The 72,089-nt window shown below is 43.9% G+C and overlaps 1 protein-coding gene across 1 annotated transcript; it reads right to left on the bottom strand.

Annotated features, from left to right (window-relative positions):
* Nucleotides 1-32,093: 32,093 nt before the first annotated feature.
* Nucleotides 32,094-62,142, bottom strand: INKA2 (inka box actin regulator 2). Its single transcript, XM_083509048.1, has 2 exons — nucleotides 61,236-62,142; nucleotides 32,094-34,044 (listed from the first exon to the last, which is right to left on the bottom strand). Exons 1-2 carry the CDS (start codon nucleotides 61,302-61,304, stop codon nucleotides 32,998-33,000), a joined length of 1,116 nt encoding a protein of 371 aa, XP_083365174.1. The 5' UTR covers nucleotides 61,305-62,142; the 3' UTR covers nucleotides 32,094-32,997.
* Between the last annotated feature and the right edge of the window lie 9,947 nt (nucleotides 62,143-72,089).

The following is a 72,089-nucleotide window of genomic DNA, read 5'->3' as shown; positions in this document are numbered from 1 at the left end:
AGACCATATTTTGCGCTCTCCTCTTTCACCCTCATTAAAAGGTTATTTAATTCCTCCTCACTTTCTGCCATCAAGGTTGTGTCATCTGCATATCTGAGGTTGTTGATATTTCTTCTGGCAATCTTAATTCCGGCTTGGGATTCATCCAGCCCAGCCTTTCGCATGATGAATTCTGCATATAAGTTAAATAAGCAGGGAGACAATATGCAGCCTTGCCATACTCCTTTCCCAATTTTGAACCAATCAGTTGTTCCAGATTGGGTAAAATTGGAAGACAAAGAACTATTAGATTTGGAAGGGTTTAATAACAAATTTGGGTGGCACGCATACCTATGGTGTGATAAAAAGAGGTTACATAAGGGATTTGGAAATCATATTTTTAGAGGAGCATTAATAGAGGTCTGGGACAGATACAAAAACATATTAGAACCAAAAGTCCCACATTGGCTATCTCCGTTAGAAATAATGTGCGTTAAGAAAATTAATATGAGAGGAAAGTGGGGAACATATGGAGAAATGGTCATCAACGAAGGAGGGAAGTGGAAAATGAAATCATATGACCAAGTTAAAGCATTAACATATGATTGGTTACACTACTTTCAAGTAAACGAAATGTTTAAAAAAGAGTTGAAGGAAAGGGGGTATGTAGAAAAGGAATCAACTTTTCAAAAAGAGATAATAAATAGTGAACTTAAAAACCTATCAAAAATGTATAAAATAATGTTAGAGTGGTACACGAAGGATGAGGAGGTGAAGTCAGTGATGGTGCAATGGGCAAAGGATTTGGGATACAATATTCAATTGGGGGATTGGGAAAGGTTGTGGAAAGAGAACATAAAATTTACAGCTTGTATGACACTGAAGGAAAACATGATGAAAATGTTTTACAGATGGTACCTGTCACCTGTGAGACTGGCAAAGATGTACAAAGTAGATAACAAATGCTGGAAATGTAAACTTAAAGAAGGTACATTCTTCCACCAGTGGTGGGAGTGTAAGAAAGTTAAAAGCTTCTGGGAAGAGATCTATAACGAGATGAAAAAGATATTGAGGTATACCTTTGTGAAAAGACCAGAGGCTTTTTTATTAGGTATTGTAAGAAAGGACATCAGAAGAAAAGACCGTAATTTTTTCCAGTATGCTGTAACAGCTGCCAGAATAGTATTGGCTCAGAGGTGGAAGCAGGAGGAAATTCCAAGGGTAGAAGAATGGAGAGCAAAGTTAATAGAATACGCAGAATTGGATAAATTAACAGGGAAGATTAGATATACAAAAGACCAAAAATTTATAAAAGACTGGGAGAAATTTGTGTGTTATCTGGAAAATAATTATGGTGTAAATACAACGCTGGTGGGGTTTAAAGAGGCTTTGTAAAGAACTAATGAATATTGTTTAATAGAAATATAGGAGGAAAGGAGGTGTAAATGGCAATATGGAAGAATGGAATGTGTACTAAAAGAATAACTATGAAAGAATGTCAGCGACGTTGAAGGAAGTCGAAAATGCATATGATTTGTTGTAAAATGGATAATGTATAATGAGTTGGATTTAATAAAAGCATTTAAAAAAATAATAATAAAAAAAAGAACCAATCAGTTGTTCCATATCCAGTTCTAACTGTAGCTTCTTGTCCCACATAGAGATTTCTCAGGAGACAGATGAGGTGATCAGGCACTCCCATTTCTCTAAGAACTTGCCATAGTTTGCTGTGGTCGACAGAGTCAAAGGCTTTTGCATAGTCAATGAAGCAAAAGTAGATGTCATTCTGGAACTCTCTAGCTTTCTCCATAATCCAGCGCATGTTTGCAATTTGGTCTCTGGTTCCTCTGCCTCTTCTAAATCCAGCTTGCACTTCTGGGAGTTCTCGGTCCATATACTGCTTGAGCCTTCCTTGTAGAATTTTAAGCATAACCTTGCTAGCCTGTGAAATGAGTGCAATTGTGCGGTAGTTGGAGCATTCTTTGGCACTGCCCTTCTTTGGGATTGGGATGTAGACTGATCTTCTCCAATCCTCTGGCCACTGCTGAGTTTTCCAAACTTGCTGGCATATTGAGTGTAGCACCTTAACAGCATCATCTTTTAAAATTTTAAGTAGTTCAGCTGGAATATCATCACTTCCACTGGCTTTGTTATTTGCAGTGCTTTCTAAGGCCCATTTGACTTCACTCTCCAGGATGTCTGGCTCAAGGTCAGCAACCACACTACCTGGGGTATACGAGACATCCATTTATTTCTGGTATAGTTCCTCTGTGTATTCTTGCCACCTCTTCTTGATGTCTTCTGCTTCTGTTAGGTCCTTACCACTTTTGTCCTTTACTATGGTAATCTTTGTACGAAATGTCCCTTTCATATCTCCAATTTTCTTGAACAGATCTCTGGTTCTTCCCATTCTGTTGTTTTCCTCTATTTCTTTGCATTGCTCGTTTAAGAAGGCCTTCTTGTCTCTCTTTGCTATTTTTGGAAATCTGCATTCAATTTCCTGTATCTTTCACTATCTCCCTCGCATTTTGCTTGCCTTCTCTCCTCCGCTATTTGTAAGGCCTCGTTGGACAGCCACTTTGCTTTCTTGCATTTCCTTTTCATTGGGATGGTTTTCGTTGCGGCCTCCTGTATAATGTTGCGAGCCTCCACCCATAGTTCTTCAGGCACTCTGTCCACCAAATCTAAATCCTTAAACCTGTTCCTCACTTCCACTGTGTATTCATAAGGGATTTGACTTAGATTGTATCTTACCGGCCCAGTGGTTTTTCCTACTTTCTTCAGTTTAAGCTTGAATTTTGCTATAAGAAGCTGATGATCTGAGCCACAGTCCGCTCCAGGTCTTGTTTTTGCTGACTGTATAGAGCTTCTCCATCTTTGGCTGCAGAGAATATAATCAATCTGATTTCGATGCTGCCCATCTGGTGATGTCCATGTGTAGAGTCGTCTCTTGTGTTGTTGGAAAAGAGTGTTTGTGATGACCAGCTTGTTCTCTTGGCAGAACTCTATCAGCCTTTGCCCTGCTTCGTTTTGAACTCCAAGGCCAAACTTGCCAGTTGTTCCTTTTATCTCTTGACTCCCTACTTTACCATTCCAATCCCCTATAATGAGAAGAACATCCTTCCTTGGTGTCAATTCTATAAGGTGTTGTAAGTCTTCATAGAATTGGTCAATTTCAATTTCTTCAGCACCAGTGGTTGGTGCATAAACTTGGATTACTGTGATGTTAAAAGGTCTGCCTTGGATTCGTATTGAGATCATTCTATCATTTTTGAGATTGCATCCCAATACAGCTTTTGCCACTCTTTTGTTGACTATGAGGGCCACTCCATTTCTTTTACGGGATTCTTGCCCACAGTAGTAGATATGATGGTCATCCGAACTGAATTTGCCCATTCCCATCCATTTTAGTTCACTGATGCCCAGGATGTCAATATTTATTCTTGCCATCTCATTTTTGACCACATCCAACTTACCAAGGTTCATGCTTCTTACATTCCAGGTTCCTATGCAATACTTTTCTTTACAGCATTGGACTTTCCTTTCGCTTCCAGGCATATCCGCAACTGAGCGTCCTTTCGGCTTTGGCCCAGCTGCTTCATCAGCTCTGGGTCTACTTGTACTTGTCCTCCGCTCTTCCTCAGTAGCATGTTGGACGCCTTCTGACCTGAGGGGCTCATCTTCCAGCGTCATAACTTTTATATGCCTGTTGTCTTTGTCCATGGAGTTTTCTTGGCAGGGATACTGGAGTGGTTTGCCGGTTCCTGCTCCAGGTGGATCACGTTTGGTCAAAACTCTCCACTATGACCTGTCCATCTTGGGTGGCCCTGCACGGCATAGCTCATAGCTTCTCCGAGTTATTCAAGCCCCTTCGCCACGGCAAGGCAGTGATCCATGAAGGGGAACAGACAAACTACGAGAGGTCAAAAAATGACTTCAAAAGATTCTGGGAACCATTTACAGTTTATTTGCAGAAACAACAGAATGGCCTGGATTCACTGGCAGGATGTGAATAAATGTTCACAACTTCATTTGAGTAACAGATATTTTAGAGAAATGATAAAGGATTTTATTTTTGTGTAGGAAAAGCAGGATACGATAAAAAACACACTAAATAACTCAGCAGAGGGGAAGTTGAGGGAAGTCCAGAGTAAGGGAGGGAGAATAATTGTAAATAACATGATGAATGAGATTTGTATCATTAATAGTTATAAAATTCAATAAATATTCCAAAAAAATATTAAAAATAAAACAAAACATCTAACATTAAAAACTTCCCTAAAAAGAGCTGCCTTCAGATGTCTTCTAAAAGTCCAATAGTTGTTTATTTCCTTGGCATCAGATGGGAGGGTGTTCCATAGGGCGGGTGCCACCACCGAGAAGGCCCTCTGATGGTTCCCTGTAACCTCACTTCTCACAGTGAGGGAACCACCAGTAGGCCCTCAGAGCTGGACCTCAGTGTCTGGGCAGAATGATGAGGGCAGAGACGCTCCTTCAGGTATACTGGGCCGAGGCCGTTTGGGGCTTTAAAGGTCAGCACCAACAGTTTGAATTGTGCTTGGAAACGTACTTGAAGCCCAATGTACCAGTAGGTCTTTCAGGACTGCTGTTATATGCACACAAAAGTGTGCAAAGGACAGGTCCCTCCTCATCTGCCTGCCTGACTGCCACTTGTAGGTGTATCTGTAAAACCTCTCAACTATCCAGCCTGCTCAGACATGAGTTCCTGGCTGCTCATTCCCCAGTTCCTGTCTTTGCCTTGATTTCAAATGTAGCTCATTTTCACAGTTCAGTCTGACAACCAAATGATCTGTTTGCGTCACCAGTTCAAGTTAAACCTTCAGCATTGATTCACAACTAATGGGCCCATCGGTATTACCCACTTAGCCATATGGAAGGCTCATATCTGAGCTCCAGCCTTTGCCATAGGAAGCTTAACATTGACTGTTTGCAATTTAAGGCCTGTGCTACAGGCTTTTGGGGTCATGCAATATAGACCATGGACCTCTGCACTTCATTTTATGCCATGAGGCTCATCCTGCTAATATGAGCACCTTGAAGATCCAACTGCTCGTGCTTTTGTAGGATGTGTGCATAAATGGCACATAATAAAATCCTCCTTCCTGCTTCCAGAGCTATTGTGAATATAGATGCATTGAATATTGTGATAGGCTAGACAGGGAATGGGAACCAGTTTTCTTTAAAAAAAACAAAAAAAACAAAAAAAAACCACATTCATTCTCTTTCTGCTCCTTCTGTTACTTTTAATTGGCAAAGACCTGCAACTGTTCTTAAAGGATTAGTAATAAATGAAGACAGCAAGAGTTCCCAGATGCAATGGAAATTGTTCAGATTAGGCATACCCCACAAATGGAATTAAACGATTAGGCATTATTCATGCAGGAATGGCATGAAGGAACTTGGGGGTCGATTTTTGATGATGAAGCAAAGGAGAATTTGCCACCTCAAAACAACAACAACAACAACAACCCTTCATTCTTCTAAAGTTTGTTTTGCATCACTCTTTTCCCAACTGGACTATAAAAGGTAAAGGACCCTTGACAGTTAAGTCCAGTCGTAGACGACGCTGGGGTTGCGGAGCTCATCTCGCTTTACAGGCCGAGACAGTTTTCCTGGGTCATGTGGCCAGCATGACTAAGCCGCTTCTGACGAAACCAGAGCAGTGCACGGAAATGCCATTTACCTTCCCGCCGGAGCGGTGCCTATTTATCTACTTGCACTTTTTTCGGCGTGGTTTCGAACTGCTAAGTTGGCAGGAGCTGGGACTGAGCAATGGGAGCTCACCCCATCGGGGGGTTCGAACCGCCGACCTTCTGATTGGCAAGCCCAAGAGGCTCAGTGGTTTAGACCACAGCGCCACCCGCGTCCCTTCAACTAGACTATAGATATCTTCAAATTGCAAGGGAGCAGATGTGACTTTGAAGAGGGTCTCTTGAGGCTACGGCATTTTAGAGAATTTTCATTTCAAGTGATTTATTTGGGGCATAATGTATTATTTTGTAAATTCATTTTAAAGCTGTTATCTGTTAATAAAGTGTCCTTTTTGTCTATTCTATGACAAATCTCCCTTCTTTTTTCCAGTGTTCATCAGTTTTATTCCTTGCAAAATGTATAAAAGGGAAGGCAAGACACAACAAGACAAAGAGTGCAGTTGAAATAATTGAAATCAACTGCAAAACTTTAGTAAGTTTCAATAGAGATGTATCACACCATAAACCTATTAACTACACTCATGAGAGGAAGGAAGGTCGTAGTCCTTTCTCAGGAATAAATCCCATTGAATATACATTTGTAAAGTTGGCATTTCAACTATAGCCCATAGTAACTCACAGGGCTCACCCCTGGATGGATGGATGGATGGATGGATGGATGGATGATAGATAGATGATAGATAGATAGATAGATAGATAGATAGATAGATAGATAGATAGATAGATGATAGATATCAGGTTCTGAAATCATAAAGATTCCTCACTGTGACATTATGGGCATTTGGAGAAAGAAAAGTAAACTGCAGGGCTGGCCTTGAGGATGGCACAAAGACTTAATTTGTAGTTTAGGCTTCTTGCCGTGGCTGTGCAGCCCATTGCCCAGAACCATGCTAGCATTAAACAGCTGTTGTCTCTCCAAGCTGCTCATCTCTGTGATTTTTCCAAACAGGCACTGACAACCCTGGGAGCTGAGCTGCCAGTTTACTGGCTGTTGTTCTTACTGCTAGAGAACTAAAAGGGTGAGGGGGCTCCTACACACTCTCTTTCTTCATCCTTCTTGGGCAGCATTTTCCACAGGGCCAATGCAAGCAGCTAAGCTCCTCTGAAGGTCAGTTGGCATCACAGGTGTACAGTACAGCACTTCTGAAACACTGGGGCTTTCTCGGCTGGCAAGAATTGCTCCTGGCAAAGACGCCATGACAGCAACCCCAAGGATACTGAAAACCTTCAGTTATTTGTGCATTTCTCTCCCTGCTCCTGCCCAAGATGAATGAAGAAGGAAGTGGGGATTGCACTCTTCATATATGCCCGACCACAATGCCATTTGGCACACACCTCTGTGAAACACCCCCATTGCCGGGACTGACTACATCTGCTTTCAGATGGACACATTGCATGGTAATGCAGGATCAACAGTAAAATAATAGAAGAGAATTGTAGAGTTGGATCCCAAGGGTCATCTAGTCCCACTCCCTGCTATGCAGAAATCCCAGTTAAAGCATCCATGCCAGATGGCCACCCAATCTCTGCTTAAAACCCTCCAATCTACATGAACTCTTACTTTTGGAATTGAACCAGCTTCTCAAGAAGCTATTTTCAGAGGGGGGGAAATGCAATAGATCTCCATATGATAGCTCAGCTGGTAGAGTCCAAGACACCTAATCTCAGGGTAATGGGTTTGAGCCCATGTTGGGCCAAAGGTTCCTGCATTGCAGGGGGCTAGACTAGATGACCAACTCTACAGTTCTATTATTCTTTGATTCTAGAATGAAATGTTTCTCCAATTTCTCCAGTTACATCTGTTGATAATTTAAGGGTTTCTGGAAACAAGGTGTGATAGTGCTGTGCTGTGTTTGTCTTTATTACCTTATTGATGCTCCATCAACAGGATGTCTTTATTCCTTCAAAAATGTATTTTTTTAAAAAAACTGGATTTCTTCAAAAGGGGAATCTGACATGCTTGTACTTCAGAGTCCTGCATTCAAATCCCAACATTTTGAGGAACGCTCTGAAATGTTGTCTCCGCTCTTCCTACAGCTCGGTATTTGAGTAAATGAGGTTTTGCTCTCTTTTGCTGATACAATTCTGTGATCTGTGCATCAAAGCAGCCTTCAAAGAGCTTCCATTTTTCACCGCTTCTTGCTTAAAGAAAAAGAGAAAGTGAAGAAGGGGGGGCAGGGAAGACTTTTCCTGGTGTGCCGGTGAATGAGATTCCACAAGGGACCATTCGGGACACAGAAGTAAGACAGAGGAGTTAATAAGGAAGTGTTAGACAGCAGTGCCACATGTCAGATCAAGCAATATTGCTTCTGGCTGTATGTGTTCGGGGGGGGGGGGTTTGCATGCAAGGGCCAGTTTCTGCTTTACGTCCAACAGAATTAAATGATAAAGCTTGTGTTGGATGACATCATTTCAGGCTGCAGATGTGCAGGCACATTTTAAATGTGCTATCCATTGTTGGGGAGGGGGAAAATAAAGCAACATAATACACAGAAACCGTTTGTTAGAGAAAATAACATAATTCCTCCATACTTGACACACTAGTTATCTGTGTAATTATTATGTGGGGGCACATTCAAACCTTCAACCCCACCCCCAACCCAGCTGAGACTGAAGGGCATCATTCAGAAAAGTAATTTCAGGACCGGTCCTACCATTAGGCAGAGCAAGATAACTACCTCAGGCAGCCAATGCTGGGCCGTGGGAGGCAGAAATGGCGGCCATGTATTGGTATGCAGCATGTGGTCTACCCTTTACTGCCTAAGATCTACTGCTCTTGGTTGTGTTGTATGTTGCTGGTTCGTAAGAAACAGTTGCCAATCTAGTCAACTTCTGTATATGGATTGGGGAGTGCAAGGGATGCCATCTTGTACTTTACTTCAGGCAGCAAAATTTATTAGGTCAGCCCAATTATGCCCTTTAGTATAGCAAATGTTCCTTGGATTCTCCTGTTGGTGGTGGTGTTCTCTCGAAGGTTGTTTCCTACACAGCCAACTTCTCAATTGACATCTTCTTGGTTATTTTTAGGCCTTGTGGCCTCAAATGCTTATAATGAAGAGGACACAAGTGACAGTGAACTTAAAACCTTTGCTTGAGCGGATGCAAAAAACTCCAAAGAAATTTAAGAGAAGGCCCAAGCAGAAAATTAGGGTGGGTGGGGGGAATAACTTCCCACTAAGAAGGATTTCACCCTGGTGTAACTTTTCTTGCCTCAACAAATGGCTGCCAGCTCCATTGTATAAATAATAGCATCCATCCCCCGTGCGCCCTGCTTTTGCAGCTTAATCATCCCATTTTCCCGTTTAATATTAATTAAACATTCCTTGGGGATTGTTTGCATCCTAATTAAATCGGGAGCTCACGAAAGCTTCAGAAGGAAACAAAGCGAGTATTGGGGGTGGGGGGGAGGGAGAAGGAGAATTCCACATTTGCAAAGTCAGCTTGTGATAGCTTGAGAAAAGAAATCAAAGTTGTTTGAGTGTGCACACGCTCAACCTTCATCCACTGGAGATACTGCCTGGGCTTTGAGGAATGTGGTTTTGGGTGAAGGAGGGGGAACAAGAGAGAGAAACAGGGAGCCTTAATTTGAGGGTCCAAATGGTTGCCTGCTTCTCTCCCCCCACCTTTCAGTTTGATATCTTTGGCAAAAACCCACGGATGGTATCAAAGGGCCAATTAGCTGGCAGCTGCTGTGGAAGGAGGGAGGGAGGAGGAGAAGACAAAGGGATGTGAAAAGAGACAGATGAGTATATATATTCATACTAGGAATGACAATCAGAACGATAGCAGCTGGGAGGTGAGCCCATCCCGTAATAGTAGGTTAGTGAGGAAGTCTTGTCTCGCCTTATGGTGCTACATTAGGGATGAGATATTCATGCCTCCCTGTGTCAGGAGGTTAGGCAGGCGCTATAAACATTGTCTCCAGTTCCTCCAGTGTGGCTGCCTAACCTTAGTGTGTGTGCAGTCCAGAGGAATAGTATGTTAAATTTCAGTGTGGGAAATAGCTTCCAGTTCCCCACTGGATTTAAATCCCACAGTGTAATTTAACTTGCCTCCAAGGCTTAATATGAACAAAGGATCTGCAGGGCTCCACACCACAAGGTCTAAGCCACTAGGAAAGTCTAGTGCCTCTGAGCATATGCCAAGTGCATTTTCTCTCTCTGAATCAGCTGCAAACAAGTGATCCTCAGGCACGATGGTCCCATCTGATTCTATTCATGTGCGGGACTCGGCATCAACAGAGCTACAGAGAATTGAGGGAAGAGTTTCCTATATAGAGGGTTGCAGTTTTCAGGCAGACCGGGTGAAATCTGGGTGCCTCTCGCCACCTTAGGTGAGGTGGGGGTGGCAATTGGGGAGACAGAATCCATCTGTGGAGATATCTCCCAAAAGAGGCATGCCTGGCACCAATAACATTAAAAAAAATATGATTATTTGTACCAGACATTTGCACCCTTTCTATTCTCCCAAGCTTTTAAAACCATTTTAACTAATTTAATGTTGTTTTCAATTGGTGTTGTAATGCTGTTTGAAGATCAGATTTCATGTTTTCATTGATTTATTTGTACTCTTTGTAAACTGCCCTAGAGACATTGTTGAAGGGTGATAGGAAAACTAGCAAATAAATAAATAAACCATTGTATCCATTGGTTCTTCACCTATGGGCTGAACTATCTCCTACAGAAATAGTTCCCATGAAAGAAGAGTTATGCCCTGGTAGCTTTCCTTGCATAGTTTCTGCCCCAGAAGTCCATGAGGTTGAAGGATGGTGTTCCTCACCATGTTATATTAGAGTGAATGTCCAAAATCTGGCTAATGCTGATATTTATATGGGAATGCTGTGCATTTCGGAAAACCTTTGCGAATTCCTGCAAAGAGATACACATTTGCCTCCTTTTCAGACATATGCAAGTGAATGTCAATAATCTCAGTGTGATAGTCATCCCTGCATTTCTGAATTTCCTCACGTTTATGCAATTTATCCACGATGCTCAACATCCATCAAATTTAAGACAATCACTGTAAAAAACAACACCCCTGTAAACAACAAAGAAAAGAACAAAGGACATGTTCAGTGCACTAATGATATGCTTAAAATACAAGCAAATCATTTCAGGTTTGGTGAATAAAGTGAAAAGCCATCTTTAGTTTTGAACCTTGATGAATAGAAGGAAATTCTCCCCAAAGCAGGAAATGGAAATTAGTCACAATAGTCTATTGGACAGTTTGAGTCACTCAGGGCCAATCAAAACACTCCTCATGTCTCTCAAACCTCGTTGATCATTGGTATCATAGGGATCTACTGAGAAGTGCATCTCAAATGGGGCCTCCTGCTGCTGCTGTGCTGCCGGAGCACGATTTCTGTTCTCAACCTGAAGCAAAGTTCTTAACCCGAGGTACTATTTCTGGGTTAGTGGAGTCTGTAACCTGAAGTGTATGTAACCCGAGGTACCACTGTAATGGGTTTTTGGTGTGTGACTGATTCAAAGGGGGCGGGGGGCGGGAAAGGAATCAAGCGAAGCCCACATCTTGAATATTCTGTAGCTTTTCATAGAGCTTGGATAAACACAATCTTTGGTATGTTGAAAATTCCCATCAACACAAACTTGTGCACAAAGAGTTGCAATGAACTTCAGGCAATGGCAACAACAAAAAGGCACTGCAATTATTTCTCTCTCCTTGCTCAGTTAACTATATTGTAGAAGCAGGGTGGAGGACACCCTCTCATGGGATTTAAGAATGGATCTCCAGAACGAATTAAGTTCTTAACCCGAGGTACCACTGTACTGCAATTGACAACAGTGGGAGCTTTCCCAATTGCTCATTGCCATTTTCCACGGCAGTGTGACTGGTGAGGGAAGGGATAAACCTCCCCTATCTGCACATTATGGTCTTGATGAAAATCCATCCTCTCCTCCCTTGCTGCTAAATAAACAATAAACATGGATGTGATCATCAGTGACGCATGTAGCATCACCTGATTGTAGGTAGGTCCTACTGCTGGAGAAACGAAGGTGAGAGTGCTCTATGCAAGTCACATTATCTACATGAGCAAGCAGGTCCTGTTGGACATTCCCATAAGGCTTTGATGCACATGTGACATCAGATCAACATCACTAATGCAACATCTGGAACCAAAGGGTAACTAACATGACAATCTGTCTTGCTTAATTAGGCTTTTGTTTTGTTTGCTCCAGAGTATTTCCTAACAGAAATGCAGCGTGTTGTATCATTTGTCGGTGATTGATCTAAAATCCTCGCTAGCCCAGGCTTAAAAGAAGAGCAGCCTTGTCATTTATTTTTATAAAAGCAAATGGCATAAAATAGGACAAGTAGCCGTGAAAGGGGAATAGGCTTGCATAAAAAAATGAATATGGAATAATTTCCATTTTCGCCACAAATATGTTCTCCAAATATCTTCTCCAATCTTGTTTCATTCTCAACATTTATTGACTCATAGTGTGCCCTCACACCAACTTTCCCCTGGTTTTGGCACCATTTGCTCACTATTTTATTCCTGAGGCTCCACAACATATTTCTCTCTCTCTCTCTCTCTCTCTCTCTCTCTCTCTCTCTCTCTCTCTCTCTCTCTCTCTCTCTCTCTCACACACACACACACACACACACACAGTGCCCCACCACCACCAAATATTGCATTGCATATTGTTTCCCTCAGTTATTATGCATTATTGTTTCCCTCAGTTATTATGCTGTATTTCCCCCCCCCCCAAAAAACCCTACTTCTTTGTAGTCTTTTTTGCAACTTCAACCCCCCAAAGTCCAAACCTTTAACCTATGAACTGATTTAGCACTATTGTCTTACTTGCTTTAGAGGTGAGCTTTGTAATGTTGCTGTTCAGTTTGTTTGTTTGTTTGTTTGTTTGTTTGTTTATACAAACCCCACTTTTTTCTCTGATGGGACTCAGGGCAACTTACAGATAAAAATAAACTGATAAAAACACAGGAAAAAAATAAACATTTATAAAAAATAGATTACAGTATACCGATAATTACAATAAAAACAGCCTGACACTAGCCCTTTCATTAAAAGCATATTCATGATGTGTATTTCTGTTTTTTCCATTACCTTACGGTCTCTCCACTAAGAATTAATCACTATTGACTGGATACTTGGTCTTCAGACTTATGAAACATACTGTGGTTTTCCCACAGAATAAGCTTTCAAGGGAGGAATCCGCAAATGGTGATTGTATGCTGATCACCATTTGTTGTCCTAACCTACCTTGGATTTACTATCTTTTGACCATTTTAGTCACAGAAAAACCATCCCCTGAAGCAGAGAGAGCAATGAAGCTGAGCATGCAAATCCTATTATCAGCCTGTCCACTCCATTAGGCAAAGCTACTGTCCACTAGAGATTTATGTAATGCATTTTGCTACTTCCCTTACATCTCCAAGAGTAGCTGTTTTTTTAAAATTGACCCTCTTCAGTTGTGCTGCTTTCTCATAGCTTCTCATAGCATGTGCGTCAGGTATACAGGTATACTGTATGCGAATTCTGAAAGACTGATGTCGTTTTTGCAGTTCTATCTCATTGTTTACACCCTTCTTGAACTACTTTTCCGAGTTCAGTATTGTATATAATCAAGGAGGCTGTCAGATACTTTGCAGACAATAAGGGGTTTCTGTATCATGATTTTCATGAAAAAATATTTTCACAGCTACTCATAATAATTTCTTAAGGAGCAAAAGCCAAGGTTTGCTTCCACATTACTTGTTTCATTTGCATTGCCATAATTTGTTCACTCACTTTTTACAGAAGTTGTTGTCAACCTGTTTCATATCAGTATCTTCTCTGTGCCCCCCCCCGGCTTTTTTCAACAATGGTTTATAATCCAATTTATAATGCCAGCTTGTCCAGTGTCAGTTTTTGCACTGTTATTGCTTCCTGTTCAGCACAACTGCAGTAGTACTGGTGGATAGCCTTCTGTTTGTACATTACTCAGTTTTTGTTCTCTCCTTCTCCACTGGAGAAGGAAGTGCTTTAATTACAGTGGTGCCTCACAAGACAAAATTAATTTGTTCCGCGAGTTTTTTCGTCTAGCGAATTTTTCGTCTTGCGAAGCACGGTGTCGGGAAAGTTTTGGAAAAGCTTCAAAAATCACCAAAGTCTTCAAAAACCTCAAAAAAAGGCTACCACACCGCGTTCTATGAGTTGCTCCTCAAAGTCAAGTCACAACTGTATTAACGGTGTTAAGAAAAAGGAAACAAACTTGCAAGACGTTTTCGTCTTGCGAAGCAAGCCCATAGGGAAATTCGTCTTGCGAAGCAGCTCAAAAAATGCAAAACCCTTTCGTCTAGCGAGTTTTTCGTCTTGCGAGGCATTCGTCTTGCGGGGCACCACTGTACTGATTTCATCCCAATCAATTGTGAAATAGCATTATCTTAAAAGAAAAAGAAAGGGAAAAGGAAAAGGAAAGGAAGAGAAGAGAAGAGAAGAGAAGAGAAGAGAAGAGAAGAGAAGAGAAGAGAAGGAATCAGAGCTTCTTAATGTAATGGGCATTAAGACAAAATCCAAGCCTCTTACAGCCGAACATGCATAGTTCTTATTTCAAACTTTCTCATAAATGTGGGGAAGCCAAGAGGACAGAATCAATGGGGATGCCAGCATTGGGAATGGGGGTTCAACATGTGTACACCCCCCCCCCAGTATACTCCATCTGTCTGGGAACACATAGAGGGAATTTCTGATGGGGCTGTTATTGCTCTGAGCAGGAAGTAATAAACCAGCAGAACCTGCAAGAGAGAAACAAAACATCTTGGAGGTCCCAGGCCACAGGGAGGTTAGGCTGGTCTCAACCAGAGCCAGGGCTTTTTCGGCTGCGGCCCCGATCTGGTGGAATGCTCTGTCACAAGAGACTAGGGCCCTGTGGGATTTGACATCTTTCCTCAGGGCCTGCAAGACAGAGCAGTTCCACCAGGTCTTTGGCCAAGGCACAGTCTGACCCCCCTCCTTTGGTAATCCTCACAGAACTCTAGCCCAATGGTTGCCATTAATTTGATTCTGAATTGATTTTAGAATGTATTTCAATTAATTGATTGTGATTTTATGTAAACTGTGTTACTTTTATTGTTCTTAGCAGCTCTGAGCCCACCTTCGGCTGGGGAGGCCGGGATATAAATAAAATTTTATTATTTATTATTACTAAAAAGCACTACAGGGGACCTTTACTAAGCTGGAATTACTTCTAAGTAAACAAAATAGAAGGACATTAACAATGGGAGTGTTTTTTTGCTGGATAATAAAGCATTTACTAGCTGCTGTTTAGAACCACCACTCTCAGCCAATTGTGGAAAACCAATTTCCGGACAGCAGTGCAGCGCCCTAAGTGGAAGCAACCAGAATCCCCATGAGTTACTGCTGTACATCTCAATCAATGCAGGTTTTGGAGCCTTTCTGGGAGAAGAATATCCCATAGTTACGGGGAAGCCACAGGTATTATACCTAGAAGCACTTGACACACAAACTTGAGACACAAATGGCCTGAAAGTTGACCTGAAAGTGGAACATAGGGACAAGGTAGTTTCTTTGAGCAAGAAAGAGGAAACAAAGGAGAACTTGAGATGGTTCAATTTCAACATTTTACCAATGGCACGAAAATGCCTAAGGCCAGTAATATGTCATTTGCTCCCTACCACACACACACACCAGTTCTTGTACAAACATATCTTATGTCTTCCTTTCTGAACACTCCAGCAGATATAGGGAAATTCTCTATCACCCTTGGTGGGGGTTATGTTCCCAGCAAGGCTGTTGCTACTACTGATTTATTTTAAACTGTGACTTGATGTCACAAGGCTAATTGGATGTGACTCAGCTTGGCAATGAATCAGCATCTTCAAAACAATGACAAGTGAATCAAAATACCCACATTTGATCCTGTTTTGTGGAACACAGACCAGGAGGGGGGAAATAAAGATAAACACACTGGAGAATGAGATGCTCCCACCAGGAAGAGAGGTGAAATATAAAAAGTGGAAATAAGAAATAATAATATATTTTAATTAAAATATATTCATTAAAAAAAAAATACCTGAGGTGGCTAACAAAACTTATAGAAGTGATATAACAATGCAATATAGCAGCAAAAACAACTGGCCGGGCAATCCTATGGTCCAAGCAAGCCAGCAACCAGCTTTTGTTATCCCAACATAGCAATGGGATCCTATGTACTCCTCGCACAAAAGTTCCAAAGAAAAGGAAAACTTTGAAAACAATGGCAAGAAACCACACTCCAGGCAACCACCCCATTGCAACACCACTGTTACCACCTTTTATGGAACTACATCTCAATAACATTCCCACCTCAGCCAGGTATGGATGGAGCCAATACATCCATGAAGGCAAGGAAACATGGCCTCAGTGTCACTGGGCCCAAGCCTGCCTCACACAGGACAGAAGCAGTCTGCCAGAAGCATTGCAGTGCCCTCTGCTATGTGAGCCCCTGTGGTGCAAGCAGAAAGAATCTAACAACTGTGAGCCTCTAGGCACCCTTGCTCACAGGAGGTTGAGTTCCCTTCTATCACTCACACATGCAGATTGCTAATAATTACCATTTTGATTGCACAAGGAAAGGGAAAACAGGTGGTACAGAAGCAGCTCCAGATAATTGCCTCAGGAATAAAGCTGTACAGAAAATATGCAGACTGCCCTGACAAGACTCATTGTGGGAGCAAAACCCACCTGAGACTTTTGCTGGGTGAGAACAGGGAGGATCCAAGACAAGCAACCATGGAATGCTCAACAACACTCTTGCAAGAGCAACCTACGGTGGTTCGGTGGAGTTGCACTTGTGACAACTTATGATCCAAACCTTTGCTTATATCTTTTACACACACCCTACATTTCCTAAGCAACTACTCTATTCTGAACTTAAAAATGGAAAGCGTAATGGTGGTGGTCAACAAAAGAGGTTTAAAGACTGTCTCAAGGCAAATCTAAACAAATGTACTCTAAACACAGACAACTGGGAAACACTAGCCTGCGAGCGCTCCAGTTGGAGAACAGCCTTTACCAAAGGTGTCATAGGCTTTGAAGACACTCGAAATCAGGACGCAAGGGAGAAACATGCTAAGAGGAAGGCACACTTGGCAAATCCACACCATGATCAATTCCTGTCCAGAAACCAATGTCCCTTGGTGGAAGGACGTGTGGATCTAGAATTGGCCTCCACAGTCACTTACAGACTCATTGTTAAATGGAAGACAATCTTACTTGGCTATGAGTGATCACCAAAGAAGAAGAAGACATTTCCATTAGAAGAAGAGAAGAAGAGTTTGGATTTGATATCCCGCTTTATCACTACCCGAAGGAGTCTCAAAGCGGCTAACACTCTCCTTTCCCTTCCTCCCCCACAACAAACACTCTGTGGGGTGAGTGGGGCTGAGAGACTTCAGAGAAGTGTGACTGGCCCAAGGTCACCCAGCAGCTGCATGTGGAGGAGCGGAGACACGAACCCGGTTCCCCAGATTACGAGACTACCGCTCTTAACCACTACACCACACTGGCTCCCATTAAAATGCCCCAGGTGGTTCTGGCACAAAATAAGACTCCATGTACTACTACTACTACTACTACTACTACTAATAATAATAATTTATACCCCACCCATCTGGCTGGGTTTCCCCAGCCTCTGGGTGGCTCCCAATATAATAATAATAATAATAATAATAATAATAATAATAATAATAATAATGTGATAAAACATCAACATCAAACATTAAAAACTTCCCTAAACAGGGCTGCCATATATTTGAAGCACATTTAAAGTGCCTGGCTTCCCCCAAAGTATCCAGGAAACTGTGGTTTGTTAAGGTGCCGAGAACTGCAGTTCTGTGAGGTGTAAACGACAGCTCCCAGGATTCATTTTGGGAAGCTATGTGCCTTAAATGTATGCTTTGTATGCAGCCCAAGACAACAGTCATAATGGCGACAAGTGGCAGCATATAAAAACTATTTAAAAAACCAGGAAAATTTAGAACTTCTACAATTTGGCAGGTCAAATGTCTGCCAAAACAGAAACATCTACATGAGGCAGAAGAGAACTATTAGGAACTGATGGGAGCTTGAAGCCCAACAATATCTGGAGGGTCATTGATGGTTTAGGGCTTTAAAAGTAGTAACTACCGGGATTTGTAACCAAGGCTATTGCAAATTAACTGCAGCATCCGGTAAGTAGAGATTGCTTAGCAATGTAGGTCAGTGTTGCAGGTGGTATGGTGGTAAAAGGTAAAGGTAAAGGACCCCTGACAGTTAAGTCCAGTCGCAAATGACTCTGGAGTTGTGGTGCTCATCTCGCTTTACAGGCCGAGGGAGCCAGCGTTTATCCGCAGACAGTTTTTCTGGATCATGTGGCCAGCATGACTAAGCCGCTTCTGACGAAACCAGAGCAGTGCACGGAAACGCCATTTATCTTCCTGCTGGAGCGGTATCTATTTATCTACTTGCACTTTTTGGTGTGCTTTCAAACTACTAGGTTGGCAGGAGTTGGGACCAAGCAATGGGAGCTCACCCCGTCACAGGGATTCGAACCGCCAACCTTCTGATCGGCAAGCCCAAGAGGCTCGGTGGTTTATGCTCTTTGGACTGATGAGAAAAGTTTTATGGGTGTCATTTTTGTGTCCCAATTTTCATCTGTAAAATGTTGATGGCATACAGATGCTCCTGAAATACCAGCTTCAGGACTTTCTGCAAGTCAAATGTTTGCTCATAGCCATGGTATTTGTTTATTCTTCCACTTCACAGGAACTTTTCTCCCACTGACTCATGTGGGATTCTAAAATATTCTCGTGGGTGCTGCCGTGCGGCTGCTCCCGTCGAGACAAAGTATGCTTTCTTGCTTGACTTCACTGCGTGAATAACGTTCAGCTGTGTGTGTGAAAATAAGTGGCAGAGGAGGCGGGAGGATGTGGAAGGGGAAGGAGTGTCAGTGCTCTAGGGGCTCTTAAGAGAACAGGTGGGAATGACCTCAGAGAGCCAGGAAGATAGTTGGAAAAAGAAAAAACTCAAAACATAAAACCAAAACATGTTTTTTCTATGTAAAAATATAACTTGCTACAAATCAGATCGTCCATGAACTGTTTCCAAATAAACCACCCATTCTACTACAGTGGTACCTCAGGTTAAGTACTTAATTCGTTCCAGAGGTCCATTCTTAACCTGAAACTGTTCTTAACCTGAGATACCACTTTAGCTAATGGGGCCTCCCGCTGCCGCTGTGCTGCCGCCACGCGATTTCTGTTCTCATCCTGAAGCTCTTAACCCGAAGTACTATTTCTGGGTTAGCGGAATCTGTAACCTGAAGCATCTGTAACCTGAAGCGTCTGTAACCCGAGGTACCACTGTATTGGGGGGACGAGGGAAGTACCCAACATGTTGCTCTCCAGGCTCCATCAGCCCAAATCAGGACAGCTCTGGGTTAAACTTTCCTTCCTTGTGTACTGCAGTGAAACGAAACCCAATGAAATGTGTCCTCTTATTATTAAACAGACAAAACGTGATTGCCAGTGAAACACTCAGCATCACATGTAGACCCTCAGAAGGCTATGTGAGGATAAGCTCCAATTCTCCTGCATTTGCTTGAAATCCTTCTTTCGTATCCAGCTTTGCCAAATGGTCAGTTCAACGTTACCTGCGTATTTATACGTAAACTATTTTGAACTCCCTTTTCTGCCGAGACTCGGTGGTTTTTCTGCTTTAGTGATCAAAGCACAGTGATGTGTAGCTTTACATGAAATGTTACGCTGGCAGAATGTACAGCCCATTACAATCTTGTTCCTTGGGAGCAAACATGTTAGCTGGCACAAGCTGTCGTCTGCAGCTCAAAGCGGCATAAAGAATTATTGGGTTGGAAGCAAGGAGAAGCAGTCCTTGCCCTACATGCTACTAGAGGAAAACTCAGCCGTACACAAACCTCGCATGATGACTACCAGGCTGCCTGTCCTCCTGCCCAATGCTTTCAGGTTTTATAAGTCATAACACTGCCTTCGGGAACAGCTACTTCTAGTAATGTAAAAGGAGCTTTGCTGGGCCACACCAAGGATACATTTAGACCAGCATTATATTTCCAACAGTGGACAGACAGATGCTTTGGGAACAGTGGCGTAGCGTGGGTTGTCAGCACCCGGGGCATGGCAAGTAATTTGCGCCCCCTAACCCGTGAATTTGCGCCCCCTAACCCTACCCCCCAGATGTTGCGCCCGGTGCGGCCGGCCCCCCCTGCACCCCCCACACTACGCCACTGTTTGGGAAATATACAAGCAGAGTATCAAAGCAGCCTCCCTCCCCACAAAGACAAAACTGTGTTTTAACATTAAGCTATCTAATTCCTCTTTTAAAGTCATGCAAGCTAGCATTGCCACATCTAGTGGCAATGGATTTCTCTACTTTCATAATCTCCTTTACCTCAGCTGTTTCCACTCTGCTTTGCTCAAAGTGCAGACTTTGGAGATCCTAAGCATTAGGGCCCTAAGAAGTTTCTTCCTTAGTGTGAATCCTTTCTTTCCTCCTGTACCTCTTTTTTGCCCCTTCACCATAATGACAGCTAGGTTATGGGGACCTCTCACAGTGAGGCTCAGTTCAAGACATTAGTAGTAGCATATAAAGACATAATGACTTTCAATCCAAGCACCTTAAGGTGCAAATCCCTCAATATCAACAATTTTGGGCTCCACGATCAGCAGGGGTAATAATAATAATAATAATAATAATAATAATAATAATAATAATAATAATAAATTTTATGTATATCCCGCCCTCCCCAGCCGAAGCCGGGCTCAGGGTGGCTAACAACAATAAAACAGTACAAAAGTACAGCACAAACAACACTCTAAAATCATTCATTATAAAATTAATTCAAATCAAGCCACTGGCAACCATTGGGCCAGAGCTCCGCGAAGATTGCCGAGGGAGGGAGTCAGGCTGTGCCCTGGCCAAAGGCCTGGTGGAACAGCTCTGTCTTGCAGGCCCTGCAGAAAGATGTCAAGTCCCGCAGGGCCCTAGTCTCTTGTGACAGAGTGTTCCACCAGATCGGAGCCACAGCCGAAAAAGCCCTGGCTCTAGTTGAGCCTCTATCGGTGGTACCACAACTGGGTGCTGCCTGGTCGGTGGTGACCCATAACAGGGCCTACTTGGTGGTGGTTCCCTGGTTATGGAATGCTCCCTGATGAGATGTGTCTGTTTCATTACAAACATTTGGGGGGGAATTAAGCATTGCTGTTCACCCACACATTTGGTGGCTGAATGACAATGTTCCTGGCAACCTTGAAATTATTAGCCATGAGGTTATGTGTCTATTTTTTTATGATGTGTTTAATATTTTAGGTTTTTAAGTAAAATACAAATATATTTAAAATATCTAATTTTTAGTTGCATTGTTTTTGGTTTTTTGATGCCCTGGTCTCCTTCTGGGTTGAAATGGTAATGCTAATGCTAATAATAATAATATGTCATGACCCCGAATGGAGTTTTTTAAAGTATTGCCACAAGCATTGATGCTGAATGAGACTGCTGGCATTCCCACCATGTAAGCAGAAGTCAACTGGAATGCAGGATGGAGAGCAGTGAAAAGAAGCAAGGAACTCGCTATGGCAAGAGTTAAACTCTGATGAAGTCCTACTTCTTTATATGCCAGAGAGCATGCAAAGCAAATTAATGGAATTGCTCAGTCTGGTGTAGTGCATGAATCCATTCTCCGCTAATGCATAAAGTAAAAAATAAAAAGTAGAGCATAGTACATGGCGTGCCAGAGGGGATGGGCTGTGCTTTACTGATCCTAAAAAGACATTTGAGAACTCATGAGCATGAGCTTGCTCCAGAGCAAGAACTAAAAGAAGAAGAATAAATAAATAAAAGAAACAAAACCAAACCTTTTAGTGTTCCTGTGTTTGTGCAGATGCCGATGGAGATAATGGAGCCCAAAGAAGTAAAAAGCCACAGAAGCGTTAAAAATCTCCATCTTGCAATTTGCTGGCTTCTTAAAAATGAGTTTAATGTAATGCAGGCAATCCTGGATTTTGACCAACGAACAGGAGTATGGCAGTAGTATTGGTTTGGTACTTAAGCATCTTGTCCTGTGCCAGGTGTGGTTAATGTACAGAACCACCTGGCTGCCTACTAGCTACTGAACAGTGTTCAAGGTTCTGTTACCAAAATATATAGCCTAGAACAAGTTAGGATCAGGATAGATATTAGGCTGCTTTTCTTTGTATAGAACCAGTCAATCTTTATGACCATTGGAGAAGGCCCATGTGGTTGTACTGTGTCTGGCAGATTACTATCTAAAAATAACTCAGAAGCGGGCCTTTTCCACAGTGGCACCGACTCTCTCGAACACCCTATCCTGTGCAGTCCAAGAGGCATCAACTGTGACATGTTTTAGATGCTTTTAAAAAAACCCACTTGTTTCTTCATTCAAATATCTTAATGTTTCAATTGCACTGCTCAGAATTTTGGTTTCTGGATTTTTACTGTGATATTGGCAGTGTGTATTTTGTTTATATGCTTTTTATAATTGCAGGTATATGCAGGTTAATTCTGTGTCCAGGGCGGCTGTCTACCAGCTCCACCTGGTACGCAGGCTGAGACCCTACCTGCCCGCAGACTGTCTCGCCAGAGTGGTGCATGCTCTAGTTATCTCCCGCTTGGACTACTGCAATGCACCCTACGTGGGGCTACCTTTGAAGGTGACTCGGAAACTGCAATTAATCCAGAATGCGGCAACAAGACTGGTGACTGTGAATGGCCACCGGGGCCACATAACACTGGTTCTGAGAGATCTGCATTGGCTCCCAGTACGTTTCCGAGCACAATTCAGAGTGTTGGTGCTGACCTTTAAAACCCTAAATGGCCTCGGTCCTGAAGGAGCGTCTCCACCCCCATCATTCTGCCTGGACACTGAGATCCAGCGCCGAGGGCCTTCTGGCGGTTCCCTCATTGCGAGAAGTGAGGTTACAGGGAACCGGGCAGAGAGCCTTCTCAGTAGTGGCGCCCGCCCTGTGGAATGCCCTCCCTTCAAATGTGAAGGAAATAGGCAGCTATCTTATCTTTAAAAGACATCTGAAGCCAGCCCTGTTTAGGGAAGCTTTTAATATTTAATGCTGTATTGTTTTTAACACTCGATTGGGAGCCGCCCAGAGTGGCTGGGGAAACTCAGCTAGATGGGCTGAGTATAAATAATATATTATTATTATTATTATTATTATTATTATTATTATTATTACTTCACAAGCAGCTTCATGTTTTAATTTTAAGTCATCTATCAGCTAATTAAATAAATAAAGTAATATTGCCTGCTAATGCAGACACTGTTGTTTGTACACACATAGTTGCACACCCCTCTCTATCTTCCACCCAAAGGAAGCACTTTTGGGGGGTGAGCAGTGCTCTAATGTGAGAGCAGGGTGCCCCAAAATGTGCATTTTGGGACACCACACAAGATTGCCCCCCCCCGCAAAGTGCTTTTTCAGTGTGGGATTGCGGCACCCAAAATAACTACCATGCTCTTGCATGAAGAAACAGGATGTCCCGGTTGAGGGGTATGGAAGTACTAGACAGTACTGTGGCAGCTGCATTCAGCCAGCCCTCAGCAACCCTATCATTTTGTTTTGCCAGAAAGGACATTTTGCCATTAAACCCACGCGTGCCTGTTGAATTGGGTGAGTTTTTCTCCTCCTTTGTTCGCTGTTGCTGATGACCAGTTCTGCCATTGCCTCTGTAACAGAATATAGCTCCTTCCGATCCAGAGGCTGATAATCTGCCTCGAGAGTAAATGGGAAGGTGTCAGAGTTAATAAGGCAAAAAGGCAAATCAGGACAGAACTGCTGAGCCTTTTAAGTTCACATTTTGCTAGCCTTTGGCTCAAGGGGAAATCCCCGAGAGGGCACTGTCACCTGAGAAGATCTCTCAGTTTGCTTAAGTGCCTCCGACTAACCATTAAAGTCAATGCAGCATTGCGTAAAAGCAAAGTGCTGGCCTTGTGTGACCTGTGAAGGAAAAGCAGAAAGCCATGCCAGGCTGGTAATTACTGCATTTTATTGACTTGAAAAAGGATAAAAAGGTCTGATTGAATGAGGCTTCCGTTGTCTCACAATGTCACCCATAAAAATTGAGCAAGCAAGAAAAAGCACAACTTTCCCTTTCCTTCAGCCAGAGTTTGCTTGAGGAGTTCCATTACAGTGCAAGAAAAAGAATTTTGTGTGAAATTGATTTGCAGATTACTATTCTTTTTTTTAAAAAATGTTATAATTCCAAGTCTTTAGGAGACCATCTGTCTTAACATCAGATTTTGGATGTTGGAGGAGTCTTTAGCTTCATTGGGATTGGTATGAAAATAAAGAGACTTTTATGTGTCCAATTGATCCAACATGCCCTGCAAGAAACACATTCTTTCAGACCTTGTGTGTGGAACATGGGATATGCCAGCTGAACCCACCTGCCTCCTCCTTTCCCCCTATACTTGAGTGAGGCAGAAAGGCAGACCTGCCCTCTCTTTTTCTGATTAGCTCTATCATGCCCACATTGCAATTGCCAAGAGAAGCCATTTGTATTCACAAGTCTCCCAGGCACATTGTGCCGTTCAATTCAGTGGCCAGCGCTGTGCAGTTAAGTAGCTAAGCTGGGAAGAAATGCCATGTGGTAATAAGCATATTACATTTCTTCCCCAATCCTCAATTTGAAACACCTCCAGCTGTGTAAGAGCTAGTGATATGGACAGGTTCCAAGATTTGCCTTGTAGCCGGTATTTTTTTTTTTGGGGGGGGGGTGGAATCTGATCTGATTCTGAGACCCTCTGGGCTCTGTCCGCTTTAATCTGTGATTTGGGTTCTGAGCCACTCTGTATAAAATGAAGTCTTGTTCCCACCCCGCACCCTACACTCACTCTTATGGGGAATAAAAATATAGCTTTTCCCCTTTTGCTAGAAGTAGCTGAAATTTGCAGGCATGGGAGACCTTTCAGAGTGGATTAAGCCTACAAAATTGCAAGCTGATGAGCTTTTTGGGGTGAGCAGAGGGAGCAATGGGAATCACTTTCCTTCATAATCCATATTAGGGTAATACATTAGACAAATGAAAAATTATAAATCCATATTAGTATCATGTATTTGAATGGAGAGGAGTAGATATTTCTTGTTTGCTCTTTCTTCCCTTAAAATCAGTCCTATACTGAAGAGGCATTTCTGTGAGTTCAATCTATATTATCAGCCCCATTGTCACCCACATTATGCTCTGGCCCCCAGTAGGCAGCCCTGTTAAGGGAAGCTTTTAATGATTAATAGACTATTGTATTTTAATATTCTGTTGGAAGAGTGGCTGGGGAAACATTATTATTATAAATGATGATGATGATGATGATGATGATGATTACATGGGCTTAGCAGACTCATGCAACAGCAGCTATTGCATAACGTTAAAGTGTGTGTAAAAGAGCACCACAGTTTTCACTATAATGAAAGATATAAAGTTTTATATGACTGATTTCTCCATCACCCTCATGTCACTTTGTCTATAATTCAGCATGTTGTCTGTTCCTGGAGCAGAGCATTGTTCAGCATATATTTGCTGGACCTTTTGTTTCCATTTGAAACCAAATTGAATAGCATTACAGCTGTAGTTGCACTGCATTACTCCTGTGTGCAAAATTCACTGCAAATGCAGCCACCACTCCTGTCTGGCACCTTAATGCTCACATGTGTTCTAGGACAGCAGATGCATCATTTCGTCATGAACAGCAGAAATGGCTTTGATGGCATTTATTCTGATTTGCATCTTCTAATTCTGGCGAGAGGCTATGAGAGTAAAATGATGGGCCTGTAAAACTATGGCCAGCTGGCAATCCTACAAGGAGATATAAATTAAATTAATGAGAGGTGCTCATGGGCCATACGTTGCCTCTATTTAGCAATATCTGCGAAGCACTATATTTATCACTGTCACACAGAGTCTCAATTTTGCACAAGTAAAATGGCAGTGCTCTTCTCTCTGCCCCCTGCAAAAAAAATTCCTAGGGCTTTATGTATCTGGGGAACCTGACTATTGACGTTCTAGTCGCCAGCTGCAAAGCCTCCTTCTTGCTATCTTGAGGCTGAGTCACAGCAGAGCTGCTGTTCCTTGAGGCGTAATCCATAGGGAAGGCCTAAGGAAGCTGCCCATATAGTTACTATATTAGGACTGCTTCCAAGGCAACTCCCAGCACTGATGTTTCTCCATGGCTGATACAGCTGAAGAAAGGAGAAGAAATACTTACTTCTGCCATGCACTTTAGCTTACAATGTTAGGTTCAAATAAACCCAGGTACAAATCTCCACTGGTGCATCCAAGGTTGGGTAAATCACTGTCTCTAAGTCTAAGTTATCTTGCAGAGTTGTTGTGAGGAGAAATAAGATAAGAACTGGAAAGATATGTGCCTACCAATGACTGGTCCATCCTAAAAGTCAATTGACGAGTCAAAACCACAGCAGCTGGCTCTGGATTTCTGATGGATGGAATACGATGACAAGAAATGACAGTCTAGAATGAAAGGGGTGAATTTTGCTGAAAAGAGATAGTACTGTATTTCATTAGAAGCTCCCAGAGACTGAATTCAAATCCAATGCTCCCCCCACCCTCCGCTGCTTGCCTCAGGATAAAATAGATGGCCCGGGCTGATTGATTAATATTGTGTTCCTCTGACTGCAGAGTTGATAGGACAGAAAGCTGGTGATGTCACAGTCACTGTGCTAGGACAATTCCAGGCCATGTGGATGGATTACTCCTGGCATTTATATAAATGTATACCCCACCTTTTCTAAATATCTATCCCACCTTGACCCAAGGAGGTTAAGATGTCATTCATGGTTCTCCCCCCTTTCAGTTTATGTTCACAATAACACTGTGAAGTGGGCTAGGATGAGAGGCAATAACTGGCCCAAGGCCCCCAAGTGAGTGGCGATTTGAACTCTGGTCTTTATACTACAGCACGATAAAACATGAAATGACCCTGGTGTGATAGAAAAGGGACAAGAAGTCCTCTGAATGATTGCTTCCTGACCAGAGTATTCTGAACCCATTCACACAACCAGATCGCATGTGGAGAAAATGTTTAGAAATTCCTAGATCTATCTGCTTAAGCATCATTTGGTCTGCAGGCACCTCTGTGAAGCGTGCCTTGTTCACTCTTGCAGTCTGATTGTGGCACAGTGTGCTTGGGATTATATGTGTTCATTTGAAGGCAGCTATTGTGTGGCAGGGGTGCCAGTTTTGGGAGAGGTTCATAATGTTTCTCTGGGCCCGTGTAATCCTGCGATCCTAGAATTTTATTTGGGTGGGCACCATCAATACTAAAGGGATGTTCAAGCTCTTTTTATCATTTGTTCCTGTGGCAGCCAAAATGGGGGGATTCTAATACACCCGGAGGCCTGAGGTTCATTTATTATTCCTCACATAAACTGTGTGAAATAAGCCAGGGGTGGGGGAATGTGCTGTAATTAACGGGGTGGGGTGAGAGGTAATGGTGCTATTGTGTCGTGTGCTTTGCATTTACAAATCCTAACCAAGATGCAGGAATCTGATGGTGCCTCATTAAATACTTCTGTCAGGCTAATTAGGCACGTCCCTTCCCCAACAATGCAAAATCATTTTATGGAAATAGCATCAGGCAAGGGAAAAGCCCTTTATTATTATTTCAGGGAAAGTCACGAAGGCAGTGAGACAGCAATTAATGATGCCTTCAAAATATTAAATAGGGGGCCCCCAGCCGAAATCGATCAAGACGGTCTGTGAGTTGAGATTAGATGGAATTTGCAGCCAAGCCTGTGCTTTCACATTGTTCCCTTCCTCGTTTGTCTCTCAGTCTGCACAACATTGTCAGTACTGACTCCCCTCTTGCAAGGCTTCTGCCAACTGTCTGACCCAGACTCTGCCAAAAACTATAGCTGTGACTCACAAATAATTCTTCCAGTATAAGCTCCATTTATTTCAGCAGTGCTTAGCCCTTCTTTTAGCTTGAGTTATTAGATTCCATCTCAAATTGTGGATCCCATCAATTTCAGGCTTGATTTTTGTGACCCCAAAATTGGACTTGAGCATGTGGCAAATTTAAAGAGTGTTACAGCAGCTCATCTCCAATTCCAGCCAGTTCAATTTTCTATGTGGGATGAGGTCAGAGGGGGAAATTCTTTAAATCCTTATAACAGACTTTTCTTGGTCCTGTAGTGTAGCGGACAGATGGCTGCTTCGGTTCACGACCATCTATGATGTGCTGTGGAGTCGCACTTTGCTTTGGGGTTCATGAATTGGCTGTAAGTTGGCCAGTTAAGAGGAGTGCTGTGCTCAGGTAAAAGTGACTTCTGGAATTGGCTGCTTTCTACTGTCCTAAATTCTGTGCAATACCCTTCCACCTTCCCTACATTGTGTCACTATCCAAGACCAGCCCAAGATACTTTGCTTCCTGAAGAGAAATACAAGATTGTGCCTCTCCCCATTCCAAGTACAGAACACAACTTGGCTGGCAGCTGGATCTTACCTCAGTACTGGTGAACAGACAACATTCTCCACTGTACCCGAGGGCCACAGGGCGTGCATGGCAGGACACATGGTGTACTAAATTCTAGCTTCTGACAGAAAGAAGCAGCCAGGGAGCTCTGGAGGAATGGCCAGGGGGACTGCTGCCACTGCCCTCATTTTCCCCCACACCTGCTGCCTGAGGCAGCTGCCTCATTTTACCTAATGTTAGGGCAGGCGCTGTCACCAGCTGTCCCTTGAGAACTAGTAGGGGGGAAATGCTTCACTCAAGGATTGTGTTGTGTATGATGTTCATGGCGCAAGGTCTTGGGTAGAATACTAGAATGGGCACAATACACAGGCAAGCGCACACCTCAGAAAATTATGACTCTCGTCTAGACCACAGTGAGCCTCGAGTCCCATCAGATTAAAGCAGACCACCAACAAACTTCAGACAGTCCTGGTTAATAGGAGTTACCCAGTCAACAGCTGCAGGAGCTGTACAGTATCAAGGGAACAGACGTTCTGTGCAGTGTTGGAGCCGACCTGCGGGGCGCTTGTGAACTTCTTCCCTCACAAGCTTTTAATATCTTCCCATAACCAGGGGAAATGTAATCAATATGGCTGTCTGAGGGTCTCTCAACTGCAACCTGGCGCAGGGTAGAGTTTCCACTGGCAATCTTTTCTCTCTCTTATATTTCCCCCCTCCTGTGGCCCCACCAATATCACATAAAAGGGAGAGTGTTCTGATGCTTTCCGTGCAGCTGTCAGGGAAAGGCAGGAGAGGCCAAAGGTCTCTTTCTCAGGAGGAGTTCCAGTTGGCTTCCTTGTCAGACAGGAGGGAAACAGTGCTTGCTGACAGCTGTTGTTATGGGGGCTTTTGCCATTTGCGAGGAACCACGTGGCACGGCAAAATCGGCTCACATTACCTTATTTATAAACCCTGGAGTCGCAGGGCCTGCGTGGAGTTCTGTTGGCTGTGTGTGAGCAAGCAGGCCGGGCAGTGGGGTTTAAAACCATGAGAGACAATGACAGAAAGCTGTTTTACATACCATGGGAGTGGCTCCCCATTTTCTTCCTGTTCCATGTAACGCTCTGGAGGTTTCATCCTCTTATATACAAGGACCCTTTGTCCATAAACGTTGCTTACAGCAGATTTCCCTAACGTGGTATCCTCTGGTCAGCTGATGGACTCCAGCACCCATCAGTTCCACCCACGACTGCCTATGATGGAAGCTGTATTTCAACATCATCTGAAGGGCACCAGCCTGGGGAAGGTTGCTTCAGTATGTCTCTCAAAGTCCAACAGCCTCCAACTGTTAAGTATCTTTCCTGCTCACTTTATATCAGGGATGGGGAACCAATAGCCCCCCCCCCCCGAGGCTGTTGGATTACAACTCCCATCACTGACTTTTAGTTATGTTGGCTGAGACTGCTTTGAGTTGGGAGTCCAGGAACATCTATAGAGCCATAGGTTCCCTGTCTCTGCTCTCTAAACTGCTTGCAGGGTCCAATTACTTGAATCTCCTGGCATTTCACAAAGGCCACCATTTTTTTATTTATTTCACCATTATGCCTGCATATTGGTTTTTTACTGGGACAGGCTTGGCAGTCAGGATTTGCACCCTTGACATGTCTACTTTTGTCCTTCCTTCCTAGCCTTTAAAAAGCAGCTGAGGACATTTATATACTCCATGTTTCAATAGATCTACGTCTGGATTATTGTGTCTCTTCTCTTCCGATTTTAAAATGATTTTAAGATGGCAATGGGACACAGAGTTCACCAGTGCTCCATTGATTTATATTGTTGTTGCTGGCATCCATCTGTCTCAAGAGACAAACCACTGTGAAAGCACAGAAATAGCCTCCCCGGGGTGCAATTCTGGGCAGTGTGTATGGAGGCCCTGCCTGCCCAGATGACAGGACCACCTCCCCTCCACCCGGCCTTGCGGATGTGGTCCAAGGGAAAGCAGAGCAATACATTTAGCACCAGCTTGACTGCAAGTTGCTGCAAGGAGGCGTACAAGGTGGTATCCAGTTGTCTTAGGGACTCCTACTTCAGATTTGTGTAGGGTTTACTCCTGAGCCTTTTCTTCTCCTGAAGATATCCCACAAGGTAGTGGAGATTTAGGATCAGAGTTTTCCTTCCCCTACATGGGCTACATAGCTACATGGGCTACCTTCCCAGGTTGATGAACCTCATCTGCCCCTCACTTCCCTCTACAGCACATGCAGAAACCACCTTCTTGACCACTGGACCCACTATTGGTCTCATCCGCTCAATCCACCAGAGTCTGTCTTTGCATGCAGGGGAACTTCCTAACTCACCAAGGGTTTGAAATCCATTAGCTAGTCAAAGCTGTTTCTGGGGTGTGGCTGGTGTCGCATGGACAGTTTCTAGGAGCCACAGGTGAGAGCTGAGGACAAGGTGGGGACCAAAGGTGGACAAACTACCCCAGAAGGAGCACAATATGTCCCCCACCAGAGGTACTACCCCCTCCCCTAACAGCTCATACACTCCCGATTATATACACCCTGACCTTATATAATCTTTACTTAAAGCCGTAACACTCAAATTAGGCACCATGCAGATTTCTGTGATTCTTTCTGCCATAGTTTAGGGTTCAAAAAACAAAAACAAAAAGACTGGGCTGCTCCCTCCACCTCACAGGACTCCCTGTGTCTTCTCCCCATGGATGAAAACACAGGTTGATGAGTTTGAATGGGAAAATGACCAGAGGAGACAAAGTTCAGCAAACTTCTTGTCTTCCCTTCTCCTATTCAGACCTGCAGCCAGTTCAGCCTCCTTTGGGCTGAGGACAGAGTGGAAAAAAGAATCATGGGACTTCTGCGAGAAATGCATGTTGTGCCTGAGCTAGCAGACATCCACTTATATTAACCTTAATGCAGCTGGGCATTTTCTTATGAAGTACTTGTACGTAGTAAGAAGGCAGTAGGTAGTCAGTTATTATCAGCATATGGTTATTAACTATTTGGGGCATAGAGTGCATTATATATAACGAAATGATGTCCATTAATTCAGGAAAGCAAAGAATGGGAAAGGGTTGCAGTTGTTGGAAAAATGGAAAGTGTATCATGCCTGTGTGCCCATAGTAGATCCTTCACCAGCTTTTGATTCCTTGTAAGGGCAAAGAAATAGTGCTTTTGCCTTGTGCCTATGTTTAATTCATTTGTAAGCGGGGGGGGGGAGGAGGGGGGCTCTCAGTTATAGTATCCTGGTGGCTCCTCCAACTTGACTGTTTGTCTTAGTGGAACTGAAACAGGAACATAATTTTATTAGACAGCACTGACATTTTTTTAAAGAAACAAAACACGTTTCTGGCCCTCTCATTTGCTTAGCAAAGTTTAAAGGAGTACATTAACTGCATAGCACTGTTTTGTTAAAATAAAATCAAGATTGGAACAACTCAAAATGTAGGTGTAAGTTCTGGCACAAACTTCCAGGTTGTATGAGTCAAACTGACCCCTATTATAATCTTAGAAAGAAAAGAAACTTCGGTACACCCATTCAGCTTGCCAGGGTGTTATGCTTTCATTCATTTTTTCCTAAAGTGTCGCAAACCTGTGTTCTGTTTAAGTCATCTGCTCTTCATTTTACAGATAGAGAATGCAGGGCCCAAGAGAATCGGCCAAGTGTTAAGCAGTGGAGTTTGGGAATTCAGGGCCAGTCCCAACATCCAGTGAAACCATCACCACAGACTTACCACCCATTGTCACTTTTCCAATTTTCTTTCTGAACCCTCAACTTCCTGCCATCAGAAATATGTGACATGCGGCTTCTTCTCTGCCTACAGAACCACGGCATAATGAGAATTGTTCCACAAGTTTCTCACGATGCACAAACAGCCCCACCAAGCCATACGTGGAGAGAGGAACATTGCTTTATTAATAACAAACTCTTGGGAGAGCTGACCGCCGGAGAACTAATTTCTCACAAGACTAAACTCGTACAGAGTAAGAAATGCAAAATGAAACAATAAAGTCAAGGAAAGGTCTATTGCAACTTGGGACCTCAGTGTGGCATCAGAGTTTAAGGCTTTGAGGGCAAAATGAAGAGGTGAAGCGTGTTTGGTAACCCTAAAGTTGCAGCGATGGGTTGGCTACTCACTACATAGCACTCCTTAGACACATTCTAGTACAGTACAGATCATGAGGGGTGAGCCAGAAAAAAACGCTTTAGAGAAAGAACAGTCAAAACGCAATGTGGTTGTACAAACTTCACTCAAATCATTTCCCACAGCCTCTCTTCTTCTTCTTCTTACAAATCCAACCCTCACTCTTAATTTAATTATCAAGTGCTTATTCATTTGCCTGGAGTGTGATCCAGGATTTAGTGCACACAGGAAAAAAGCAGAGTTAAATTGTAAACACACACACACCAGCTTGCACACACACACACACATACTGAGACGTAACATTCTCTTGCTACCTGAATCAGAGATGAACTGAAAATGTTTGGCAACCTTGAAGCCTATGAAAGTGGGAGTCTAGAGGAACAGCTAATTAAGACGCTGCTGTGCCCCCTCCTTCCCCAAACTGTGAAAGATTCTCTTAAGCATTAGTGTGGGGAGTTTCTGCATACAAACTGACTCCCTTTATCCAATAGATGTTAGTTGGGAAGTGATTTGTGTCAATGTATGGAGATCAACTCCTTTCCTCATCCCAGTCCTTGCATGCCAGATCTCTTTTTCTTCCACCTTTCTCGCTGTTTTATCTCCTGATTGGGGCAGAACAGTGGAGGCAAAGGAGATAACAAGTTCTGGGAGTTCAGACCCATACAGCTGTGTTAAAATCAAACCCTGACTGAGTGTGTTCTATTGTGTTGTGGATCTTCTTGGTGCAATGTTTGGCCTTGGCCTTGCCTGTTTCCTTCTTTTGGCACCTTTCTGCTTTGTCGTGTGAGTTTGCTAGGTTCCCATGGACCGGGAAGTAAAAGGTTCCCTTCTGTTTGCTTGCCTTTTTGGGCCTCTTTAAGATTTCGGCCTCTTTGTCTTCTGTCGGCAGCCAGCAAGGCTTCTCCTTCAGCAGCCTGTCTCGATCTGGCCGGACGCTCCTTAAGAACTTCTTAAAGATATTGGCTGTGAGAGAGAACTTTCTGCAAAACTCCTGGGACCTGCTGCTTGACAGGGTTGTCTCGTTCTTCTCCACCTTTTTGTCTATCTCAGGCAAATCCAACCAGTTTCCAACCAAATCAGCAAAGATGTTGTCGCCCAAGATGAGAGGCTGTCGATTCCTGCTCTGAGACATTAGCGAGGAAGTCCAGTCGTTGGTCTCATCAGAGAACTGACATTCCCTGCACCCCGATCTACTCTCGGACCAGCTGTTTGTGTCTTGGGAAAACCAGCTTCTCGTCATGTGCTCACTGGACGACTCAAACGTCCTCGGAGAATGGTACTCTGCCGTGCTCACTGTTGATGAATGTCCGCTCGCATGATAGTAGTCCTCACTGCTTATGCTGTTAAGGGAAGAAGCCATGTATCCATGGCTACTGTCTGGCAAAGTAATGCGGTGAAGCGGGCTGGCGGATTGTGACCCCTGAGTAGAACACGAAAAGGCTGAGGAACTGCAGTCCTGCAAGTAGCTTCTTCCCAGCAGCTTCTCGCCCTGTCTGCTGGCTTCACACCTTGCTCTTGGTGCCTCCTTATTGTTTTGACAATATTGGTGCTGGCCAATTCCTGGAACCTGGCTTGGATTGCTTGAGATCTCCAGCTGTTCCAAAGCTGTCTGGACCTGGAGGAGTTTCAGCTCCTGCAGAGCACCCATCATGCAGTTCATCTGTTCATGTAGCCCGTCCCCAACCTCCTTCATGGAAAGCTGTTAGGAGAGGGGGGGAGAAAAAGAGGATTTCAGATTAGTGCAGAAGAAGCCAAATGACAACAGCAGGTCTCACTGAGACAACAGAGAAAGAGAAGTGAACTCTGTTCTCTTCCACTTGTCTGGCCTTATATAGAGATCTATAAATATCATGCATTACTAGGCTGGATTCTTTCTATGTTTTCAGCAGGATACAGAACTGCAAAGAATTTGAAAGCTGTATAATCTGATCTGGTCATTGGTACAGTTTTTATTCTATCTATCTATCTATCTATCTATCTATCTATCTATCTATCTATCTAGCCATCATCATCTCCTATGTTTCAGCTAACCAGCATTTGATTGAATTTCATCAGTTTCATTCTTCTTCAGTGTGCACGACAAACTACTTCAGTATTACAAGTCAGCTCCCTGGGCAGTTCCCAGATATTGAGTAAGTAGCACATAGCCCTCCACAGAAGTACTGTATGCCCATAATTTTTTTTGCAGAACTGTGATCTTTCGTTTTCTATTTTTCTATGCTGCCCCAGGCTCCTTTTGGAAGAAGTGCAGGATATAAATTCAGGGTTGTTGTTTTTTAAAAAAACTTTTTTTCATATCATGCATGCAATCAAGCATCAAGATTCCTTATAAAAAATTAACCCTATTACCCTGAGAAAGTGGCCTAGTTCTTACAAACAGCAGATGAAGTGGCAAATCTGGCTATGGGCAGTACCATTTCAAACTATGGGCAGGGGCTCCCATGATTATACACTTCATGCAAAAAAAAATATCTATGCACAAAGAAGCCTAGTATGTCAGGAGGAAGACATGATGTGCAAAGTTCTGCATCTGAAGCGAATGTTTTTGTATGGGAGAACATTCAGTGATCTGAGCCTGTACCATAAATGTGAAATGGTGCAGTCCAGATACAGACTTACCACCTTATCTGCTGTTTGCAGAAACGCAAGTCATAGCTTCATATACTTCTAAGAAATGACAAAAATATATTATCAGTGACAGTGATTATTATGATAATCATCACCAGTAAAGGGGATTATTGCTTTAAATATGCACACAAGTTTATAAACTTAAACAAAAAAAGAGGGGAGGGGGTCCCCCCGCCCTCTCCTGGGTTGCTTCCAGACTAAACCTATCATTAGCACGGATTTCTTGCTACCTTCCTGCCATGCTAAACATGCCGGCTATTTTCTGCAGCTTCTAAATTCTCCACTCTGCCCTTTCACTGCACGCTTTCCCTTACAGAGGAACCAGATCTGATTCCCAACGCGGCATCATAAAACAAACGGGCCATACTTCCTAACAGCTGCCTGCCACTATACCCTCTTTTTCTCTCTTGCACAGAGCTGCAGGAGAGAAGCTGGAACTCTTTGATGTGCTTTTCAACCCGTTTCACGGCTGAGCCTGCAACTACATGTCTGTTATCACCATGCGTTGTTCAAAAACTCACTGCATTCTCTTTAAGTGAGGGTTTGGGGGGAGCGTCTCTTGCTCTGCAGCTGCCCCTTTAACACCCATGCGCAAGGCTGGCAGCTCCATTGCCAGGCATTATCTGCCATCATTTCACTACATTAGCTCTGCTGCCTGCCAGTTCGGCTGTTTCCTTGGGAGCAGAGAATGCAAGATCTCGTCAGGATCAGAGAGGCTCGTACCGTGCTGAAACCGCTAAACGCACCCAGAAGCATGCAAGTGCCTCTCCAATAACTAAGGCTCAAAACTGGACCTAGAGAGACAGCTGAAGAAGACGCAAGAAACCCAGCTGCCTGCCAGAATATCAGAGCAAGGAGCTGCCAGGCTGAAAGAGAGGATGCTGCTCCTAACTTCTGATTAAATTTTTAAAGCCCTCTCCTTCTTGGCTAGCTCGTAGCCAAAGCTGCAAAAAGCTCTGCCGATTTTCCACACAAGTGATAAGCGTGTTCCTAGAAAAGAAACAGCTCTTCTGTTACCCACATGCAGAACCTCCTGGGAGCCCATCTGTTCTCTAAGCCTCAGAGAAAACTATCACCTTACCTCTTTCCAGATTTGCTGTAATGCCTCTCGTCCTAACCTTTTCCTGCCTTATTAAGGGAAGCCCCCTTTTATCTGGGGCTTTGCAAAGCTGACTTTGGAAACAGCTTGGCCCCTCATTGGACACTTCCCATCAAATCCCCTCACAGGCCAAGTGGTGTAATCAAGCAACGAGGAGTGACAATGGGTCCTGCAGTAATGACTGGGGCTGACAGGGGAAGCCGGCATATGCTGGATGGCTGTGCTGTTCACTTCATTGATTCAATTAACTCCCCCGTTTTTTGGAGGGGGGAGGGAGGAGGGGTATAGTCACAAAGCACGCCTCATATGACAAGGACCTATTAGGAATTATTAATATTTCAGGCGCGCTCATTCCCAGCGTCTGTCTCAAGAGAGGGAGATGATAACAAAGGAGCATAAGGGTTTGAGTCCAATGGTCCAGATTTGGCAGTCTCCCTACTATGGCCTGAGCTTAATTGCTAGCCAGGAAAATTTCTCTCCTTTCAATTTTTTCCAAATTCCAGTGGCAGAATATATACCCAAATTTTACTTCTACCCCATTCAGCTAAAATATCTTAAATAACCAGGCTGGGAACAAGGCCTTTCATTGGAGGTCTTGGGCAACCATTGTCAATCATGTCAAATGGTTCTGAGCATGACTGACGACTGACTGGGCTCAGTAGAAAGAACGGGATATCAAATCCAAACTTGTCCAAGAACTATTTGATTTTCTTTTATGGGCACTGAGATGGATACACACACACGGTGTTTTTTTCCAGGAGGTTCTCAAGGGTATGCAGTACCGGCACCTGTTTTTCATTGTTAAAAAGTGTGGTACTTACTATGACAACTTCATGGTGAGTACCAGCACCTATTTTTCTAGGGGGGGGGGCACAGTGTGTGTGTGTGTGATCTAGCAGTGCCAAAAGGGGGCACTCAGTTTTGCAAATATTTTCACACACACCCTTGCAAACGAAGTGCATAGTTTTTGGGTAACTGTGCTAAGGATGCTCAGAGAGAAGACACGCCGTGGTGCACCTGCAGCAGGACAACTGGATGCCTACATCGGCTCCAGCTGCAACAAAACATGCCTCTCCTGTATCGGTCTCTACAGCCTCAGCAGGTGCTATAACCTTCCAACAGTTTGACTTCACCCCCCAAAGGCGCAATTCTTTATTGTCTCCCGGGACAGACGGATGCCAGCTTTATAGTTCCACTCTGATGTTATGATTTTTTATTTTTTTATTTTAAAAAAACTAACTTCAAACTTCACTTGCATTTTGGCATAAAACCTCAGAGAGCAAGCCTGATGCTGCTGGAGGTGCTTTTAGCAGAAGTTATGCAAGGCTTGTTACATAAGGCATCCCGCAGCAAAATGTCTTAAAGCACTAGAGATTCTGTGTGCCATTTTGAGGCAGGGTGTGCTGTGAAGTGAGCTAAAGCATCTCAGTTAAAGCTGCAAGGGAACTCAAAATAATGGCTAATTAACAACGGGTCCCTAAACATGTCTTATTCATTGTTATGCACTTTTAACTAGCTGACTCCAGGAGTAATTGCTTCCAGCTGTTAAGATGAGACATTTAGGACCAAGATTTGGAGGCTCATCTCTTCGCCACAATCATCCCTGCTTCTCACCATCTCATAAAGCCCAAGGAATGCGGAAGTTACTGCTCCTTTTCCTCGCTCTTCTCACTGCTTATTTGCAAATCTGTCCCCTTCAGCTTCTTTCCGTTTCTCATTTTCCCCCATCTTGAGTTCAGTTCCCCACATTCCAACATCAGTGTGTGGATTTTTTGAAACAAAAACCCTAATAAGTTCAGAAGAGCCTGCTGGATCAGGCCAGTGGCCCATCTAGTCCAACAAAGCGGGTTCTCCTTCATGGAGAGCACGTGTTGCGGTGGGAGCAACCATGACATGCCCTGTTGCTGGGCGGGTTAGTTTGGATGGCCACAAATTTGATTGGGCACCCCCAATGTTGCTGGGGAAAATTGATGGTTGCAATTTTATTTGATTGATGGGGGTGCTATATAGGTCTCTGTGTGCAGCGTTGAGCTTCCTCTTTTCGCTGCACACATTGGATTACCCTCCCACCCTCCCTTTAATTAGGGTTTGTTTGCGCTGACCTTGCTATGCCTGTCATGGGGTCGTCTGCTGTTGGAGCAGGGGCCTGGTAGGAATTTTACCATTTGGCTGATTGGCTGGTGCCATTTGGGTTTTGCCTACTGTGTAGCAAATCGTCACAACTTGTAAGTTGCGGTTAGGCATTGGTTAAGTTTTTGGTTGGTGGAGGGGATGAGGTTGGCTGTGCCTACCCCTTCAATGCTGCTGCTGCAAGGGTAGTCCGTTAAAGAACTCCAGAGGCTTGCCATGCTTTTGTCCGTATCCCTGACAAAGGGCTAGGACCACGCAAGAGCCCCAGGGAGCATTTGGGGAGAGGTGTGAGCCTGGCACCCAGCTTTATTCTCTCCCCAAAATTGTTTACTCTTACTGACTTCCACACGGATGTGGTTGTCAGTTCTGTTCCTACCTCCAAGTGGGATTAGATAGTTGCTAACCAATGCCTAAGCAACCACTCACATACTGTAATTCAATAAAGTTGTGGCCAAAATTATGTCAAAACCCAAAACAAAAATGATGTGTGAACCGTGTTTTTATTCAGGGGTGTCTTGGGGGTCCTTGACACGAAACCTGTTTTCACAGAGACCAACCAAATGCCTTTGGGAAGCCTGTGCACAGTGTGAATGCAGCCTTGAGAAGATTGAGTCCAAGTGTTTTTTGTTTGAGAGTTGGGATTTGGATGCTAGAAACAGTCCGTGGTTTTTTTCCTATCTTGATTTGCCCCTTGCTGCCCTGATCTGACCCTATTGCACAGCCTGACAGTGAGAGCCAAAGACATTGGGGTGCAGACAGAAACTGAAAGCCCTGGGACTGTTTCTTCTACAACATCTTAGTGGTCATCTAAGGCAGAGAAGAGAAGAATCCATACTTGTGTTGTTCTCACCACTAACTTCTGCAGCCCAGGCCTGAATGCAAAGGTCATAATTAATTGAAGAGCTGGCATTTTTTATTTAGGTGAGCTTTATATAATCAGACACAATAGTTACATAAAGTGCCCTGAAGATAAACTTCCCATCAAACCAACTGACAGGTATATAGAGTGGCATCTCCTGAAAAATTTAACGGATTTACTTAACTAAAGGAATTTTCCTGTGCTACTTGCTCTGAAAATCTTACACATGGGAAATGTAAGAACCCTATATTCCATATGCTAGCTAAATATCTTTTGCAGCAACAAAAAGAGTTATAAAAGCAAAGACACAGAATATTCAGTTCTATATTCCTAAGGTCTATGCTAGTTTTAGGCGAGTCCTGGCCCATTTTGTTCTCATTTTGTTCCCAGTTGGGTAATTTTCTGAGGATGAGACCTGAGGCTACACAAACTGCAGAATGGCAATGGACTTAGATTTTTGTGTATATAGGAAGAAAGTAGTTTCTACTTAAAAGTTGTTTTTCAGTTGACAAAAAAAAACCCCAAAACATTTTCCTTACCTGTTGTTAGCTCTATTGGTTTTGGTTTACTTTCAGCTAAAAACCAGAGAAAAGGCACACAAATATGCTAAGTTTTTTTTTAAAATAGCTTACCATAAGTTTTTTTTTTTGGTTTGCTTGGCAGCACTCAGTGTTGTAAATGTTTACTGCTTCAACTTTTGATTCACCTTACAACGGTATAAACAAGTTATAGGCTGAGATGAATTCAGGCTCTGGTTTGGAGGTTCTCACGATAAATGGCTGTATCTGAACTGCTTTGCAAATTAATTCCATGAATTTTATGCTATGTATACTTACAAATCAAATAGGCTGTATCCAAAGCAATTGTGTTTTTGCACGACTGTAGCAATGAATTCTGCTTTGTGCAACCTAACTTCACAAGGAATGGGAAAGGCAGGAAATGCAAAGGAAATAAAAAGGGAAGAGCTCAAGAGGATGTCATAGTGGAATTAGATGGCAGAGGTAGCCAATACAGTGCCCTTCAAATGTTGTTGGACAGCTCCCATCATCCATGAAGATCAGCCATACTTGCTGGGGATGATGGGTGTTGAAGTCAAACAACATCTGGAGGACACCAGGTTGGGTACCCCGGCAAAGCCTGCACTTGAATATGCAGATACTATCCCATGCCTCCAGAACCAGGTGGGCTTCTATTAATCTCAATGTAATATTTATTTAAACAAAACAAAACAAAACATGTCCTTTCTGAAGACATAAACACAACTAAGGTTAACATCTTGGTCCATTTCAATTGTCTTTCCCCACCTTAACCAACCAATTCAAGTCTTTGGAAATGAGCATAAAAGAGAACCTCATTTGAAACACTTGGTATCTTATCTCTCTGCCGATCTCTTTGTTTTTGTAAGAGAGCCAGCGTTTGCAATGCTTCCCTGGAATTCAGTGTCAGTCGATCCCCTTGAGACAAATTTGTTTTTGTTTCCAGCTTGTCACCACATCTGTGCTGCCCGGGACCGTGGTAATATTTTGGTACAGATGGAGGAAAAGAGGGATAACACGGCCCAGCTGAACTAGAAGCCAGAAGAAGCTTCTCATAATTGGAAGGACGACAGATGTCCGGCCCCTGGATGAAAGAGGTGTTGTGAGAGGAAGTTATTGTTAAGTGAAACCCTGGGAACAGGAAAAGGGGGATTGCCATGGCAGCTTTTAATAAAGAGGGGGAGGAAACAGAACCCTCGACGAACAATATTTGGATTATTCGAAAAGGATGCTATAATCAGCACAAAAGGATTTTACAGAAATGACATCAATTCCATGGGGGTGATGTTTCTTGGCAGTGGCGGGGTACTGCTGCTGCATGGATAAAGTAATTGATGCAGGTGTTGCATTCAAGCAAATCTTCCAGTGAGAAGTATGTATATTGGAATTTGTTACTAGAAGACAAAAATTAAGAAAACAAAATGCACAATCCACTGAGATGTCTTTCTGTGTCAGCCCCTTTGAAACGAAAAAACGAAGAGAAACATGTCTGAGGACCACCTTGATGATGAGCCTACCCACTCTCTGCACTGGTTTGGTGCATTGTAAGTGCAAATGCAATATCAACAAAAACATCAGACTTGAAGCTGGGTGTTCTCAACTCTGACCCACTCATCATCTATTAGCCTAGTCCACCACACGGGTTCATTCTAGATGTCATGGACAAACTATGCTTTGACCGTCGTGACTATGCTATGGACCCACTCACATCCTCCTTCCCCACACGTGTTTGGATTCCCTCTCGCTTCCTGGATTGTTATAGCTATAGCTTGTAGTTGCATTTAAATCAGGCAATCTTTGATTAATCTATGATTAATTTGGCTCCAGGCCAGAATTGGACCAGACAGCCCTAAAAATTGTGGACTGTCTTTATACAATAGGAATGACCACCCTATTAGGGTTTTAGAATAACATGCATTGAAAACTGTACAAATTTTAAAAATAAAAAAGTATGATTCCTGATGCACATTTTTATCAATTGAAAGTGATTTATTGAACTAACTGATGAAGTGCTGCAACTATATATTTTAGTTAATTTCTAAACCTTTTAAAAGGCAAACATGCACACTTACACTCTTGGGTGCAGATCTGCAGCTATCCGGAGGTGTTGAAGTCAGTGATGCTCTCACTCTGCAGCAAGGGTACCTCCTCATTATGTGTGATTAAACTGATGAGTTGCTTCTGGGTTGCACTAGTGCTAGAAAGTCAGAACTTTCCCCCCTCTCACCTAAATTAATCCTACAATTAAGCTAAAAAATTGTAATGCAGCTCTATGCAGTCCCAGTTTTACATTTCCCCTGGCGTGGATTTATTGAGAAGTTATATCTTGCATGATTTGTGGAGTGTCAACAGAAAAGCTATTTCTTTAATGTGCGTCTCTCGAGTGACTCAGAGCTAACAACTAGTTTCAAACTGTTTGAGACTAAGTGTGCCTTGGGTAATTCGCTGTAGCTTTGTAACAGACCAAAGGGAATTTAGCCAAAGGGTGCTAATCCCATTTCCCTGCATGGTAATCCACCAGAGCTTTTACCTTTTAGTCATATGAGTCAAAGGTAGTTTAAGGTTGGCGCCACATGGATAAGCTACAAGCTGCATTTCCATGACCTAAGGAGGAATGGCGAAGGCAGGGTAGCTGACTCAGCTTTCTTCCTGGCCTTATCCAGACCTTATCTGACTAAGTATGCAAAGCTACTCCCTATCAACCCTTCACAATGTCTGATACAATTGCCCCTAAGCACACACTAACAAGCAACAATTATCAACTTGTCTAGGTTTCCTGTTCATGGTTTCCAGTATGATACTGCATTCCCCTCCCTGTCTCTCTTTCCAGGGTTGCCTCAGAAGAGGAGGAGTATCAGCACAAGGCTATCTGAATTTTATGAATAGAAAATAGTGTGGAGTACTCCTGTTAAGAGTTTCAGGTAGCCATGCCCTTTCCAGTATCCTTTATTCCATTTCCTCTCCCCATCAATTTTTCATTCCATCCAAAGCAGTCAGCATTCCATACAACTGAGCATGCTTAGTTCGTAAGCTGCATTGACGCCTTCTCCTAACCTCCCCGCTGGTGTTCCTGAAGGTATTTTGGGTGTGGGGTGGTGGGTCTACTTCTACAAACCTGGATCTGCTGATCAGTTTCTCTTGTGAGCCGATGGTGGTGTTTTGGCTACATATTTGGCCACATTTGGTGAATGAATTATCTGCTAGTAAACAGGATGCCAATAAAGGAGAGTCAACTGTGAGGGAGAAAGAGGTATCTTTACAGGGTTGGTGGTCTAGAACAGAGAGCTGGGGGTGCTGGGAGCCCCAACATCTCCCCAAGGTAGAAGAACGCTGATCATACAGTTTAAAGAATCAGGTTGTGGGCAATGGCTGAGAATTCTGCCTGAGAGCTTGGACTGAACCTTCCTTGGCCATGCAAATCCCAATACAGTGGTACCTCGCAAGACGAAAAACGCGCAAGACGAAAGAGTTTTCCGTTTTTTGAGTCGTTCCGCAAGACGAATTTCCCTATGGGCTTGCTTTGCAAGACGAAACGTCTTGCGAGTTCTTGCGAGTTTGTTTCCTTTTTCTTAAAGCCGCTAAGCCGTTAATAGCCGCTAAGCCGCTAAGAGCCGTGCTTCGCAAGACGAAAAAACCGCAAGACGAAGAGACTCGCGGAACGGATTAATTTCGTCTTGCGAGGCACCACTGTAACATACACAACATTCACACAATACAATTGAAAACAGAAATAAAACAATGGCAAACCATATAAAAATGTAAAAGCTGAAATTAAACCTGACACAGTTTTGGGTGCTCTGAATAATCCCCACTCCCTCGTGATCTGAGCAAATCTCTTTATGGCCAAAACATCCCTAGGGGGTCTCTAGAGATGGTCCAACAAACATTTCCGATGTGCCGCTTCATAATCTAACACCACCCAAGCATAAAAATAAGCAATGGCGCATTTATGAACAGTAGCAAACCATTTCTCGCTGAGAGACATAAATCCAAGTGTTTTCAAGAGCAAAGGTCTTTGTGCATGTTATGTGAGGCTGCATCCACAAGGAAAGAAGCCATTGCCTCTCACTGATCCCATTCTGGGCTGTCAACTTGTGAACCCAATTGCTCTTCAGCTGTGAATTCTGCCAGCAGAGGCAGAGACGGTAATGGGAGGTCAATAGGATAATGCACATTACTATAGCTGCATTTACACACTATTGCCTTGGTGGCTAATTGAGTTAACATCTAAATCTTACTGGAACGCCACCCAGACAGCCTCTCCTCAGGAAGTGTATTTTTCAAGCATGTGAAGTGTACGTACAAATTGCTACATGGAAGCCAGTGAGTGTCACAGAAGCCAGTAGGAGGCAGCTGGCATATAAATAAAGGAGCTACGCTTTCTCCATCACAAGGAATGTTCTTCTGTTGTACTGTGATGTACAGGGAGGGGTGGGCAGAACACTGCCAAACTCATGTTCTTGGCAGTTCTTGGAGATAAGTTAACCTGTCCTCTCCCCCAAAATGTGAGGGATAATAGCCTGGTGCTTAGCAAAGCTTCCCCCCTCCCCTGTATACCACACTCCACTTCAGAAAGGAACTGGTCTCAAATTCCCATCACCATGTGTAGCACCAACCCATTCCTGTCTCAGATGCTTTAATTGAGATTCCTGCATCGGTGCATTGCAGGGAATTGGACTATATGACTCTTGGGGCGTTCCTTTCAACTCTACAATTCCCTTTGTGTCCTTTGGAACCACATGAGCTAAATCACTAAAGATGCTTTGCAAAAGAATTAACACTCACTCAGATCAACTTTTTGGCAAAAGAAAAAAAGGCACATGCTCTAAACTAAAGACGCCACCTGAACAGTGGCTTAGTATAAATACGTAAACGTGTGGGATCCCAAAGAGGAATAAAAGAATTGTAGAGTTGGAAGGAACCCCAAGAGTCATCTAGTCTAATGCCCCACAATGCATGAATATGAGGAGATAATGACATTACAGCCCCTTTGTTCATCCCTGGTCCTTTCACCTCAGTGCAGTGCAGCAGCTAGGTCAAGGTTTGGCTTGGGGTTATTGCCAGAACCTGGGGTTGTGCTTAAGCTTCTTCCCCCTTAACCATGAGCTGTAGCCAATGGATGGAATTCAATTAGCGTTCAACGGGGCATGAGCAAGTGGGATGAGGTCCCCTTGCGCAACAAGACTTTCCTTCCACAACTCCAGGTTATATTTTAGTAAGATCTAATTTATATATTTTAATTGCTGCTCTATCTGTGCTGTCCCTGTTATACCGAAAGGCAAGTTTAAATGTATCCCTATTGTGTTTCATGACTTCCCTGATTTTGTATGTGAGCTGGAACTGGTCTGTGACTGAAATAATAGATTCATTCATTCAAGACTTTCCTTCCTTTGCTCCACCCTGCACTGTATGGGGTTTTCTTCAACCCTCTAGAGCAGACTTAGGGGGCACATGGTGGGGAGGAGAGATAGAAACTTAGTAGAATCTTGGCCGACATTTGTTCTTGGCTACAGTTCATGGTTAAAGAGGACAATTATACTGGGGTGATGAAGACGGAAAGTCCACTCTGCACCCCTGGTCTGTACTGACTGGCAGGGGCAGCATCTCTCCAGGTTTTCAAACAGAGGAGGATGAAGAATGAACCTGGGACTATATGCATACAAAGAACATGCTCTCCTACTGAGGCTCTTCCTATGCAGACAACACTTGAAAAACTCTGCTCTAGGAAGATCAGAAATTTCAATTTGAAAACTGCTTCAACGTTTTGTTTTTAATTGTCTAACCCTGCAACATCACTGCAAAGCAGGTTTCTTCTATTCTCATTTTAAGGATAGGAAACTGAAGCTCAGATCTAAAGACCCCTCCAGGGTCACACAATGAATCTTTGACACCCTGATAGGAACACAGCTCAATCCAAACTTATTGTCATGTGCTTTATATCCAATACCTATGGCAAAATAATGCTAATTAGTTGCTCGCTTAAAAAAACCTTGGATTTTCAGTCTTACACCTTCCATCACTGTTTATTTGGATGCAAAATTTGAGCTAAATACAACTCTGGGTGAGAAGGACAAATCCTCACTCTCCAATGTTTTGTAGAGGGGGTGATTTTAAACATGCACACATGCACACAGCCTGCTGCATGTTTTCATTACCTCGCTCTAATTGTAGATTTGATCTGGCACAAGGGCTCTGATGTGGCACTGCTGGCACCTTGAATGGCTTTACCTAAGGCAAGTGAACAGTCACTTCTGGGTATGAATGATTCTGGGCTATCTACAGCCCATCGCAGAGGCAACAGCATACTTTGCTGTGCTTAGGTCTTGAGATATTCTAAAACAAGAGCAAGGAAAGGTTTTCAGACTTGAGGGCCACATTCCCTTCTAAACAACCTTCTGGGGGCCACGTGACATTGGTAGGTGGTGCCAGAGATAATAGTGAACAAAGCAATTTCACTTTTCACCAAGGCTAGCTTTTCACTTTTCACCAAGCAATTTCACTTTTTCACCAAGGCTAGCTTCTACACAAACCTATCCTTCATTTAGGGAAGCAAGATGCATTATTGACGTTCATGGATACATTTCAGCCAGGCCAAAACTTTCAAGGAGGGTTCAAAGCAGGGTTAGTGAAGGGTGTGACCGGGAAGGGTGTGAGGCCTGGGGAGAGATTTGAGGGTCAGATAGTGTGATTTGGAGGGTCACATTGAGTCCCTAGGCCTGAAGTTCCCTTCCCCTTCCCTTGCCTTACTTTCTCCATGGGCTGGATTGCCCGAACCAGCCCTGTGCTGTGCAAGGACTTCCAATTGTACCATGGAGTTTCCTCTCCTCCGTCAAAATTTGCTTGGCATGGGTGGGAGTGGAGAATCACCAGAACAAAACACAGGGGGGTATTGTTCCATCTCTGAAGCTGCAATACATGCACAGATATAATGTTCAGAAGAAGAGTGATGTTGACTTCCATCCTGGGATTCTGCCTACCACTTCCACCACCCACACTTGCTCCCATCTAATCTTCCACTAGACCACTCCTTCTCATTTATTAACACCACAACTAGAGACATTGGCCTTGTTTTTGGCTACAATTTTCAGAAGGGACTCCTAGGCTGCTGATGTCCAGATTGCACCTTATTCCTGCTCTGCGGTATTGTATCAACAACAGATGGTGGGCCAACAGGTTATAGGCTAACCGACTTCTACAAGTCATAACCAAAAGTATATATAAAAATCATGTCCAAGAAATGCATAGTTTAGGATAACATATAACCAGGAATACTTTAGGTTTCTCAGTGCCTATTTGTGAAGGGGAAATACTTCTAATTTTGGTGTGGTTTGAAGTGGGGTGGAATCAGATTGATGTGGAAATGGCTGCAGAACACTTTGAATGAAGACCTGGGGAACTGACTTGGATTAGAAACAGAGTGATCTGTCTATCCCTACACCTGTGACCAAGAATAGCAATAAGCACAAGATAGAGGCTACCTGTGTCTGAGTGCTTGACCTAGTTCAGAAAGATAATCATTGCATTTCCATGCCTTTCCTTCACCTGGAAGAGATGTGCCTTCAGTAAAAGGAATACACAGGAGATAGCACTATGTGTGCGGCATATTCCAAACCTTTCCCTTGCATGAACAGCCTTTTGTCTCTGAAAGATCATTTTTTATGCAGGCTCCTTGCAAGTAAGTGATACCATCTTTTTCAGAGCCCGTAGATTTATATCAACGCCCAGCTGTGTCTGAGGATGCTGGCAGGCTAACAGCTCTCATGCCGCGTCAAAATCACGAAATATTACTATTTGCAAAAGCTGCTCTGGGTTATGCATCCATGGGTGCCTGTGTCTCCCCAGGCCTGTGCTGATGTAGGTCTTTGCCACTTCAGTTGAACTGATGAACAGGAAATTGGAAAGATACTGTCTCCAGCTCCCTCCTGGTCATTTGTTTTCTTTATCTCTAAGGCTGAAGAGCGATTTATTCCCTTCAGAGATTTTTAATCCATGGCAAAATTTATGAGCCGGAAATTAGATGAGCAGGATTTTATGTTTGACTATACACAGCTCTGCCATGGTGCTGCTGTCGGGTGAGTTTCAAATGGGATTCTTATATTAAGTGAGTGCATGTTATTGTGGCACTAGTGCAATGGGTTAGGGCAGGGATGGAGGGTCTGTGGCTCTTCAGATGTTTATTATGTCCATTTTTATTATTTTTATTTAGAGAATACTGTATCCTCCAGTTAATCAAATAATCCTTAAGTGGTGCACATAAAGCAATTTAAACCAATATAAAAATATAACCAGCAGAATTGCAACCAAGTGATTGTAGATGTTGTTGGACTCCCAACTCCAATGACCAGCATGGTCAATGATCAGGCATGGCGGGAAGTGGGGTCAAACATCTTGGGAGGGAGGTGTCCCACGTTGCCCCTTCCTGCCCTTTGCTTCAGAGCCCTCTTTCCCCAGCCTCCACCCCTTTATATGCTCAATTCTCGCAAAAAATAGGCAGAATGGAACCATATTGAAGAACAGCACAGTTATCTCCCCATAACAGATTGCCTGTCATTTTGTGAGCCCATCAATTAAGTATATCACTGTGTGAAAAAATTACTTTTTTAGCTCTCCAATCTAGGTCCTTAATAAACAACATGTTTACCTGGAGATAATCTATTCTGCAGTTTATCTGCTTTTAATATACAATTTAAAGGTATGGCCCCTGATCCAGATTGCACCATTTCTGATCAAAATAACGCTTCTGCCCCACAACCTGCTAGTTGATTCCAAAGGCCTTTGGGCTATAAGCATTCTGGATTTTTCCCTTGGGCCATCCTATACATGTCTACTCAGAACTAAGCCCCACAGAGTTCAAAGGGACTGACTCCCACGTAAGCAAGTACAGTCTTACCTTAGAAGTTGAGCAGCCTAGTTCTCGAATGTTTTGGCTCCCGAATGATCGAAACCCGGAAGTGACTGTTCCGGTTTTCGAACATTCCTTTGGAAGCCGAACGTCTGACGGGGCTTCGATGGTTTCCGATTGGCTGCAGGAGCTTCCTGCAGAATCAGAAGCCACGCTTTGGTTTTCAAACATTTTGGAAGTCGAACGGACTTCCGGAACAGATTCCGTTTGACTTCCAAGGTACGACTGTATAGGCTTGCAACCTTATAACTGGTTTTTAACCTGCTTAAAGCTATCTTAACGAAAGTAGCTTGGGTAGCTGTTTTTACTCCTCCTCCCCCCTTTTATTCTGCTTTTCAGCATTTTGGTTTTATTTGTTATTATTATTTTAAAATACTTATAGGAAGTGTTTATGATTAATGCTTACTTGAGATGACTTACAGAAGAACAGATAGAGACAATTCCAAGCAATAATAAAATGGGTGGCAAGTGCAAAACCTTCCATAAATCTCATAGTCATAAAGCCAGGACTAATAGACAGCAGCGTACGGCGCTCACCTGACCTCCCAACAACAGTCAGTGCTGCTTACTAGCAAGGGAGAGGGGGCAAGATAGTGTGGAGGTCAGAGCAGTGCAAATGCACCAGTAGGAGTGCCAGACTGACTTTGCCAGTGTGTTTGCATCACCCCTCCCCTCCCAGTAAGCAGCAGCACCCCAGGTGTCAGGTGTCAGGTGAGTGTTGCTACCCCACCATGTTGCCTGCTATCGGTGATAAATACACATCCAACTCCACATGATAGGTCTTATTTTATTTTTTGCAAGACTATCTGTCCAAAGGAACTCACAGCAGTGTGCAGAATTACTTGCGAATACGCCTGTGAAAATATTTTTTTTTAATTTTTAAAAAACTTATGTAATCAACACTCCCTCATTAGTCTATCTCCAAGCAAACACTGAGCCAGATTTTTTTGAATGCGGCAAACAGTAGCACAGCTTTTAATCTGCAGCAGTGTTATTCTGTCTGCGCCTCCTCCTGCCCCAGGAAGAATACAGGATCCAGTTGGGAGACTGCAGGATTGCCAATGGAAAGTCACTTTTGGGAACCTGGTGCAGTGGCTAAAATGGACTGGTTGTCCATCCACTGGACTGCTATCGATCTAGCTGTGCCCTTTTCTAATGAATGAAGGTGCCAGCTGAGAGGATCACAAGTTTCAAGCGCTTGTATTTGGACAATTCAAATTATCTGAATGAAAGCCATCTGGAAAGAAATCTGAGTGCACCAGCGGTTATCAGCTTCCATGGGAAAACCCCCTACCCGGACACGAAAAGGTATTCCATTCATTCAGTTCACATTTATTTTAGGGTAGCTGTGATCATGCAGACGTTTGGCCAGGCTTTGACTGTGAGTTGATGGGAAGCCCAGTTCCAGCATATTTATATTCAGAGTGTATTTATACAAGCAATATTTCACACAGCTCAGCACATGTTGGCAAAACTGTGTATCAACAGATGCTGCCTCTCAGCCACTGATCTGCATAGACAATGACTGCTCATGGGACACTCAGAGATGCTGAACGCATTGCAAGAATGTCAGACCGAAATGTACCAGGCTTTGTTCAGGTAATTATGTTGCTCAAGAACAGCAACAGCAAATGTGGAGTAAGCTTAGGGACACTCACACATGCAGTTTGCTACTCCAGAGCACTGCTTCCCAAAAGCCACAGGTATGTGATCACGTGGGCAAAACACAATGTGTGAACCAGTAGCATAGATGCTCAGGAACAATTCCTATGTTTGTGGCAGCACTTCTGGAGTTACCGCATTCGTGGAAAGTGCTTACGGCTAGATCATGTTTCTGCATGCTTTCTTATGCATGGGAATTCTTGCATGGGCAGCGAACAGGTACCAAGATGCATGTAAGTTTCATAGCATGTTTATACAGTTGGTGGTAAGAACATAGTCCAGCATTTGAGATATGGAAGGCCTGTTTTACACTTAGCATGTCTCACTCAATAGGATAGCTGTTCCTAGCCCCCATGTGCATCAGTGGAGCACATATAAGTACGCTTCCCCCCGTTCCACCCCTTTTACTGATGTGTTTAGTGATGTTTTCAGGTCACTTCTGGGTTCGGCACCAAGCACAATCACATATCATTCAGACATGCGTTAATCAGTTGTTTCCTGTACATAACTCTGTGCTCCATACCAGCAATTCCTCACAGGGGTGTGAGCTGTTGTTGTTATGATGGTGTTTATATTTATTTCATTTTGCTAATGAATCACTTCTTATGAGGCACCCTCCAAAGTGATTTACAATACAACAAGATATATAAAAGTTGCATACAGTATATAAAAACAGGTAAAACAATTGCATATATAAAAGCTTGCACCTGGAATAATAAGTCTGTTCTACAGGGTGCTTAGAGATCAGAAGTTCTAAACCATCACCAGCATGTTATGGAGCAACGATTTGTGATCTGCGTCTGCTTATACATATGTTCAGGGTTTGGTTTGCACCTCAAAAAGAGTACTTTGGGGGGGAAAGAACCATGTGCCAGTTCTAGTTTGGATGCGGAAAGCCTATTTCTTTTTTTGTTTCTTCTTTTTATGTTTAAATTTGTTCATATATTATTCAGCACCAGATTTAGGGCAGTGTGGGCAGTTCCCCTGCAAAGGCACTGAGTCATGGGGGTGCAAAATTGAGAAGATCCATTTTGGGGCACCAAATTTTGGCCTCACACATGCCGCCATATTACAACAGATTACTCAAGTCCACCCCTGTATTATTTCATCTATATCCCATCTTTCTTCCAAGGAGCTCAAGTTCATGAATCTCCTCCTCTGAAACTTTTCCTCACAGCAACCATGTCAAGGTACATTAGTCTGTGAGACAGCGATGGTCCCCAAACCATCCAGCGTGCTTCACATCGCTTAGTGGTGATCTGAACTCCAATCTCCCTGATCCTTGCCCAAAACAGTTCCTCATACTATGGTGAACCCAACAAGAAAAAGGAAGAAAGAAAACCTTAAGCTGAGGCTGGCACTAAAGTGAGCTTTTTGACAGAATTAATTTCTCACATTAAGCCCTAACAATGTACGTTGTCACGATTACCAGCATCTATAAAGCAATAGGTTGAAACAGTCATCAAACAAAGCCAAGCTAAGTTCCTATCCTGCTGGCTGTCATTATCTTTCCCCTCCCTTACATTACCAACCATTAACAAGATTTGCTTCCTTAAGTGGGCCAGCCTTACAAGACCTCGCTGCAGTCTGACATTTATTCTGCTCCTCTTGACACAGAAAACAAGTGCTTGTTGTGTCTGCATACTGCAGATCAGCATTTTACTCAATGCAAACTGGGAGCGTAAAAATGAACTCCTACTTAAACTGTGAAGAATACCATGTTTATTGTCCTTATCTGGGGATATAAAAAAGGCTCCTTTTGGTTCTGCTGCATTAATAACTCAAGTCATAACCTGGCTGGTAATGAACTAAGTGGTGGAAAAAGTCAGGGTCAACAGATTCACTTCCCAGCCCCAATGCGTCCAGATGGTTCTAGCTATCTGTTAAATTGCTTGCCTTTCGGAAAAAATGAAATTTCATCTGTTTTAATTCAAGAGAGTATTGATTTGAAATATTTCACATCAGGAGAATGTAGGATGGCTTCTGTTAGGGTAGTTCTCTTGTCCCAGCAAATTTACTTTATTGCTCAGCTAAATGGTATATGAGATCATAAAGATGTGAGCCCAAATCAATGCAGCACCTAAATCAAAGACCAAATCTAAAACCATTTACACATGTGCTAAGGCTGGAGAATACATCCGCAAGCCTTCATCAGGATGCTCAAAGTATAGCACATGGCTGGGTCAGACTTCCAGAGCTCTGGCTACACTGGAGAGCAAGACTTTGTCAAGTTTATGCCATAAGTATATTTAAATAGCACCCTCCCAGCTTACATGCGTTCTCCTTACGTGTGACTGCCTATTCATGAGGCACTGGGAAATAAATAAATAAACAGATTCATATCAAGAAATAGAATAATTGAATTGCAGAGTTGGAAGAGATCACAAGTGTCAACTAGTCCAACCCCCTGCAATATAGGGATCTCAGCGAAAGCATCCATGACAGATGGCCATCCAACCTCTGCAGGAGATGAAGAGTCCTTGTGACTCGTGAGAAGACCCTCCCCAGAGCCCAAAGAAGACGTCAGCAAGGGCAGAGGAAGCCCTGAAGAGGCCAGAGTCACAGCGGGGCTTTGTTTAGGCTGCTCAGCCTCCCCGCATAGTAGCTAACATGTGGGGTAGCTCAGCTGCTGCCACTTTCCCATACATCTTCCATCCTCCATCTGGCCCCAGAGCTTCAACTGCAGATATTTTGGACTGGACTGGGAAGAAAGCAGGAGAGAGAGCTGGAAAAATAGGCATTTAGAGGCTCCCCACTGTATGTGATTTCACTTATGCACGCAGTAGCCCGGAACATAACCCCCATGTAAGTGGGGAGATGACTTTTTATAGGGGGGGCTGTTTTGGAGCTGGAGCCTGCAAAATCATATGCTGATTAACCCTGATGCTCAGGGATTGATCTTGCACTTTTGAAAATCAATCCAGTTCTCAAAAAAATTACTTCCAAGTCAATGTGCTTTTGATTCTGTGGTAAGAGTGTCATTCAGTTTCCATTAAAGCTATGGCAAAACTCCCACGGAATGTAATGATTCTGGCTTGCACTCTATGCAAGGCTGCCAATTTTTTTCCTTTTCTTTACTGGCAGTACTAGGTACAATTTTTGCATTGCGTAACAGGTACAAAGTCAGTTAGGGAAGCTTTTTTTTAATCACTGCATCTCTGTGCTTCTTGTCTAGCCCTACCTGTCTAGCCTTATAATATTGGTAATCACATTCTCCAGGCCACATCTGCCACACTTGAGTACTTCTGTGTGCCTGTGCTTAATGGACGCATGAGGATATGACTTCAACCTGCGCCCTCTGAACCATGCCAGGCTCCCACGGCTCATGTTCTTGCACTTTGGGGCCAAGGCCTCAGGGTGGGGTGGGGTGCTGCCAGACAGTTATATTGCAGAAGATTTTATCTTTTCAAACGGGCACACATTTTTCTCCCGTCAGTCACAGGGAAATTGAACATAAGCACAGACAGAACCTGAGCAAGTATCCACAAGCCGCTTCAGAATCTTATTTAAATCCTGATAAAATCCATGGAAAAACGCCAGAATTAATTGTGAAGAGAAGGGTCTGTTTCATTTTCCAAAAAAACAGAAAGACGCTATTTACCGTATTTTTCGCCCCATAGGACGCACTTTTTCCCCTCCAAAAATGAAGGGGAAATGTGTGTGCGTCCTATGGGGCGAATGCAGGCTTTCGCTGAAGCCTGGAGAGCGAGAGGCATCGGTGCGCACCGACCCCTCTCGCTCTCCAGGCTTCAGGAAGCTATCCGCAAGCCTTGCAAGCCCGGCGGGAGTTCCCGCGGGCTCACAAGGCTTGCGGGCAGCAGCCTGCAGCCTGCAGCCCCGGCGAGTGTCCGCAAGCCTTGCGTGCCCGGCAAGAGGTCCCGCCGAGTGCGCGAGGCTTGGGGCGGAGCCTGTCGCCCGAAGCACGGGGAGCCCTCTGGAGGGCTCCCCGTGCTTCGGGCAAGTGTCCGCAAGTCTTGCACGCCCGGCAGGAGGTCCCGGCGAGCGTGCGAGGCTTGGGGCGGCAGCCTGTTGCCCGAAGCACGGGGAGCCCTCCGGAGGGTGCCCCGTGCTTCGGGCAGGTGTGCGCAAGGCTTGGGGCGGCAGCCGCAGTGGGGGGGGGGAATAATTTTTTTAATTCATTCCCCCCCCCAAAAAACGAGGTGCGTCCTATGGGCCGGTGCACCCTATAGGACGAAAAATACGGTACTTTCCTTGAGTCGTTGGATAACTATTTATACTTTGAAAACATGCTCTTTTAGTTTATTAATATACAGTGTGAGGCAGGGGGGTTATTGTTTCGTTCTAACTATTTATTTGTGCTTTTATCTTGTATTTTTATCTTGTGAACTACCCTGAGATCTGCGGACGAAGGGCATTACAGTCATACCTTGGAAGTCGAACAGAATCCGTTCAACGTCCAAAATGTTTGAAAACCAAATTGTGGCTTCTGATTGGCTGCAGGAATCTCCTGCAGAATCAGAAGCCGCAGAAGCTCCGTCGGACATTCGGGTCCCGAAAGAACGTTCGCAAACTGGAACAATCACTTCCGGGTTTGCGGCGTTCGGGAGCCAATACGTCCAAGTTCCAGGGCGTTCGACAACCAAGGTACAACTGTATATAAATATTATTATCCCCAGCAATTCCAGGTAGAGATGGGCAAGACCTGCCTGAAACCCTGAAGAGTTGCTGACAGTCAGTGTTGACAATACTAGGCCAGATGGACCAATAATCCAACCTGATATCAGGCATCTTCCCATGTTCCATATAAATGTGTTCAAGGGAAGTGTTGTGGCTGTGGGCTAGAGCACAGGCTTCACATGCCAAAGTTCTGGAGTTCAATCCCTGGAGGACTGGGACTGCCCCTTGCCTGAGCCCCAGCTGAGCTGCTGAAACTCAGTGTCGGCAGTACATAACTAGATGGACCAATAGTCTGACTCCGTAAATGGCAGCTTCCTTTGTTCTGGGCTGTATTGTGCTGTGTACTTCTAGGAGGCCATTCTGGAAAAAAACACTCAGGTTTCTCTTCAAATCATATAAACTAACAGATCATGAATAAAACTCTGAGAATATCAGCTTTCTGTTTAGAAAGGGGATCTGACGTCATGACCACAGACGAAATTTTGGAAGTGGGGACAACCGCATAATGTCGTCTAGCAAATCAAAAGACGCGTTATATAGAAATGCATCTTCTTTCTAGAGATGTAATCTCAGCCTGGCCAATACAAAGCAACTGGGAGTCTCATTGGGTACAGCTGAGCCCCTCCCACCTTTCTCTTCTCCCATGATGTGGAATACAGAGCCTTTGTCCATCTGACTCCCTTGAAGTCAGCAGTGGCTGTTGTCTACTTGCATGGCTTGCTCATATGAAGGAGTACACTGTACTCAACAGAGGAGCTATTCACAGGTTATCCAAGGTAGATTTACTAAAATCAACTGAACTGCTATAGAGCACAGATGGGGTGAATCTGTCGCTTAAGTTTTTTCTCATCCCCTCAGTTTTCCATTCTCAAATTCAGTTCTCCACATTTCCCCAACAGTTCACAAAAAATAAAATTTAATGAATGACTAATAAATAACAACCTCATGAAAATCCACCAGCATTTTAGTGTGAATTTCTCCCATGAGACACATATTTGTATGCAATTTTTGCCTAATATAAACATTTTTGCAAAGCAATTTTCCATAAAATAATGCATTCTTGTATATCATTTTCACTTATATATGTATTCTTATGGATGCTTTACACTAGTGTATGTGTTTTTGTACACATCCCTTGGCTGGAGAACTGCATTGCAAAATTCAGAGCAGTGTGAATTCTGAAGGAAGGCTGTGCTTCAGTTCTCATAATGTGTCAGAAATTGCAGACTAGGTAGTAAAGGTAAAGGTAAAGGTACCCCTGCTCATACGGGCCAGTCGTAACCAACTCTAGGGTTGCATGCTCATCTCACTCAAGAGGCCGGGAGCCGGCGCCGTCTGAAGACACTTCCGGGTCACGTGGCCAGCGTGACAAAGCTGCATCTGGCGAGCCAGCACCAGCGCAGCACACGGAAACGCCATTTACCTTCCCGCTATAAAGTGGTACCTATTTATCTACTTGCACTTAGGGGTGCTTTCGAACTGCTAGGTGGGCAGGAGCTGGGACCAAACGACGGGAGCTCACCCCCGCCGTGGGGATTCGAACCGCCGACCTTATGATCAGCAAGTGCTAGGCACTGAGGTTTTACCCACAGCGCCACCCGCGTCCCGCAACTAGGTAGGCTGACCTTTAAATGCAAACTCAATCAAATTTCTCCCCCATTCCTACTCTAAAGTGAGCAGCAACCTGAAACTCATTGATGTACCAATTAACTCCCCTACCAATTGTTCTTTACAATAGTAACATCTATGTCATCCTTCCCGGTCCTGATGTTTGGAACAACTCTCTCCAACTACAGCTGTACCTGCAAGGTACTTGCAAGAGTACTCAAGTTCAAGTGTATCTATATGATTCTCATGAGATTGCTCCCAGGGCACAGATCCGGGGAAAAGAGCACCCCTCCTTGAAATTCAAATTTCAGAAGCCCCTTCAACAAGTTGTAAGTTCAAGTGTATCTATATGATTCTCATGAGATTGCTCCCAGGGCACAGATCCGGGGAAAAGAGCACCCCTCCTTGAAATTCAAATTTCAGAAGCCCCTTCAACAAGTTGTAAGATCTTTTTAATTTTTTAAAAAAATAAAGTGTAAAGTTCATTTCACTGAAGCAGGCGCTTAGTGATTAGGCATAAGGATGCAGATCTTTTATGGTCCGCAAGCATTAAATTTAGATGATTAAAGTGCTTTGACTGTTTGCGTGTGTTTGTTTTGCATTATTTATACTTTGGATGGTTGTTATGCACCATGTGCCAAATAACAGATAGAACTTTGAAAATCTAAGTGAATAAAATATAAGCAGTTCTGAAACTGCTTGGAATTAATACTTTTGGTGGAGGAGGAGGGAATCTATATTTCAGAGTCTGCTTACAAAGGCACAATCCTAAAGTGAAGAGTTTCAAGACCCAGGAGGTCTGGGGCAGTGGTGCCTGAGGGCCTGTAGGGTTTAGCAGAAGCCCAATACGCTGATGGAAGGCAAGATATAGCACAAAAACACACTGGCAGAACACCATGGGCTTTCAGGATGAGGAGCCAGACCAAAAGGACTGTTTGGTCCATGCAGGGGCCATACTATTGGTCCATGCTGCCCTCCTTCTGATTGGCTAGGGTGTGCCTACCTGTAGGGTGCCATTTGCCACCTATTCTAATGTGGGATTGTACCGTGGATTCAAACCTGGGTCCCCCTGCATATATAGAATGAATTGTTCTATCTGGCTAAGTTTCCTGCTGCAACCCATATAAACGGGTCTTAAGACAGTGGGGCAGATTCCTGTCCAATGTTGTGGCTAAGTGGTCGGGAAACTGCTCTATAGAGCTTCAAGTCCTGGGAGCCCTTTCTCTTTTGACCCTGACATATTTCTTGCCAGGCATGTGAGAGGAGAGTCAGGCTGTATTTCTCCCCTTCTCCCTGGTGAGGCTTGGTCTCCAATCTCCTGCTTCCTAACCCCTTGCCCTTTGCAGGGAGGCCACAGAGGCTCCTATTCTGCGGCCACTTTCGTTGCATATTCCTGCCCATCTTCTGGACTGCTTGTCCCATGGGTGGCTCTGGACCCCATCCAAGAAGAGGACTGTGCAACCTGCTTGTATGTATCCTGCCCCAAGGAGATATGTGAGTGCTGTGTTGTGGGCCTTCTCCCCTTTAGGTGGATTGTGTGCAAGGTGATTCAAACATACGCATGGAAGGACACCCGAGGGACTGGCAGCAGGACCATTGTTGGCTGTGTCACTGGGGTAGATAGAACAGGGGGGCAGGTTGTGCATGTGATGATTTCTGAGGCATGCCCACAAGTTCATTGGCTGCCTCACAGACACCATCCTTGGCACATACCCTGATTGGTGGGCGGCATTCTCAGCAACACTGTGGGCATGTCTGTCATTTTACACCATATTTGTATTTTCTGCCTGCAGTTTTCTCCTCCTTGACCAAGCTGAGCACACACTGGATGAAGCCTTCTACTGGCAGTGCATCTTCAGTGCTTGTGTGAGTACAGTTGTACCTTGGAAATCGAACAGCTTAGTTCCCAAACATTTTGACTCTCAAACCTCACAAACCCGGAAGTTGACTGTTCTGGTTTGTGAACTATTTTTGGAAGCTGAATGACTGATGGGGCTTCTGCTGCTTCCGATTGGCTGCAGGAGCTTTCTGCAGCCAATCGGAAGCCGCGCTTTGGTTTTTGAACATTTTGGAAGTCGAACAGACTTCTGGAACGGATTCCGTTCGACTTCCAAGGTACGACTGTACAGGATTGTAATCTATATTCCTATATTGGGGCTTCCATTTGGGTAAATATGCCTAGGACTGGGCTGTAAATGGGACTCTGGCACTTTTGCACACCTCCACTAAAGCATCAATCCCATGCGCATGACACTTGAGCAACATTCTGGCACTTAAAAAGGTCTGCTTTTATGGTTCCAGTTAGAATTAAATCCCTGGCAGATCATGGTCTTAAGACACTGGAGCGCATTATGAATTCCAGTTTGGGCTGGCCCCACTTGGATTTTATTCACTAGTGTTGGTGGTAGTCATCTTTCGGATGTAAAGAAAGCTTTTGTATCCCGAAGCTCTTCATACCATTTTGACTCTTCCATGACCTTTCCCTCTCTCTCTCTCTCAGAACTGCAGTTGCTATTATTTATTCACATGTGACATGAACTTTCTTCTTCTTCTTTTCATAGCCCTGCTGAACAATTCCAGTGCTTTATTTAAAGACATCCCGATGCTTCATTACTAATCCATTAGAACAAAAAACTAGGGCATCAGATAGAAGTATCTGCTGGTGGGCAAGCCCAAACATGTCACGGCAAGAAACACTTGTGCCTGAGCCGTGGGGTGGAGGAAGGGCAGAATGTCAGTGCGAGGTGCTCAGTATCACACTCGTCAATCTCTGCCCAAAGGGCCATTTACATCTAAGAGAGAGATAACAACTCTGATCTCTTCTCTTTTTTGGAAGCAGTGCAGTCTAGTAATTAAGGTATTATATGTGGATCTGGGAGATAGGAACTTAAGCCACAACTCCACCCCACTTTATCACTAGGTGACAACATTTGTTTAGTCTGTAGATGGTAATATGCTGGTGGGGGGGGGCGCATGCGCTACCTTACAGGGTAGCTGCGAAAGTGGCTAAGAAAAGGGGGGTTGTAAAACAATATGCAGATTAGAAGAGTTGCAGAAATAACATTCTTCTTGCATTTCTAAAGAAAATGTGCAGGATTCTGCAAAGCAGCTTGGCTATGTCCTTAAGGGGAAAAGTCTGGGTAGAAAAAAATTCTAGCTGACTGGCCTGCCTCCAGCACCATAAATTAGATTAAGTGTCTGTGGATGGAACAGGCAGTGACAAGACAGGGAAGGAACTGGAATTGATTGGGTGGGAGTCAGAATGTGCTGCAAGGTATAGTGGTGGATCTCCACTGCCAAGGTAGAAGGGAGAAAAACATGACAAAGCTCTTTGCATCTCATCACTTGACCATCATCACCTTTACATTGAATTTTACCAGGATTCCAGTCTTTTTTTATTTGAATGCACAGCTAGAGTGATTCAATACGGGTCAATGCAAATCTTTCAGTGTCAGTAGTGGAGGGATTCGGCTGTAAAATGGAAACACGGTCTAGCTGCGCAGTTGGGGAGACTCAGGTTCGAATTGTACGAACTTTGCTGTGGGTCCTCAGTTTTCCGTCTGTAAAATGGGAATAACAATAATGGCAACAGCTATCTGGTGTAGCTGTGTGATGGGTAATGGACCTCAGATATTTCCAGAATGCCAGGCGCACATTCTATAGATGGAAATTGGATGCGAGGCTCAGCATTTCCTTTTAGGACACTGAACAAGTGGCGTTCGGCATCTTCCAGAACTGGATGTCGCTACTTTGAATGAAAATTAAAACGCTCCAGCAGGGCTATTAGCAAAACTGTACAATACCAAACAAAAAACGGAAGCTTAGGAGAGAAAGCCAATGGGAAATGATTGCCTTGTGGTATGCGTCTGCCTCTGAAGATTTGTAGGCACCCCTATAATTAAAAGAAGTGGCAGGCAACCAGAATGCCTAGAGAGATGATACATCTGTGCTCTGGGGGGAAAAAATGTTTCAGAGCTGGGCTACCAGAGGAGAAAAATTGATGAGCTACGTTGGGAAGGAGCCCAAGGGTAAACCTGCCTGACAGGTCCAGGTTAGGAAGGAGAAAATGAATGGAGGTACGCAGTTAGGTCTTGGGAGAATGCAGTTTTGATGTGGGTGGGTGCAGCTTTCTATCCAGTTAGATGCTCACACTAACAGTGCAAGAACATGGGGAAGGAAGACAGTAACAGGTTGTGATGCGATGCCAGTTTATAATCCCTTTCAGGGCTCATGATAAAGGGCTCGGTGTCTGAACTGATTACAAAGTTCACCGCTCCCTGTCACAGTTAAACAAACAGAAGGCGATGCCTTTGCAGGAAGAGCAAAGGAGTGCGCGGTGAGGGGGGTGGCTGTCGGTGCCAGCGCTCCCAGCCAGAAAAGAGAAGAGCGTAAGACACCAACACACATTGAGAGAAGGGTTAAACACCTATTACTGTCAATGGGATTTAGCCACCGTGTCAGCGGCAAAAGCTAAACTGTGCAAACAGATTTGGAAACCACTTTCCGTGATGGAGTCGTGGGGGGTGGGAGAGGACTGTGGAGTCTTCCTCTTTATCCCATCTCATCCCAGGGGCTTGGAAGGAAACAAAAAATCCCCCGTGGGGAAATTGGAGGCCACACAGCTGCAAAGGAAGGACACGGCGAGATCTCTAAACAAAGCCCGGGAAATAAGCGCTGTGCAGGAAGGAGAGCGGGAGTGAGGCAACATTCATTGACTAACACCCCCTAGCAGGGAAGTTGCAAACGGAGCAGGAGACAGATCCCAAATGCAGACTCTATTTCCTCTTACCCAGTCCCCCAGTCCCTTCTTTTCCCGGGCATTTCTTACCAACTCCTGCTTCAGACGGCGTAGGTAATGATCCATGTTTTTCTTTTCCATCCTAACATCCAAGTCCATCGGGTAGCTCTGGAGTAATTCAGCTGCTGCAGGGATTCCGGCTCTTCCACCATCCAAGTCCGGCCAGGCAATCTTGAGAGGTGCTTTCCTCGCCAGCGCCAACTAATCCAGCGGCCCCTTTAAATGCCCATTGGTCACTCTGGATAAGAATATCGCTCTCTCCAAAAGTAGAAGGTTGGAAGTTTGCCTTCTCTTATTCACTTCACCAAGGAAAACCAGAAGCCCGATCTCCCCTTAGGAAAGAGATAAAAAGTTGAAATGGCACATGCACGCCGCGCGCGCTGAATCTCAGGCTTGCAGCGCGCGGAAAGCCTGCAAACACGGGCTGCAAACAGGCGTGCGCCCCGCGCGCAGTTTCCTCTTGCAGAAGCTGGCAAGAGAATGTGCTCGGTGCGCGAGCAGCAGAGCAGCAGCAGCAAACTGGAGAGCCAGAGAGAGGCAAGAGAGATCTCGACGCGCGGAGCGCGCGGGTCGAGCGTTGCTGGTGATTGGCAGCTCGGAGCCGCTTCGGCAGCAGGAGGCAGAGGCGAGGCTTAAGGAGAGAGCCGGCTCCCAAGTTTGCGAGGGTGTCTTCTGTCTGCGCACCGGTAGGGAGGTCCCGCCCCAGGGGGTGGGCCTGGCTTCTCAAGTCAGCGCAACCACAGACCCTCTGGGTTGCCTGTTTGGCTCCAGTGCGTTCCCGCTCTGCGTGTCAGAACATAAGACGAGCCTGCTGGATCAGACCAAGCAATGGGCTATCTAGTTCAGCATCCTGTTCTCCTGTTCTCTCACCTAGTAGATGTTAGCCTTGTCCTCCATTAATTTGTCTAAAGCTCTTTTGAAGCCACCCAAATTGGTTGGTGGCCATCCCTGCCTCCTGTTCCATAGTTCCTCTGTGCGTTGTCTGGCGAGAACCTTCCACCATCCCTCTTTCTTGGATGATCACAATTCTAGTTTTATGAGAAAGGGAGAAAAACTTTTCTCTATTCACTTTATCTAACGGTGAGCATCATTTTACAAACTTCTATCATGTCGCCTCTTTGTCGCCTTTTCTCTAAACTAAAAAGTCTCGAACGCCACAACCTTTCTTCATGGGGAAATTTATTGTTTATTTGATTATTCACAGTATTTACGTGCTACTTTTCAGGCAGACCTCACAATTTAGTTTACATAAGATTATTGCAACAGTAAGCACCACTTTTTAAAAAACACACACAAAAAGTTACAATAAAACAGATAAGACAACTTGTTTGTTTAGAAAAAGCCACTAGTGCTGATTCTCCTCTCAGTTGCAGAGAGGGAGAGGCTGCAATGGGAGGTGGATGGTGACAGTCCCTCCAGCTTCTTTCTTCTCTCCATGATCATTTTGGTGGCCCTTTTATGAACCTTTTCCAACTCTATGGTATCCTATTTGAGGTGAGATGACCAGAACCATACACAGTATTCCTAATGTGGTTGCACCATAGATTTGTGTGTCTGTGGTGCTCTTCCTTTCTGTTAAAAAGCTATTTAACGTTAGGAAGTTAAACTTAAAATATTTATTTAACAAACCAATGAAGCAGGGGAACCCATTTTTTAAAAAATAATAATAGTACATCATGCAGTACATTATACTTTCAGATTTGACAGAGATCATAGAATAATGTCTGTACAGTGGTACCTCGGAAGTTGAATGGAATCCATTCTGGAAGTCCGTTAACTTCCAAAACGTTCGAAAACCAAGATGCGGCTTCTGATTGGCTGCAGAAAGCTCCTGCAGCCAATCGGAAGCCGCGTCGGACGTTTGGGTTCCAAAGAACATTCGCAAACCGGAACACTCACTTCCAGGTTTGCGGCATTCGGGAGCCAAAGCGTTAAACTCGCAAGGCGTTCGGGATCCAATGTGCAACTGTTTAAAGCTTTTTTCTTCTTCATCCCAACAGGTCATTGCCACAGTGAGACATATGTATGGAGGGAGCTATCGCAGCCTCATATATCTATTCACCCATTAACTAAATCCACACCATTGGCCCACAAAATCACCCCCATAGTCTGGCCATCTTAGTGCTCGAACTTGCTTGGTGGGCTTCTCGGCTAGTGCATAATTCCAAGCATAGTTGCACCATTATTGCATCATGAATTCATCCTTCCAGTATTTTGTTATTAGCCCACTTGCTTCTCTATTCCACCAGCCACCACAGAATGAGAGTCCACCACATGGAACAAGGTTGGGTGCCTTACACAGGCAGGGCCAACACTTGGTGTGCACTGCAGCTTCAAGTGACGACTTGTGCACGTGTTAGGAGAAGCAGGTTTCAGGACAGGCCTACCCATGTTAGGGAATCTCTAGCACCTTAAAGCTGAACTGAAAATAGGAGCACTCTTGAGTGTTTGTGTTCCTTCATTGGTGGAAAAAATAAAAAAGTATCAGAGGGCAGAACCAAGGGGATAGAACATATTTTGGTTTTGTTTGGGAGACTGAGTTAATTAGTGGCTATCTTCCATTTGTTATTAGCAGGGCTGTATGCACTTTGCACACAAACACACACGCACTCCAAACTTTGAGCCAAACAATAAAAAATTCCTCCCTTCTGCTTCCAAGTGGTTTTCAAACACTTTGATCGTGGGACTGGGAGAGCAAAGGGCAATAGGAGCACGGGTCTTGGTAAAACAGCAGTGGGAGACAGGCAAATGCCAGCCCTGTGGCTGTGGGAGCCCTGCTTAGGTACCTGAGATCTCTCAACACATATCATCCTTGTGTTCTCAAGCTTTGTTTTTCCTGTTAGAAGAATTGATTTAAAAAAATATTTAAATAGGTTTGGACATGCACGGACACCATTTAATTCCTCATCACTCAGCTGATCAGCCTTTCATGGCTCTGATGAAGTGCAGTTGAGCCCATCAAAGCTTACGTCATAATAAATTTATCAGTCTTTAAGGTGCCACAATATTTTTGTTTTTTAAGCTGCAAAGGACAAACAAGGCTACTCTTCTGGAAATTGCTTGACCCTTGTTCACCTGTAGCTTAATGCATGAGCAGGCCACTGTTGATTTGGCAGAAGGAAGGAAAACAGGCCACTGTTTGAGGCAATGTGAAGTGATTAGGTGCAAGGTCTGTGTAATCTACAGTAGCTGATCACACAGCAGTCCAGAATACTATTTTACCAAGACATTTTTACTTAAAAACATAGAATTTTCTCTGGGAATTTCCCATTCCCCTCACTGCAACTCTTATCCAAGTTTGCACTCTACATACCCCAAGGGCTGGAGACATTTTTTGAGAAGCCTGCCTTTTTATGATCTGTAAAGGGAGGGAGAGAAACACACACACACACCCCACACCCGCCCGCCCGCCCAACCACCCTTCCAGCAAGTGTCTTCTTTTCCAGCTGCTTCCAAACAGGAGCATGCTGAGTGAAAGCCTTCTCTCCCTGGGTCATGGAAAAATAGATTTTGATATCCAAGCTGTCTCTTTGGCCCTTTCCTCTTAAATCTTAACAGCAACGATAACTCATTGATTTACAGCATGATATACTCTGCAGAGACTGTTGCCACAGTTGAACAATATTCAATTGGTGCTTCAGTGGAAGGTAATATTTGTTTTCGGGTACTCTGTAAAGCTTTCCCTCCCCCTGATATATGGAGTTCATTGCAAGATGGATAGGGCAGAACAAGAGTACAGTTGCAATTTCATAAATCGCAAGGCGTGTGATCCAGTGGAAAACAACCTTTTTTCATTTTTTGTTGAAATAGTTTTAAAACATCACAAGCCAGATGCAAGATTCCATATGTGAAAATTAACACAAATGAATCATTGCAGCCTTAATCTAATATTTAACTTTGCCCATAAATCTCTCCAGTGTTCCTTTTGATGGGAAGAAACCCAGTGATGATTAACGTACAAAAGGAAAAGCTCAGTACTAGTAGGCAAGCTAATAGGCACTGCTATGGGAGTTAGCTCATTGCGCGGACAGGCAGAGACCCCCGACCCTGGGCGACACCCGCGTGGAATAATGACTCAAGACAACGTGTTATAGGATTAAAATTTGGCCACAACTTTATTAAAACTTCAGATGTAGGGAGACCTCGGCTTAGGCATTGGGCGTTTATCCCTCTCAGTCCCCAGCCGGGGACAAGGGGAACATCAGGGTTATCCAGAATATGTGGGGATTGGGCTGGCGTTCTGGAGAACATCTGTTCAAGCAGAGAGCCCACCCCCCATTTCGCCACCGTCGCAGGGGAGAGCAATGACAACCTAACAGCATATGGCCAATGCCTCCCCTCTAAACAGCCCCTTTAACTGTGAACCCTGGGATCGCCGCCGCAGGGGGGGGGCATGGGTCACCACTTCACACACACACACCCATTTAGGGAAGATAGACTAAAGGATTCCGCCCACGGCCTGAAACCGCCAAAGTTGTAACGTTTTGCTATGGGAAAGGCAAACCTGCCAATGCAAGAGAATTCCTTTCCGGCCCTTCAACAGCGACCTTGAAGTAGCAGCGCTCGCATACCTATAAAGGAGAGGTTAACCGGCAAAAGAAGGCTTAACTAAGGGAGGGCAGGGTGGGAGAAGCTCTGAAACCAACTGAGAACTTCCAGGTAAGTTCCACCCACTATTGTGTGGGCTGGGTGATCCCTCCCCTTACCTGGCCAACTCTCTCCTGGCAACGCCCCCCCCCCAGCTGGGAATGGGTAACTGGCAGAGGTAGGCAGCTACCTTCAGGTGTCCAGCCCGGGGGGGGGGGGCGTATCCAGGCTGTACTGCCGGGAGCTGCATGGGATGGTGGGGCTGTGCGCGACTGCGCAAAAAGCACCCCCCATTTGATGTAGGGAGCGGTCATTCTAGAATGACGGACACTTCTTTAAGTGCGCAACTCCAGCAAACCACCCAGTGTGGCTGTATGTTTGAGCTACCTGTTGTCTGAATGGGGGCAGCTGAGACATTTGCGACTCTTGAGAAGGTCTACCTTTGAGAAGCAGCACCTGGGAATTTTCATACGTGGTTTTATTTCTCAAGGGCATGCAGTTTCTTTCATTGCCTTTATCTGGCCAACATATGGATTATGTTGCTGCTAATATTACTGCATTTCAAAGAAGCAGCTGCTCTTTGAAACAGCTCTGTAGTTTATAGAGGGGATAAGAGCGAATGCTGACACAGATACCACCAAGAGATGGTATAAAAGGGTAACTTTTCCACCTTTCAGAGTAGTGAGCTTTTTGCGTGTGCAAGTTCCATAATAGCATGTTTACATAAGGGACGTGAGCTGAAAGATTCTGAAAATGTTTTAACCAGTAACATTTCCAAGCCTCCGGGTAATATATGTTTAAATTTGTGCTGGGTGAAGTCATATCTCGCAGAAAGGGCAGTCTGCAGAAAAGTGTGCTAGCCTCCATGCATGTGAATTGTTGTTTTTTTAAAAAATATTAAGTTACTATACACCTTGCCAACAAAGGTCCGTATAGTTAAAGCCATGGTTTTCCCAGTAGTGATGTATGGAAGTGAGAGCTGGACCATAAAGAAGGCTGATCGCCAAAGAATTGATGCTTTTGAATTATGGTGCTGGAGGAGACTCTTGAGAGTCACATGGACTGCAAGAAGAACAAACACATCCATTCTTAAGGAAATCAGCCCTGAGTGCTCACTGGAAGGACAGATCCTGAAGCTGAGGCTCCAATACTATGACCACCTCATGAGAAGAGAAGACTCCCTGGAAAAGACCCTGAGGCTGGGAAAGATTGAGGGCACAAGGAGAAGGGGATGGCAGAGGACGAGATGGTTGGACAGTGTTCTCGAAGCTACAAACATGAGTTTGACCAAACTGCGAGAGGCAGTGGAAGACAGAAGTGCCTGGCGTGCTCTGGTCCATGGGGTCACGAAGAGTCGGACACCACTAAATGACTAAACAACAACAACAAGTTACTATAAATGCTTTTCATAAGTGAGTCTGTACCTTTTTATCTCTTAACTTGAACATGAGAATATGTTCAATACTGTGTAAGCTTACAAGCTGTGCAAGTAAGGAAGCAACACACATATAAATATTAAAAGGGTTGACTTAATGCATTCGTATATTTGTAGCTGGTGTGTTACGTTAGCTTACAGATTGGTGGAATGGGGAGCATTTAAATTGGCAAAAACCATAGCTCAGTGGCAGAGTGTATGCAGAATATCCCAGGTTCAGTTCTCCAGGAAGGCCTGGAAAATAATCTTGTCTGTAACCCTTGGAAGCCCCTTTCTCTGGCTGTTATATTTTGCTTGGAGCAAAGAGTTACATATTCCACATGGAAGACAGCCCTGTCTTAACCTTCCAGATTTCTTCTCATTTATTAATTCCAAAAATATACCTTCCGTGCTAGTGATGTATAAAAATCTGGTGAGAGCTTTAAGGAAATCTCAACATTGTGCTATTCATGAACTGCCCAAGAAGCAACATATAAGCACCAGTTTTTAAATTCAAGCGATAAGCCTTTATTATAGGAAAGTGGCTATTTAATTAAGAAGTGGTGCTCCAGTGTTTTCTAGTCTCTGTGAACAGATGCAGCCTGAAACATGGAAGTTGTCCCAATGAACTCAGTGACACCTACTTGCAGTTACATGTACTTGGCCTGATACCTTTATTATGACACTATTTAAAATGAAGTCCAAACTCCAAAGCCTTATAGTGAGACTTCCCCTTGGCTCCTGCTTAATTCACCACTAATCTTTTCACATCACCCCTTTATCTTATTTTTTTAGTCTTCTTGCTGTTCTCTCTCTCTCTTTTTTTTTTAGAATTCCCATTATTTAATTGATTAAAAAGAAGGCAAGAAACCAAATCTCTTGATTGCACAAGACTTTGTATAACTCTGAGCTGTAAGCTTCATATATCACTGAAAGGATCTTTTTTTAAAAAACAAAAACAAATGAAGTTCCCTAGGGTTCCTTCCATCTTGCAAGTGGGAGATTTGCCAGTCTCAACTGTTGTCTAAAAATCTAAGCCAAGAAGCCACGGCCTCACTGCACACTTTTATCGTGAAATCTGTCTGCTCTTCTTGGCCAGCTGGACTCTCCCTATAGACTGTACAGATTAGGATATATATTTTCCTGGCTTTGTAAGGCTATCAAATGTCACCTGGCAGCTTTGAAAAACCACTTGCTTTCAGAAGATGCACACACATCACGGCATTATATTAAGTAGATGAATGGAAAAATCTGTTTTCTGGTACAGGTTTGCAAGACTGAAACCAATAGTGTTAAAAAGACTGAACCCACCATTCTGCCAATATTTTGTGTTGGAGGATGACTTTGTATGCATACATGGCTATGTGTTATATTTTACAGACCTCAGTTTGAAGGCATCCCTATATCTGAAGGACTGTTTGGTCAAAGTCCATTTTAAAGATAAAGAACTAGAGAACTATCTAGCAGGGGCCACATGGTTACCCATAAACCTGGACAGCAAAGGAGCGAAAGTCACTCTGTCACTATGCTGAGATGCATTGTGTTTCTATTTAAATAATGGTAATTCTTTCTAAATTTGTATAGCCTTTGCACGTTTCATGTATATCTACATCCGCTTTGGTCCTATTTTTTTTGGTGATACTGTTAAGTGCCTCCACCTTAATAGTTTGTGTTCCAGGCTTTGCAGAGCAGCCAACATGGAAGGTTGAAGGCAACTGAATGTTAGCCTCCAAGCCAAAGGATTACCCTTTCAAGCGTCTTCACTGTTCAGAAAGGGGGTGGAGCCTAGGAGGGGTGAGTCTGTCCAAAGAGGGATAAATAGCTTCATTTGAGGGCTCATACACACTTCCACTTGACTCATCCCTAGAAAGCTTAGGTCTGAGTGGTTTTCTGTTTGTCCTGAACTTTTTGCCTTTGCTCTGCTGCTTTCCCTCAGAAAACCCACTCTTTAGTGCTAGACTGGAACAAACAGCAATCCATGGAAAATCCAACTGCCATTTGCTCTGATTCAGTGCTAAACCGTGGTCTTCTCCCGGGGGGGGGGTAGGAAGCAGTGGGGCAAATAGGGGTGTGGATAAGCCCTGTGTTCCAGACTGGAATGGAAAAAGCTATCTGCTTGGAGCTCTCCAAGGTCCAGCAACTTCAACCCAACCCAACCCACCTGACAAAACCATCCTCACATGTCCATGGATAGGAAAAGACATCAAGAGATCATTGACTTCTGTGTATCCTGAGGGTCCATCAGCCATGACCACAAGTAGGAAGTGCGAGAGTATGATTTCCAAAATGACTCACAGCTCAGAAAAAGTACCCTAGCAGTGAGCAAGAGGGAGACCATCTTGTTTTCTATGTTGCCCCAATGAATGTGTTTATAAAGCACACCAGCCTTCTTTTTAAAAATAAAAATCAGATGCTTCAAAAAGTATATGTGTTCTTTCAAGTGTTAAAATCTGCGTTGAGCAAATATTAAGCTGTCCGGCATGTTCACAAATGCCCACAGGAAATGGCTTCACCTGGCAACTGGCAAGAGCACCGTTCTGAGGCCCTCATGCATAATTTGCAGAACCAGTGAGCTGTGTGATCCATGAGCAGGAAAAACATTTTCCTCCTTTGCTTTTGTTTGATTTGGTTTGGGACGCAGACGCTGGGGCTAGTGCTGATTCAACCCAGATCACGCCTGCTAGAACTGCAGAGGGGAAAGAGCAATCTTTGTGTCAATTCATAACAGCTGCTGTCCCCCAACCCCAAATTATCGTAGTACTTTTTAGCACCACTTCCTTTCATCTGGTATCCTTTAGCACATCTCCAGTGTCCTCGGCTGCAGCAGACCCTGAGTCATCAGATGAACACTGATTATACAATGCTCTTCATAAACCTATCCATCTCAGTTTTAAAAGTGTTCTTTTCACCTAGCATGACTCAGCTATTTCTATCAGAATAAAGTGCATCTCTCAGCTGCTAGAAGTGTTGTTTTGCATTTTTGTGCCTTCTGATTCATTGCACAGCCTTCCCAGGACTCTCATTTGTTAAGTTGCCAGCAGTTAAGTTGCCAGCACTCTGGGTGTGTGTCCAGGATAGATCGTGTGTACACAAATTAAAACTTTCAATGTGCTTTTGCTTATATAATTGCTTCCATGCTAGTCCACTTTCCTTGGAACTGGCATCCTTCATTCAATCTTAAGGGAGCATCCACTTGAGGTTGTTGCCAGCCTGTTGCATTTAAGTGTTTCTTACATTTCCCCCGGGCATTTGTGGTGATGGTCATGAGGAGGGCTTAATAGGATGCAGACTGCAGCATCAGCATGTCTAGTGTAGACAAGCAATGTGACCCAGGATTTTGTGGCTCTGGTGACTTTATTTAAGTCTTTTTAGAATGTCCCAGTGATTGCTGATGAGCATGAGTTTGTTGTACATCTCTTGGAGACTATTGCAATGAAGCAGTATATAAATTGCCTTAATTAATTAATTAAATGTCTGGTAGGAGATTAGCAAGGAATAGCCTTGCTAATAGAGTCCAAAGAACACATTGGACCTCTCGGCCAGAGGTTTCCCAGTTTTAGTGAAATAGTACTAGAAATGTAAAGAAAAATATGACCCCTTATACTCAAGTCCTCTGAGTATGATCCCACAGCTTCTTGTAGGAGTGAGGTAGTCCTTAAGGTACCCAGGTCTGAAGCTATATAGATTCCAAACCGTTAAGGCTGTGCAGCTGAGAAAAGCTACCAAGAGGTGACAAAATACTAACCATAGTTTCTATAGTTCAGTGTTATGTCTCCTGATCTATTTTGGCTGCCACAATCTGACTAGTGATTTAATTAACTGAGTACCGTAATTATGAATCCATTTTCCCATGGTCCTATGGAATAACAACAACAACCCTGAAGTTCAGGTTTGCTGACCATGTTAATGCAAACAAGTTGACCTTCTTTAATGTTTTGGAAAACTTTTACCAAGTCTTTTTTTTAAAAGAGCATCATCAGAAGTTTACTGCTTTGGAAGAATTGTCTTCGTTGATGTTTGCTTGGAAATAAAGATGTTCTTTTCACTACGGAATTCATTCTGCTTTAATTGTTTTGAGAAATGTTCAGGATGTAACCTGGTGGGAACCACATGGCCTTAATCCAACTCTGTTGCATGCATGTAACCATTAAAGGTAAAGGGACCCCTGACCATTAGGTCCAGTCATGACTGACTCTGGGGTTGTGGCGCTCATCTCGCTTTATTGGCCGAGGGAGCCGACGTACAGCTTCCGGGTCATGTGGTCAGCATGATTAAGCTGCTTCTGGCGAACCAGAGCAGCACACGGAAACGTCGTTTACCTTCCTGTCGGAGCGGTACCTATTTACTTGCACTTTGACGTGCTTTCGAACTGCTAGGTTGGCAGGAGCTGGGACCGAACAACGGGAGCTCACCCTGTCGTGGGGATTCGAACAGCCGACCTTCTGATCAGCAAGTCCTAGGCTCTGTGGTTTAACCCACAGCGCCACCCGCGTCCCAGGTAATTAGTAGGCCCTGAATTAGTAGGCACATCCACCTCTACACCAGAAATTCTATGGGACCACCAAGACTAATATTGCAAGACCGCACCTTGTGGACAGAAACCTGATTCTGCTCATGGATCTCCTTTGCTGGATTGACCAAGAATACATTACTGACTTTTCTGTGAGCAGCGTTTCTCCCTGGAAAGGTGGCTAATAAAGTATAGGAAAGTAAAAACCAGAAGTTCAGATGTCAGAGACCCTGATAGATCAAGTCAAAGTCAAAACATTCTTATGTGCCAGGCATCTGGGGTCAAGCAGTGAGGCCACTGTCTGTTCTCAGTACTTTTTGGCTGCTTTTTATGTATTTTTGTAACAACTGATAGTTTAATTCTGGAAACCGCT

This window comes from Podarcis liolepis (assembly GCF_965112155.1).
Source record: "Podarcis liolepis genome assembly, chromosome: 6".
Classification (NCBI taxonomy): domain Eukaryota; kingdom Metazoa; phylum Chordata; class Lepidosauria; order Squamata; family Lacertidae; genus Podarcis; species Podarcis liolepis.
This window is presented reverse-complemented; position numbering and strand designations above follow the sequence as displayed.

Excerpts from the sequence above, each read along its gene's own strand:
- INKA2 (XM_083509048.1), bottom strand. The coding sequence starts at position 61,304 with ATGGACTTGGATGTTAGGATGGAAAAGAAAAACATGGATCATTACCTA. Across the intron at positions 34,045-61,235 it reads GCCGTCTGAAGCAGGAGTTG|CTTTCCATGAAGGAGGTTGG; the intron begins GTAAGAAATGCC and ends CTCTCCTAACAG.